The sequence below is a fragment of the Silene latifolia genome, chromosome 8 (genome assembly GCF_048544455.1).
Source record: "Silene latifolia isolate original U9 population chromosome 8, ASM4854445v1, whole genome shotgun sequence".
Lineage (NCBI taxonomy): Eukaryota > Viridiplantae > Streptophyta > Magnoliopsida > Caryophyllales > Caryophyllaceae > Silene > Silene latifolia.
Genome location: NC_133533.1, coordinates 19,231,542 through 19,303,456, shown reverse-complemented (window position 1 = coordinate 19,303,456; position 71,915 = coordinate 19,231,542). Strand labels below are relative to the sequence as shown.

Here is a 71,915-nt window from a genome sequence, read left to right as displayed (position 1 = left end):
AAGCCCCTTATATGCATCCCAAAGGATTGGGTAATTTGGAGCTTAGTGATGATGAGAAAGAGCCTGACGAAGTTGAAACACGAGCTGACGATAAAAGTAAAAAGACGAAGAAGTCAATCACGCAAGGTTACTCGATCGAGTCACAAAGGGCGACTCGATCGAGGATCCACCCGGCTCGATCGAGTCACCCCGACTCGATCGAGGATCCAAAATTGACAAATGACGGTGTTTCAAAAGTTGTTTCTAAGGATAAGCAAGCCGAGCCCATAACTATTTCACTACCTTTTCCTCATCGACAACAAAAATCCAAACTGGATAAGCAGTTCGGTAAGTTTATGGAGGTCGTGAAGAATCTACAGGTAAGTGTCCCTTTTACTGAATTAATTACTCAAGTGCCGGCTTATGCGAAATTCATGAAGGAGATTTTGACAAGGAAGAGATCCTTTGACGCGGTGGAAACTATTGCTTACACTCAGAAGTGCAGTGCCATGTTGCCAATTAACTCACCACCGAAATTATAGGATCCAGGAAGTTTTTCTATCCCTTGTCAAATTGGTCATCTTTCTATTAGTAAAGCTCTTTGTGATTTAGGAGCTAGTGTGAGCGTCATGCCGTATTCTATTTGTAAGAAATTAAATATGGGTCCGTTGACAGTTACTAATATGACACTGCAGATGGCCGATAGAACTGTTAAGCACCCATTGGGTGTGTTAGAGGACGTTCCCGTCCGAATTGGGAAGTTTTTAATCCCCGTTGATTTTGTTGTCATGGACATGGCCGAAGACAACCAAATCCCTATCATCTTGGGCAGACCGTTCTTACATACTGCGGGGGCGGTTATAGATGTTAGGCAAGGAAGATTGACCTTAGCTGTGGGGGATGATATGATTGTTTTTAACTTAGAAAAAGCATTGAAAAATCCCATGATAGAAGAGACTTGTCATAGTATAGATGTTGTTGATTTTACTATTGATGAGTGTCTTCCTATGTGTTTTGACAGGGATCCTCTGGAGATTGCCCTGGTTTCGCATCCACCGATCGACGGGTTCATGGAGTCCAGAAGTTCATCAGATTGAGAGGCTTCTAACTGGAGAGGAATGCCCCCATCAAAGGGTATACAGTTTAGGTACTACACCTAAGGTAACTGAGGTAAAGAAGCCTGAATTAAAACCTCTTCCCTCTCATCTTAAGTATGAATTTCTTGATGATTATGAAATGAACCCAGTGATCGTCAATGCTAGCCTAACTGAAGGTCAACTATCTGCTTTGTTGACTGTTTTGAGAACTCATAAAAAGGCAATTGGGTATAGCATTGATGATCTCAAAGGTATTAGTCCTGATTTTTGCATGCACCGAATTCATTTGGAAGAAGGCCACAATCCTAGTGCGCAAGGTCAGAGACGACTAAACCCTCCAATGCGGGAGGTGGTAAGAAAAGAGGTTTTGCAGCGCTGTGAGGAGAGCAACCTTGTTCTCAACTGAGAGAAGTGCCACTTCATGGTTACTGAAGGGGTGGTACTCGGTCATTTGGTGTCAGGTAAGGGTATCCAAGTGGACAAGGCTAAGGTTGAGGTAATTGAGCAACTCCCGTACCCGGTTAATGTTAAAAGTGTGCGTAGTTTTCTTGGTCATGCAGGGTTCTATCGCCGCTTTATTAAGGATTTTTCTAAAATTACTCAACCTCTAACTCAGCTTCTTCATAAAGATGCTCCTTTTGTGTTTACTGACAAGTGTATTCAAGCCTTTGACAGGATCAAACAAGCTCTTATCTCAGCTCCTATTGTCCGATCACCGGATTGGAGCCTTCCTTTTGAGATTATGTGCGATGCCAGTGACTATGCCGTTGGAGCTGTTTTAGGGCAGCGAAAGGACAAGGTGTTATATGCCATTTACTATGCAAGCAAGACTCTCGACGATGCCCAAATCAACTATGCTACTACAGAGAAGGAGCTTCTTGCAGTTGTCTATTCATTAGACCAATTTAGAGCTTATCTTGTTGGTTCTAAAGTTATTGTACACACTGACCATGCAGCTTTAAAGTATCTTTTAACCAAACAAGAGGATAAACCTAGACTTATTAGATGGATTTTATTGTTACAAGAATTTGATTTAGAAATCCGTGATAAGTCCGGTCTTTGAAAAAATGTTGTTGCGAGATCATTTGTCCAGATTGCGATTTTCAGGAAGAGAGATTTTGCCCATTGATGACTCTTTTCCGGATGACCAGTTGTTAGCTGTAGCTGCAAATACTCCGTGGTTTGCAGATTATGCCAATTATTTGGTAGGAGGTATGTTTCCTCCTGATCTTTCTTATCAGCAGAAGAAGAGGTTTTTGCATGACGTGAAGAGGTACTTCTGGGACGATCCCTATCTGTTCCGAGAGTGTGCCGATGGTATATACAGATGATGTATTCCAGAGGGTGAGGTACGTGCCATCCTTTCTCATTGTCATTCTTCTTCTTATGGAGGTCATCATGGTCCTTCTAGGACATTTGCTAAGGTAATGCAATCGGGTTTTTATTGGCCTACTATCTTGAAGGATGCTACTACTTTTGTCCGTTCTTGTGATGCATGTCAAAGGACGGGCAATATCTCGCAAAGGCATGAGATGCCTCAAACTGGAATCTCCGAAGTAGAGATTTTTGACGTTTGGGGCATTGATTACCAAGGGTCGTTCCCTACATCTTTTGGGAACCAATACATATTAGTAGCTGTAGATTATGTTTCTAAATGGGTGGAGGCAATTGCCACCCCCACTTGTGATGCTAAATCTGTTGTTAAGTCGTTTTGAAGACTATCTTTCCACGGTTTGGAGTGCCTCGCGCAAAGGATCGGTGATGGAGGCAAGCATTTCAATGAGCGTCATCTTAATTCTCTCTTGAAGAAATATGGCGTTACACACCGCAGAGGATTGGCTTATCATCCTCAAACCAGTGGACAAGTAGAGATTTCCAACAGAGAGCTGAAACAGATCTTGGAGAAGGTAGTAAGCAAGAACAGAAAGGATTGGAGTCGGAAGCTCGATGATACTTTGTGGGCTTACCGTACTGCTTTCAAAACACCGATTGGAACCTCACCTTACCGACTTGTCTATGGCAAGTCCTGTCATTTACCTGTGGAGCTTGAGTACAAGGCTATGTGGGCCATAAAGGAGCTGAATATGGATCCCTCACTGGCGGGTGAGAAACGATTGATGTAGTTGAATGAGCTTGATGAATTTCGACTGCATGCCTATGATAGTGCTCAAGTATACAAGGAGCGAACGAAGAAGTGGCATGACAAGCATATCTTGCAAAGAGAATTTCATGTTGGTGAGAAAGTTCTCTTATTTAACTCTCGTTTGCGCTTGTTTCCAGGTAAATTGAAGAGTAGATGGTCCGACCGTTCACCACATCGATGTGAACAAATTTGGGTCGATTCACCGCATTCGACACGGAAAGACCTTCAAAGTGAATGGGCAACGCTTGAAAACATACTATGAAGGTGCTTTTGTGGGGGTAATAGAGGCTCTTGACCTCTTCCCCATTGATTCTTCTTGCTGATGAAGAGTTACGGTCGTGCGGGACCGCAAAAACCAGCGCTACCGAGAGGCAGCTCGGATTTTGTAAATTAATAGTTTGTAATCAGGATTTTAAATTCAAGTTTTGTTATTGTTTTTATATTCCTTGAACTTTGAGAGATGAGGAGAGGGCACTTGATTGCTTTCAAGTGTCTTTTGCAGGAATTTTGACGGGATTTGAAGTTATGAGTAACAAAGGACGAAGAAAGGAGCCCCAGCCTACTTCCTCGATCGAGCCAGATGCGACTCGATTGAGGAACCTATCAGCTCGATCGAGTCAGTTGCGACTCGATCGAGGAACCTGTGAAGAAATTAAAAAAGTTTAAAACGAAAGTTGAGTATTCCTGAAATTAGTTCCTCGATCGAGCCAGCTGCGACTCGATCGAGGATCCAACCTGAACCGGGTTCCGCGTTTTTCTTCCGCCGGTTTTATGCTCTAATTACTTTACTTTCTTTCACTTCCTTTCTTCTATTCGTGCCCCATTACTGCATTCTTCCTCCTCTACTACTCTTTCTCTCTATATTATTCATTAATCATCATCAAAACTCACCTAAAACTTGTGCTTACTTGCTTATTACTTGTTTACATCACTTTCTTGTGCTTATTTTCTCAATTCCATTGCTTAAATTGCTCAGGTAAGTCACGATTTTGCCTTTATGTGTCTCGAAAATTCTGAAATTTCTTGCTTATTTCTTGAGTTTATTGTATTAAATCTTCCATTGCTAGTATACAATTGCTATTTCCTTGCTTTCTAGCCCCTTAATTGTTGAAATTCAAGCCTAATTTGCTAATTTGGGAATTGGGGTTCTTCAAAATCCGGGTAGAAATTATGCATTAAATTGGTTAGAATTGTGTTCTATTGCTTGGAATCTTCTATTTTTGATACATATTCATGTTCCCCTAAGTTTTTGGATGCTTTCATTGTGATTTGGAGTCTTAAAAATTGATTTTTTGGACCAATTTATGCCAAAAACGGGACTGTTTTTATGCTATGGTTGAAGTTTAATTTTCTACTTGCTTGTATGTAGATAATGTCGACTTCTAGGCAAGGAAATAAGTGGACTAGAGAAAGGAGAGCCCCGGTTCAGCAACCCGAGGTGATTCCCGAAGAAGTTGTGTCTTCGGAGGACGACTTGTCTCCTTTAGACGATTATCCATTTATCGAATTCCGTGACAAAGCTCAAAAGGACAGGTTCGAGTATCTGTTAACTAAGTCTATGAATGCCACTCGATGTGTCTATAGAAAGATTTTGCGCACTTTGAAGATAGACGCCATTATGTATGGCATGTTTAATGAGATAGGGTTACAGGGTCTATTCACGCTCCACGAATCATCTTACCCTGCTTTAACTCTTGAATTTTTGAGCTCTTTTACTTACTTTCCCATTGATCATCTAATCAAATTTCGTTTGCTTAATGTTGAACGGTCTTTAGACTTTGACCGTCTGTCACACATTCTGGGAATAGATAAGCATACTGACGGGGACTTGTATGGTGTTGGTGGGCTGTCCGTTGTTCGTTATTTTTCATTATTTACCGGTTATGCGGATGCCGACGTTAGTGCTATGGCTTTGTTGGATGTCCAACACGTTTGTCTTCGTATGTTTTTGAGGTATTTGAGCTACTTGCTGTATGGTCGGACCGACAAGAGCAAGACCTCCACTATTGAGGTCTTAATCCTTGCTAGTTACTTGAATCCTTTTAGGGAAGAGACCTTCCAGTTCTCTCCCCCTGCTCTTGTGTGTATGGCTTTTGACCGGATGATTGGGAGGTACGGGAACCTCGACTGTGGTGCTCTTGTCACCAAGATTGCTAGGGCTGTTTGTGATTTTGAGGGTGATGACCCATATGAGCCCATGGCTGACTATGAGCCACTTGTTGATGATGACCACCTTCGGTATGACATTTCCTATCTCGACATTAAGAATGGGACGGACCATTACTGGAGGGTCCGGGGTGAGTCTTACATGCTTCTACCTTGCGCCCGTTTGCCTGCTGTCGACCCCCTCGAGGAGAGTACGGCTGTAATGCGACCCCCACCCGTTACTTATCTGATTCCTGAGGACCTTCTGGTCACTTTTCCTGGGTCTAGTACTACTACAACTACCGGCGGGCGCCGGAGACGTCGTGCACCCACTACCCATTTGCCTGGCTCATTTCAGCCTACTCCTCCTCCACCTCCTTCAGCCTACTCTACTTCAGGCTATGCTTCAGGTTACCATTTTGATCCACTTATCGAGCGAGAGGTGAGGATGCATACGGGCATCAACACTGCTTTGACTGAGAGGAGGATGTGGGAATAGATGGAGGCCATGTCTCTTGCTTCAGGGAGCCAGTATGGGGGTGTGGCACCTACCTATTACACCACTCCGGGTGATGACAGCCGTGTGTTCCATCTTTACGGAGTTTGGACAGTTTAGCACCGAATACGGTGCATTAGGCCGTCCCTTCTACACTCTCGTCCACCCCCCTCAGCCTACTTCTGTTTTTTGCGGAGGACACCGGTATCCCTTGCTCCCAGAGAGGCCCGTTTGGCCAGTTTAGTGCTTCCACTTCCACTGCTGCTGCTCCTGGAGGCACTCGTGGTCGAGGCCGTGTTCGGAGACCCGCTAGTGGTAGAGGCCGTGGTGCCCCAGTTCCTGATCTTGAGTTGATGTCTCTTTATGCTGAGATCGATGATTATGATGATGGAGCCCAGTAGTGACAGCTGGTCACTACATCCCTCTCTTTCCAAATTTGGTTTGGGGAGGCTCTTTGCATTACAGCTGGTATTATCTTTCTTGTTTTGTTTTTCTTGCATTTCCTTTTTACCCTCTCCCCTTTGTTAGTTGTGTCCCATAGGTTGCTGGATTTCTGTGTGACTGCTATGCTGTAGGCGTCACAATGAGGACACTGTGACATTTAGGTTTGGGGGAGTGTGTTTATTTCTGTTGTGTGTAAAAAAAATTCAAAAAATCAAAAAAATTGAAAAAATTATAAAATACAAAAACATGTTTTTATTTATTTTTTATTTACTTTGAGTCGAGTCTTGGTGAATTGTATAGCAATGATGATAATTTGCTTTGTCTTTGCATTTGAGTCTCATTTAGTTGTCCATGTACTTTGTTTTGACCTGTTAGCTATGATGAACAAAGCTCTTTACTCAAGTCTTGACCGTCACAATATGCCTTATGCCGAGTAGACTTGACTTTATTTTGTTGGTAAACCACTTAAATTTCTGAGGTCTTTAGAGCTTCCTAGGTCGGGAACATTAATAAACCGGTCTCATTGTTATTTAGGCTGATGAGTGTGGTCTCCTTGTGGAGTATATAATATCAAACTGCATAATTGTGACATTAGTTTCTTAGCTTTTGCGCGTTCATATGATTAAGTACATGAGGATAGGCGGTTCTTTTTGTTCAAATAAGCCTTACATTACCCAGTTTTTGTTAGCCCGTTTGAACCATGTAGCCATTTTATATCCTATTTCTTAGCTACATTCCAGAATTTACCTACCTTTTTCGGGACAGTCGCAGTTGCTTGAGTCCTTATTGTTATAGCTACTTTGGTTGGGTTAGGACTTTTATTGTCATGTGGGTAGTAGCTATCTTTTTGTAGCAATTGTGTGACCTCTTATGTTGAAAAAGAAAAGTATTATGAAGCAACGGAAAAAAAAAAGAGAAAAAGAAAGTCTCGAAAAGAAAGAAAAGCAAAAAAAAAAAAAAAAAAGAGATGGAAAAAAAAAGAGTTTCAAAAAAAAAAGAATTCAGAAGAGAAAAGAAGAAAAAAAAAATGGTTGCTTCATTCAGTTTTGTTAAGAGGTCGTGTGTGGTAATTACTGGAGACTAATGCACATTTGGAGAGCCTTTACATTTCTCATATGTTGTCAAAGTTAAGATTATTTCTCCAGTTGGATGTTTGTTTAATTACTTATTAGATTTGGCTATTGGTCTAGCGCTGCGACTACCGTCTGAGCCTCACATATCCATACGTGCTTTTGCACAAGCCACTTCTATACCCAAGCCACTTTACCACCTTTCTGTCCTTGATGCATGTACTTGGTCTGTTTTGTGAATGCGTATTAGTTGGAGAATCTCTTATCACATTAGATTGCATGCATATTTCATAAGTTGAGTGAGAGTCTTATTTCTTTCTATCTTACATATATCTCACCCATTATGAGTGCATGAGTGAAACCGCGAGAATCCAACAAAATTGTCTTGCAAGGTTGAAAAGTATTTGGCTGAGTCTCGGTATCATGTCACATCTTGAGTAAGAGCTGCGTTAGTCTATTACCCGTGCTTTTGGATTTGTTTTATTAGCACAACCTTGGTCATTACTTAGTTATAGATATGGACAGCTGAGATTTGTATGTGCCTAGACATTTGCTCTGAGTTATTCATTCACCATATGTTTATTGTTCTTTGTTTGGCCTGATTGCTTTGCTTGAGGACAAGCAAAGGTTTGGTTTGGGGGAGTTTGATGTATCACTTTCATATATACTTTTAATGCCCCCTTTATACCACTTTACATACCGTTTCGTGCCTATTTTATCATTTATATGCCTTGTTTCAATGAATTGTCGATAATGCCGCTATTTTGTGTTTTGATGCAGAAATGACTCGTTATGAGTATGATCAAGATAAGATTAGCATGGCGGACACGGCATAGAAGAATACACGAAGCATGGCACGGGAAACGAGGAATCACGAAGACTAGAAGTGAAAGAAGAGAAGAAATGACCTGTGAAGCAAGTTCCTCGATCGAGTCACTGCTGACTCGATCGAGCAGCTGTCCTCGATCGAGTCACCTCTGACTCGATCGAGGATCCTCTCTGGCGGGCTTATTTCTGGAATTTCCTAAAACGTTAATCTTTTGTTATAAATTAAAGACTCGTGTTTTATTGTTAGACTACGTTATATTTTGCTTGGATACTGCTGGAAAACTCTCTAGAACCCTAATCTTTCCCTTGTATGGTACTAATCTTTCTTCATTAATTAATCTTTGATTGTTTTATGTTCATTAATTATTGTTCTATACTTTCAATCATGTCTTCCTCTTTAATCATTATTGTTATTGCTATTAAAGTTATGAGTAGCTAATCCCCTCATCTAGGATGAAGGGGATCTAGGTTAATCAAAAAGGGAAAATTAATTAGTTGCTATTGATATCGTTAAAGTTGTTGTTTGATTATTGTAATTCTTCAAGTTAATCAACTTAAGGCCTGAGTTATTAATTAGTGTAGCAAATTGATCCTATCGCCGAGCGGGTTAGAATTAATATAGGCTGCGATAATCAAATAGATTTATCTAATTATAGCGACCGCATGTTAGAATCGATCTAAAGGGCATAATTGAGTCGACCGATCTTTTGACCTTAAACAACTTGATAGATTTAGCAATTGATTGAATATCCCCGACTGATTGACCTAGTGAACCGTAAATCCTAGACTTTTAATAATATCGTTTAAACCTTCATTTAATTACTTGCAATTAGTTTAATAGAATCAAAACAAACAAACCCCCAGAAATCGGTTACTTCTAGACAGCTTAAACACTCTTAGACTTAGCTTTTACCGCCTCCCTGTGGATTCGATACCTGTCTTACTACTAGCTATTCTTGTTAGTCCTGAGATAGTTTTACTTTGATTTGGTAATACGGCTTTAGCCACATCAAGAAGCATTGCACGCCTCAGTTCTTCTTGGCGAGCTACCTCCCGACTTTCGCAAGCCATGAACTCAAAGAAATTCCAAAGCTCCGGCCCAACCATCTAGTAGACACTCCCATTACTCAAATTAAGTGTAATACTACGGTTTTATGAGTCTCTGGGTACTCTATCGAGTGGGCCTTACTCTGTCGAGTAAGGGTGTTTTGTTTTTAGAAAGAGTATTCTGTCGGTAGGGTACTCGATCGAGTAGCCTGGGTACTCGATCGAGTAAGTGGCACTCGATCGAGTACGCCAGTTACTCGATCGAGTAGCTCGGTTTTCGGGTGATGTTTTGTCGGGTTTTATTAATAACACGGATTAATATATAAATCTTTCCGTCATCTTTATAATACACTTTTACGAACCTAATCACATTGAAAAGAGAGATTCAAGTTACGTTCTTCGCATTCATCCGTGTTATTGACAAATCCTGGAGCTTGAGAGGTCGAATTTCATCGTTCTTTGCATCCTTGTGATCCTTCCGTCGAGGGTAAGATCTACGTACTAATTTTATAGTATTTAGTCAAGTTTGTTTAACCCCTAATTTGGGGGATTGGGGATTTGTGTTAGTTTTTGTGTGGTTAGTGATTATGTGATGATGTGTAAGGAAGAGGATTCGTAGAAGAGGCTTTTTGATACAGTTGTTGAGATCGTCTGCGTGTGTTGCATTTCAGGTAGGGTTTCCCTACTCAGTATTAGTCACATAATGTGTTGATTGTTGGCTGTGAATGTTGTATAGTATCACCTTCGTATTGTGACAGTTGTTGGAATTGGTTACTGTTGATATTTGTGGTTGATTGTATCTGTCTGTGGTTTCGGGGTGCGTCCCTGGCTGAGTGGGGTCACTTGCGGGAGTGTCTTCACGCCCATTATTCGCCTTCTATGGAACCCGCCACAGAAGGAATGTGCACATTAATGGATTTGGGTTTGTCGCTCTATGGTATGAGCGGGGCTTAGGTGGGAACGGCTGCGGTCCCCCACTGGCGGAGTGGAGTTACCTGTTGCGACGGGTACTCTGGCAGGACTACACAATTTAGTGTGTAGTCGGTGATGAGGAGTTGGCTATGGAGTTTGGGTTATGTGATGATTGAGATGTGTTGGTTTCTGTTTTATAGTAATTATATATGATTGTGTGATTAGTACTGATCCCGTCTTTGTTTTGAAAAACTGTGGTGATCCATTCGGGGGTGGTGAGCAGTTATTGAGCAGGTATGATATGACGCGTATGGGATAGCTGGGATGAGTCATCACGTGGCAGTTAGAAGTCTTCCGCTGTGTCAGACGATGTTTTATAGCTTTGATAGTTTTAGCAGTAAACCGTCTGAGAATCTTGTATTTTAGTTTAACAGTTTTGGTTTTGATAATGTAATCACTTTAAACTATATTGTTATTTAAATTATGTTTCTTCATTGTCATTTGATTATCATTGCCTCGGGTAACCGAGATGGTGACGTTATTATACCTCAAGTGGTCCTGGTAAGGCACTTGGAGTATGGGGGTGTCACAAAGTGGTATCAGAGCGACGATCCTGAAACCTGTAACTAATGAATCTAATGAACATAGGGAGTCAAATTAAAATGAACCCGGGGTAGAAGTTGTAGGAGCTAATGCAAAGACTTGGGAGACGTCCTAAAGTCGCGAACTCGCCCTACAATTTTGAACCGGTCACCATGGGATATGAGTCGGGATCGCTATGTGTTTATCTTGTGAATTGTGTATCTTTGTAGCAAAGTGTGGTATAAATTGGTGGATGTATGTATGTGGAGAATGGGGAACGTGTAGAGAAAGATGATAATAAGGTGATGTTATACATTATTGATTGAAAGCATGATAAGTTGTTTTACGATATGGCATTATAGAAATACGGAAAGAAAATTTGTTGGGTTTGAGTTATACATAGAGTTATGTGTGTGTGTGTGTATATATATATATATATATATATATATATATATATATATATATATATATATATATATATATATATATATATATATATATATATATATATATATATATATATATATATATATATATATATATATATATATATATAGCCAAGTTCAAATGAGTCCACCTAAATATTTGAGTCTCTAAGTCCTAATCTAAGCCATTAGATCTTTTAGATTGATGATTGAGATTTGAGACTTCTAATCAATTTTTAAAATGAAACTTTAATGTTTTAAAAGTGAAACTTTAATATGTGAGAGCAAATTTAATTCTTTATGATTGAAACTTTAATTTTTTAAAGTTATTTTGTAAATAAAAAATTAAATTTATGTATTTTTAAATATAACATGAATGTTTTACGAGTGAAATTCTAATGCTTAGAAGTGAAACTTTAATTTTTTTAGGCCATTTTTAATATAAAAATTTGAATTTATGAAATGATGTGATTGTGATTAATATTAATTTAATTTAACTGATTTTTTAATGTAATTTTAATAGTATACGAGTTCAACTTTAAAGCTTAAAAGTGAAACTTTAATTTTTTTAGGCCATTTTAATAAATAAAAATTGAATTTATGTAATGATGTAATTGTGACTAAAATTTATTTAATTTCATTGATTTATGAATGAAATTTTAATGTTCAACGAGTGGAACTTTAATAGTATACGAGTGAAACTTTATTATTTTTTAGCTCATTTTCAATACAAGAGTTTGTAATAATATAATTGTGACTATTTTTTATTTAATTTTCACTGATTTATGAATGAAACTTTAGTGTTGAAGGAGTGAAATTTTAATGATATACGAGTACAACTTTAATTTTTTTTAGCCTTTTCACTATAAGAGTTTGTAATAATGTAAAAATTTATAATTTCTTTAATTTAAGTTTACAACTTTAATGGTCCAGGAGTGAAATTTTAATGGTATACGTTTGCAACTTCAATGCTTAACGAGCCATGGTACCGATAACCACCGTCGCCGCCACTAACAACGACCACTCCTTTGTCGTCCACCTAAGCCACCACTACACTACCTTCACCAAACAACCATCACGACCCCCTGCAACCACCACCACACACCGCACTAGATCTGGAAGCAGAAAAAAAAAATGGCAGCCGCATAAAAAAAAAACACCACCACCCCTTTTCTACCACCAAGACAAACCACCAAGACAAACCACCGCGCGATTGTCGCCAACAACGACACCGCCTAATCTGGAAAAAAAAGACATAGAAGGGTTTATGCGGTAGAACCACCACCACACGACTGACCACTCCCAACCACCACAGAACCACCGCCACCAATCAAATTTGAAAAAAAATAAAAAAAAAAAGGGAAAGGAGAGGCGGCGAGAAACATCACTACCCACCGCATCTCCAACCACCACGACCAAGTATCTCGGATTGTAAAAAAAAAAAAAAAAAAACGGAGAGAGGCGGCGTGGCAGGCGGTGAGAAAGGCCAATAGCCACCGCATCTCCAACCAGCAACAACATCAAACTTTCAGATCTGAAAAAAAAAATAACAAAAAAAAAAAGAAAAAGGAGAGGGACGGCGTGGCAGTGGTGGGTGGTGCCGAGGCGTTTACGGCGTGGCAGTGTCGGGTGGTGCTCCAGCGTTGTTGTTGTCGTCGGTGGTTGTGGTGAGGCGTGATGTGGTGGACGGAAAAGTTCAACGGCGGTTGTTGTCGGGGTTGGTGAGATGGGACGAATAGAGAAAGAGAGGAAGAGAGAGAAAGGGAGGTAGAGAGATGAGTTGGAGGAAGGGAAATGATAAGAATTAGGGTTTGTTGTCTTTTATATATGTTTTTTATTTTCAGATTCAATCTTAGCCCTTGATTTTGTTATAATCTAATGGCTAAGATTAGGACTTATGGACTCATCTAAGGAAGGTGGACTCATTTGATCCTAATTCTATATATATATATATGTGTGTGTGTCGTTGGTAGTGTTGTACGAGCTTATATGGCTGAAAGTTTGAGTAAGAGCATGAATAATTGGTGGAAAAGATGATAATTGTTGCTTGATAATATGATTTTTGATAGAGCATGTTGTATGATGGAAGAGATTTTATAATGTTGTTATGCTAGTAACATGTGAATAGGAGACTTGATGTTATATATTTGTGATTTTGTTTACGTAAAGTTATAGAATAAAAACAGGTAGGTAATACATGCTTGGTAAATTGAATGATGCATGCGCATAATAGATGTTGTTGCTTGGCTTTTGAAGATAGTAACATGTGGTTAGGGATACTGGTTTTATGAGCATCGAGTTGTTTTGTTTACCTTGTTGTCGTTTAAGTTGTTTGGAAGTAAAATCAAGTAGTTGTGTTTTCGATTGTAGAGAGGTTGTCTTTAAACTATTATAACTTGATATGCATAAATGATTTTAACGTGATTCCAGTTAGAGGTGATAGCTTGTTCTTTTACGATTCTAACGATAGGTCACACGCCCAAAACTACCAAGAAACGAGTGAGTTATGACCATTTTACGAAAACTGGACAGTGCCGAGAAATGCGTAGGGTACTCGATCGAGTGGCCCTCACTCGATCGAGTGCACCTTGGTACTCGATCGAGTATCCCTTACTCGATCGAGTAGCCCTGGTAATTTGTTTTACGTGCTTCTGACCTTCACCTACTCGATCGAGTAAGTCACTTACTCAATCGAGTGACCTGTACTCGATCTAGTGACCCCTGTTTTGGGTCATATGCCTATCTTTTGATTTCGTTGCATATTATGTTTAATTCAAAGGTATTATTTTGCTTCTTTATGCATTGTTTTACATGTATGTTGATCCTGATGCGTAAGTTACCCAATCTTATGGTGTAGTGAGTGGCACCTATGGTGAGTATGAGTTCGGGGAGAGGACATGAGTTATATGTGGTTGTGATAGATAGAGGAAAAAGAAAAGGAAGATCGGTATGGCTTATTGAGGCATGAAGCATGTTTTGTGAAATGAGATGAGTGATATGATCGTGTGTTGAGTAATGTAAAAGTAAGTGAATGTGGGCAAGGGATAATGTGAGTTTATGGAACGTGAGAATGAAAAGATTGAAATGAAGGATGTGGAGGGTGGCAACTTGAGATGTGTAAGGAATTATGGAGGGAGATGGTTAGGAATCGTGTGGGTTAAGAATATATGTAGTGAAAGGTCGTTTTAGAGGAATTGAGAAGAGTGGTATATAGTGAACTTAATGGAGACATGTCGCGACGTGGATTTGCAGATAGTGAGTGAGTTTGGGAATCTGTGTTATCAAGAGGTGAAACCAATGTGTGATTTCCTTGGGCAATTAACGGTATAAAATGAATTTTGATTTCTAGAGATGTAAAAAGGGAGATGCAATTGTTTGAACAAGTAAACGTTGATTCTATGGATGGATTGGTGGCAAGGGTGAGTGATAGCATGCTAAGAGAAGATCCATGGCAAGAAAGAGTGAGATAATATCGATAAGAAATAATGGGATTTGAGTTTTGGAGCAATGAGAAAGTAACCGGAGCACTAAAGAGTTAGATAGAAGTAATAAGGAGTTGAGCTATTAATTGGTATTGTTGAGTGCAAAGAGAAAAGAAGGATAAGAGTAAGCTGAGAAAAGATGTCGACCGAAGTTATGTGATATAGAAATCAGGAATCGTCCAGATGTATGATACTATCATGAGGATTTGAGTTAACAGTTATATAGGAGTTCCAGGACAACATGATTAGTCATGAGTTTCGGGGAATTAAGGAAATTAAGAATCCGAGTAAAGAATTTGCCGATATGAGATCTTGGTGGTGAGTTGGGTGACGATACAATTAAGGATGGAATTGGAAATAGTGTTGAGGTAATTTTGTTAATGGATTTGATGTTCGTTATTTGGGATGTTAACCGAACATAGGAAAGAAACTGTGATGTTTAGAGATGAGTGTAAGAGGCTTGATGTCCGAACGACGGTAGTGTTGAGGTGTTGTCACTAGTGGTTAAGGGTGATGATAGATAAGAAAGATAGCAATTCTAATGAGGTTGATTTTGTAGAGGCCGGATTGAAATGTGTGGTTGTAAGGAAGTATAAGATGTGGTTAGATGAGGCGGGTGCTAGTAGTTGAATAGTAATGGTATGGTTATACTTGGCAGGAGGTGATGGTTATGCGAATGGGGGAATATGTTATGAGGGGCATACGAGTTAAGCTCGGGTGAGAGGTCACCTTTGTCAGGTGGTAACTTACGTGATCAGGATTGACTAGTTGGATGTGATTACGGGTCTATGATGTGTATAAATGTTTGTGTGAGGTTTTGACCTCACAAGAAGTGGTATTGTGTGATAATTATAAAGTCGTTATCTGAATTTTCTATATGTTGAATACGGTAAACTCATGGAATGGGGTTAAAAAGGTAATAATTTGATTGATCTAGCATGGTTAGTTATAATTGTATGTGTATTTATAATACATGTGTATTCCGTGCAATGGTAGGGATGATGTTCATGAGGTGCTTATCCGTTTAATCATATAATATGTTGCGTTGTGATTTAGTAAAGTGGATTTGAGTAAGTTTTCTTATCCGAAAAGTTATTTCCGAGTCAGTGTTTATGGGATTGTAAGTGGTTGTGATGTCTATCGATGTGGTTGTTGTGCCTCGGGTGGTGATCTGGGCACGATACTTGTGTTGTGATGCGGGTATTTTCGTGCTACGGTGCGGCTGTTGGTGGCGGTGTTGCGATGCCGTCACCGGTTGTGGTGGAATAGGCGAGATGATTATGATACGAGTTTCGAAAGTACATACCAGCTAAACATAGATTATTGTTTTGTTTGCTGCTGTTCCTTGTGAGTTTTGGTTGAACATGTAGACTGTTGTTTTGTTTGTTGATGTTTCTTACTAGTTTGGGAATGAGGGTAGCGTATGATATGAAAGAGAGTTGTATATGTTTTCGTTGTTGTCAGGGTATAGTGATATTCTGTTGATGGGACACGGTTGTCAGAAGTTGTTACAGTACATTTGATCTTGTTGTAGATGAGGCATAGGTGCACATAGTCATGGCAAGTGTGGTAATGATCTGAAAGCTGCAGGTGGTTCTTAATCTTTCGTTGAGACAGTGAGTGTAGGGTGTTGGGAATTAGTGTCATGTTAAGTTATGTATGAGTTTTGCGGTAATGAAAGAAAAGAACTTGAGAATCTAGTGTGAGTGTATGTAATATTTGTGAATCGTGAGTTATGAGTATGGAGATAGATGCATGTATAGAGGATTATGTCGTTTTGGCAGTAATAGGGAACAATTGAAGTTTTCGTTAAGCTAAAGATTTTGAGGTATAGGTTAGGTGGTGTGATGTAACACCCCGTATTTTAATAAGTTGGATAAAATTCTTTTAATTGCTACTTTATATTTAATTTCGTTGGTTAACAATTTATATATTTATTTTCTTAGCTAATTAGTTAATTCATCATAATTCGATACGTTAATTTTAATAATCATTAATAAGTTTATTTAAAGTTAGTTCGAGTTTATTTATTTAATAATTTCCGTTTCTTTACGAGTCCTTATGAAAGTTGTTTTAAGTAAACCCGAGATGGATTTTGGGAACAAAACCGTCCAATTAGCTATTTTGAGCTTATTTCACTAAATTAGCAATTTTTATTAATATCCGCTAATTTAGTAAAAATCGTTAATAACTCCGATTCGAATCGAATTCCTATTATTTCCGTTAGCTGGCTGAGTTTATTATATTTTCACTCATTAAATTTATTTATTATTAATTCCGTTTTATTACTGAAACTTTTACTAAAAACCGATTTTTATTAACTCGAGACGGTTTTAAAAACGAACGAAATTACTTAACGATGAAGAAACGTACGTATAATTAGAAGTTAGCAAGCTAGCTGGTGTCTCATTATTATTATTATTATTATTAAAACCCCACGTCCCCACCCCCTTCATTCTTTCTTTCTTTTTCGTTGAAGGGAATCAGCAGCAACAACAACATTCAACCGTACACTATTTTCCGATCATTCAAACCCCAGATCCCGCCTCCATTCTCAACCAAATTCCGTAATTTTTGTACCATTCTCTCCCCCTTTCCTTCCTCCTCCTTTTAAGGTAAGAAAATCTCCTTTTTGTAGTGGTTTCGTCTTTCGCCGTCTTATAAAAGGTCGTCTTAAAAGACAGCTCGGTTCTTTATACTTTTCCTCATTTTGTATGCTCTATTTTAGTTGCGATTATTAATTTTATCCGTAGTTATAATAATTGTTTTCTATACTGTCACTATATTATTGGCAAGATGGGGTTAATTGTCTGACAAAATTGTCGAAATATGGTTACTGGATTTTAGGGGGCAATTGAAATATGTTAATGGGTATTGTAACTAGTATTGGTAAATTATGAATTAGGTTGGAAATTATTGGATTAGAATCAATATTCGGATGAAGTGGGTAGGGAACTACTAAGCGTACTTAGTCTTTACGATTTGGGCTATTGTTTTGCTAGATAGATGTGTGCTGTAGACTTGTAGAAGGGTCATAATTTTGGAAAGTGTGTTTAGTGTTGTTGTACTTGGCATCATCATAAGTGTGCTGCGATTAATTTTATGCACTCATGGTATACAAGACAAACTGAATAAAGGGCTATAAGTGTTACATTTAGATTAGGATTAGTTACCTAGATTATTTAAGGATGGTAGTATTAGGCGGCTTCTTTGGGAATGGTATTTCCCTAATGATGTAAGGATGGTAGTATTAGCTGTCATCCATGGGAATTGTAGTTACCTAATAAAGTTAGGATGGTAGTGTTAGCTGGCATTTCTGAGAAATGGAGTATTATGTTATGAGACGGAGTAATGAGTAGGACGGAGTAATGAGAGAGATGGGGTAGAGAGTTGAGATTGAATTAATTTTTGGGACGAGAGTGACTTTTATAAGGTTGGCCTAGCAGCGGCCTAGCTGTGGCCTGGCCGTGGCCTGGCTGTGGCCTAGGCAGTGGCCTGGCCGTGGCCTTTAACTAAGTCGCGAGTTTGGGCCGTATCTATAAATTGTTTTGACGCTAGTTTGGTTTATTTAAAATATAATTAAATTAATTTACGTCTCATATTTTATATAAAGATAATTCGTTAATATCGTCCTTTCACATAATTATTTTAGGTGGCTCATATGGGGTTGAAGATGAAGAGTAATTTTGGGGTTTTAGAAGCTTTCTCAAGTTTTTACTTGTCTCTTTGCTAGCGTAAGGTAACTATTCCGAGTTACTCGACGAGTTAATGTCACATTAGTAGTTAATGTGTGTCTGTTGTTTGATAAGTGTTTAGGTGAATGAATAATGTTAGGATCGTTTACAAAATGAAATTGTAATTAATAGGCAAATGAATTTTATGGTGATAATTGTAATGTTTTGTTGATTGTGCCGAAAACTGAGCCTTAGTCCCTTTGACTGATGCGATGTCAGTTAATTGAGTGATTGGTCAGCCGCAATTTGACCCGTACCTGTCGCAGGGCTGGGGTTGCGGGTAAAAATTCGGTTGAATGAATTAGATAATCGGCCTTTTTCTTGTTTTAGGCCATTTATTATATCTCCGTTTCACATGTGTAGTTAATTGAATTTAAATAGCTTCTTATTTAGTTAATTGAATTTAAATAGCTTCTTATTTAGTTAGTTGAATTTAAATAGCTTCTTATTTTGTAGAAATGGCCCTAGTTTCCCCTAAAGCCTTAAATATTGTTAGAATTGCTAGGATTGGAAATTAGTATTGAGTACTTATTGAGGAACTGTTGGTTTATCTGCTGAATAGACAATATTATATAGCCTTTCACATGATAGAATGTTAGAATTCATGTTGGTAAGTGGGACTTTTTGCCCTCTTATGGTTAAGTGGATGACTTAAGTGACTTGTGTGGTGAGTCGTGTGTGGTGTGGGCTAAAGTATTCAAGCTGGGACTAGCTGTGACTAGGTCCTAGGTGAGTGTTTCGGCCTTCATCATAGATAGGTCTTTATAGTCTCTGACGAGTATATGTTCACTGCTTGATAGCCTTTGTGTTCCTGACTAGTGGATGTTTATCCAAGTTGGGGCATGACCTCAGGTACTAATTTTGATAGTATGGGGTCAGCTTAAGTACTAGCCGACCCTTCGGTGGTGTCCTTAGGGTACTCACTTCACTTTGTTTTAAAAAAAGTTGTGAGTCTTGGGTGCGGTGGTGTGTATCCGCATGTCTAGGTCTCAGCGATTTTAGGCTAGGGTTGTGTTGTCTCTTGGCCATGTTTTCTTAATAGTAACCGCTGAGCCAAGATACCGGTTCGATTACCTTCCCTACCTCGTGGTATAGACTTGAGTTACAAAGTGACTATTGACGGTGCTAAGAACTTATGCCTGTCTTTGATATATTGCCCTTTCTTGTATGGTGATTCTATGAATCATAGAAGGTGAGATGCAAGCCGGCTATGGTTGATAGAGTTTGGATTCCTGGATGTTATGTGATCCACATGATAGTGTAGTATGAGTCGGTCTAGTATTCACATGCTAGGACTAAGTGTTTTTATATTGTTGTTCACATGATAAGCACGATTGCCTTAGCATCTATATGCTAAGGAAGTGTGTGATTCGTATTCATATTCTTATGTTTACATGTTATATTAATTATGACATTTCGTGGGTCAGAGAACTCGGAGTTACTCCCCACACGATCGTGGCTTTCGTATTTGTATAAAATGCGAATGACGGGTAGTGTGATGCATATATGGGGTACATGGACGAGCTAGCGAGCAAAGTAACCTTGGGACCTAGACTGGTTTTATTTCAGTGTGACCCTTAAACCCTTTTTATGTCACATACATTTTAGGGACATATGTCTCCCTTTTCTATTTTGGGTTTGTATCTTTACTTTTTCTTATCATTAGCTATGTATGTAAAGTAGTTCATTAGCATTGCAGGTTTTGGCACCCGCTTATGGGAATGTTGGAAATGTTGTGATTGGTTTAGAAAATTTTTGAAATTACAGGTTTTTGGCTAGTTGAACCAATTACAAACATATCCTACCAGTTTTTCTGTAGAATTTACGTATTTAATTAAGGCTAGATTTAAGGGTGTCACAGTTGGTATCAGAGCATATTTGCTCCCGACGCACGTTTGTGCACCCCAATATAAATAACTTGACCTTAAAATAATAAACTTGAGAGACGGGTAAGATGGGTAGATTTAGGATCTTATGTTGTAGTCTCTTTGTGTTTGCTCTTTGTTAGGTACTAACATGTTTGTTGATTGTCATTTAATAATTGTTGCGTTCTTAGATCAATGACCGTGAACTTATTTATAGTTAATGGAGTTATTGCCCTTATTAAAAAAAAAAATTTGAACTAAAGGTTTTGAAAATATTTTAATGTTTTTCACTGGTTTTAACGTCAATTAGTGTTAAAGCTTGTTATTGGAGACGTCTGATAATTAGTTTTATCATTTGTTGGTGTAAAAATGTATTTTTATGTCTTTGAATTGGAATATTGATGTTCTTGAGTGATCGCCAAGAGTATCTCCGTTCCATTGAAAGGACACTTATATTTTAAGAAGATCAAGATTTAGTGCCTTTTGCTGAGGATTGAAGATTTGTTCAACCTTTGAAGAATGTTTTTACTTCCTTGAAGATATTTCTCGTTCTTTTTGGTATCTCGCCTTATTCTTAATCTCTTGGTGCCTATCCTTCATCTAAACTCTCTATTCTTCTTCCTAGGAAGTTACATTTGTATCCTCCCAACGTGTCCTTTCACCCTTGCTAATCCTCCCTTAACGCCTTTTAGATAGTTCTTTTTCTTTTGTGGGGTGTTAACCTTGGTTGGATAAGTTGGCTTGTGGAGTTGTTTCTGGTTGATCTATAACCCCGGTTTTGAGAAGTTATGATATTGGAAGGACTTAGGTTGAGTGTTGTTACCTTAGGAGTAAACACGGAGTAAGGTTTATGATGTGATTTTGGAAAGAGATACCTTTAGGATGTTGATAGCCATACATAAATTGATGTTACCTTATGACATTGTTGTTTGAGATTTGAGTATCTGAAATTTCCTTGTTGTCTAATTTCCCTTTCTCCTTGATCATGAGCGTTACCGTTCATACCTCCTTTCCTCGCTTCATCTTGCTCCTCCTTTAAGTTTGACACTCGTATCTTGTGAAACTCTATCTTTGACATCCTTGTAATTTTGACTTCAATTTTTACCCTATGAAAGTCATTATAGCTCTCTTGTGGCTTAAGTTTGAGCTCTCTTAACATACTTTGTTTTTATGCTATCTAAGTTACGTTCCTTTTTGTACAACTTCTAAACTTTCAAGCTACCAGTTTCGATTCATTCTTAAAAGTTTATGTCACTTCTGCAAACCTAACCTATTTTTGAAGACTTGAAAATGAAAATTTGATTTAGTTCCCTATTCCTTCCTTGAATATAAACTCATTTATCGTAATTTTAATTACTAGACCCGAAATTTCTTTAAATTTTATCCAATTTCTATTAACCTTGATCTATTTATGACTTCTTTGTCAAAGTTTAATATTATATTTCCGGAATTTAACTCCCCTTTTAGTTTAAAGGTGAAACCTTTATTTCTACTTTGGCTTTTTGCAAAAGAACATTTGAGAAGATTACCTTTCTCTTATTTTGATTTTAACGTTGATCGGATGTTAGAACTAGTTATTGGAAACGTTTGATAACTTGTTCTACGATTGTCGGCGAATAGTTTTTGTTTTAAATTTGTCTCTGACTTGGAAAGTTAACGTTCTTGTGTGCACGACAAGAGCAATTCCATTCCATGAATGAGACTTATATTTTTGAAAACTCTTCATTAATGTTTTTGAAGGTATTTTGATTTTGACTTATACAAATAATTTGCCTTTTGACCTTATCTTTGATTTGGAATGTGATGTTCTTGAATACGTAACGAGAACACTTCCGTTCCTCTGATGAGAGTCTGGTTCTGTCGGAAGATTTTATTTGAAACTTTTGAAAGAATTTTAATTCTTACAATAAGTGACCTTTTAAATGTTTTAGTTACCGATCTCAATTCCAGTTTTATTTTCATAACCTTCCATTTCTACTTTCAAGTTTCGAGGACGAAACTTTTTAAAAGATGGGGTGATTGTAACACCCCGTATTTTAATAAGTTGGATAAAATTCTTTTAATTGCTACTTTATATTTAATTTCGTTGGTTAACAATTTATATATTTATTTTCTTAGCTAATTAGTTAATTCATCATAATTCGATACGTTAATTTTAATAATCATTAATAAGTTTATTTAAAGTTAGTTCGAGTTTATTTATTTAATAATTTCCGTTTCTTTACGAGTCCTTATGAAAGTTGTTTTAAGTAAACCCGAGATGGATTTTGGGAACAAAACCGTCCAATTAGCTATTTTGAGCTTATTTCACTAAATTAGCAATTTTTATTAATATCCGCTAATTTAGTAAAAATCGTTAATAACTCCGATTCGAATCGAATTCCTATTATTTCCGTTAGCTGACTGAGTTTATTATATTTTCACTCATTAAATTTATTTATTATTAATTCCGTTTTATTACTGAAACTTTTACTAAAAACCGATTTTTATTAACTCGAGACGGTTTTAAAAACGAACGAAATTACTTAACGATGAAGAAACGTACGTATAATTAGAAGTTAGCAAGCTAGCTGGTGTCTCATTATTATTATTATTATTATTAAAACCCCACGTCCCCACCCCCTTCATTCTTTCTTTCTTTTTCGTTGAAGGGAATCAGCAGCAACAACAACATTCAACCGTACACTATTTTCCGATCATTCAAACCCCAGATCCCGCCTCCATTCTCAACCAAATTCCGTAATTTTTGTACCATTCTCTCCCCCTTTCCTTCCTCCTCCTTTTAAGGTAAGAAAATCTCCTTTTTGTAGTGGTTTCGTCTTTCGCCGTCTTATAAAAGGTCGTCTTAAAAGACAGCTCGGTTCTTTATACTTTTCCTCATTTTGTATGCTCTATTTTAGTTGCGATTATTAATTTTATCCGTAGTTATAATAATTGTTTTCTATACTGTCACTATATTATTGGCAAGATGGGGTTAATTGTCTGACAAAATTGTCGAAATATGGTTACCGATTTTAGGGGGGGCACTGAAATATGTTAATGGGTATTGTAACTAGTATTGGTAAATTATGAATTAGGTTGGAAATTATTGGATTAGAATCAATATTCTGGATGAAGTGGGTAGGGGAACTACTAAGCGTACTTCCGTCTTTACGATTTGGGCTATTGTTTTGCTAGATAGATGTGTGCTGTAGACTTGTAGAAGGGTCATAATTTTGGAAAGTGTGTTTAGTGTTGTTGTACTTGGCATCATCATAAGTGTGCTGCGATTAATTTTATGCACTCATGGTATACAAGACAAACTGAATAAAGGGCTATAAGTGTTACATTTAGATTAGGATTAGTTACCTAGATTATTTAAGGATGGTAGTATTAGCTGGCTTCTTTGGGAATGGTATTTCCCTAATGATGTAAGGATGGTAGTATTAGCTGCCATCCATGGGAATTGTAGTTACCTAATAAAGTTAGGATGGTAGTGTTAGCTGGCATTTCTGAGAAATGGAGTATTATGTTATGAGACGGAGTAATGAGTAGGACGGAGTAATGAGAGAGATGGGGTAGAGAGTTGAGATTGAATTAATTTTTGGGACGAGAGTGACTTTTATAAGGTTGGCCTAGCAGCGGCCTAGCTGTGGCCTGGCCGTGGCCTGGCTGTGGCCTAGGCAGTGGCCTGGCCGTGGCCTGGCTAAGTCGCGAGTTTGGGCCGTATCTATAAATTGTTTTGACGCTAGTTTGGTTTATTTAAAATATAATTAAATTAATTTACGTCTCATATTTTATATAAAGATAATTCGTTAATATCGTCCTTTCACATAATTATTTTAGGTGGCTCATATGGGGTTGAAGATGAAGAGTAATTTTGGGGTTTTAGAAGCTTTCTCAAGTTTTTACTTGTCTCTTTGCTAGCGTAAGGTAACTATTCCGAGTTACTCGACGAGTTAATGTCACATTAGTAGTTAATGTGTGTCTGTTGTTTGATAAGTGTTTAGGTGAATGAATAATGTTAGGATCGTTTACAAAATGAAATTGTAATTAATAGGCAAATGAATTTTATGGTGATAATTGTAATGTTTTGTTGATTGTGCCGAAAACTGAGCCTTAGTCCCTTTGACTGATGCGATGTCAGTTAATTGAGTGATTGGTCACCATAATTTGACCTGCACTGTCGCAGGTCAATTTGGGTTGCATGGTAAAAATTCGGTTGAATGAATTAGATAATCGGCCTTTTTCTTGTTTTAGGCCATTTATTATATCTCCGTTTCACATGTGTAGTTAATTGAATTTAAATAGCTTCTTATTTAGTTAATTGAATTTAAATAGCTTCTTATTTAGTTAGTTGAATTTAAATAGCTTCTTATTTTGTAGAAATGGCCCTAGTTTCCCCTAAAGCCTTAAATATTGTTAGAATTGCTAGGATTGGAAATTAGTATTGAGTACTTATTGAGGAACTGTTGGTTTATCTGGCAATTGAATAGACAATATTATATAGCCTTTCACATGATAGAATGTTAGAATTCATGTTGGTAAGTGGGACTTTTTGCCCTCTTATGGTTAAGTGGATGACTTAAGTGACTTGTGTGGTGAGTCGTGTGTGGTGTGGGCTAAAGTATTCAAGCGGGACTAGGCGTGACTAGGTCCTAGGTGAGTGTTTGCCTTCATCATAGATAGGTCTTTATAGTCTCTGACGAGTATATGTTCACCGCTTGATAGCCTTTGTGTTCCTGACTAGTGGATGTTTATCCAAGTTGGGGCATGACCTCAGGTACTAATTTTGATAGTATGGGGTCAGCTTAAGTACTAGCCGACCCTTCGGTGGTGTCCTTAGGGTACTCACTTCACTTTGTTTTAAAAAAGTTGTGAGTCTTGGGTGCGGTGGTGTGTATCCGCATGTCTAGGTCTGCGTAGATTTTAGGCTAGGGTTGTGTTGTCTCTTGGCCATGTTTTCTTAATAGTAACCGTGAGCCAAGATACCGGTTCGATTACCTTCCCTACCTCGTGGTATAGACTTGAGTTACAAAGTGACTATTGACGGTGCTAAGAACTTATGCCTGTCTTTGATATATTGCCCTTTCTTGTATGGTGATTCTATGAATCATAGAAGGTGAGATGCAAGCCGGCTATGGTTGATAGAGTTTGGATTCCTGGATGTTATGTGATCCACATGATAGTGTAGTATGAGTCGGTCTAGTATTCACATGCTAGGACTAAGTGTTTTTATATTGTTGTTCACATGATAAGCACGATTGCCTTAGCATCTATATGCTAAGGCAGTGTGTGATTCGTATTCATATTCTTATGTTTACATGTTATATTAATTATGACATTTCGTGGCTGGGAGAACTCGGAGTTACTCCCCACTGACTGTGGCTTTCGTATTTGTATAAAATGCGAATGACAGGTAGGTGATGCATATATGGGGTACATGGACGAGCTAGCGAGCAAAGTAACCTTGGGACCTAGACTGGTTTTATTTCAGTGTGACCCTTAAACCCTTTTTATGTCACATACATTTTAGGGACATATGTCTCCCTTTTCTATTTTGGGTTTGTATCTTTACTTTTTCTTATCATTAGCTATGTATGTAAAGTAGTTCATTAGCATTGCAGGTTTTGGCACCCGCTTCTGGGAATGTTGGAAATGTTGTGATTGGTTTAGAAAATTTTTGAAATTACAGGTTTTTGGCTAGTTGAACCAATTACAAACATATCCTACCAGTTTTTCTGTAGAATTTACGTATTTAATTAAGGCTAGATTTAAGGGTGTCACATGTGACGAGTGAATTGAAGTATGAGAATTGTTTAAATAAGAGAGCCTTAGATTTATGCATGGCGAGTGTTCAGATTATAGGTGGTTATCTTTGACATGCGGTGGTGATGGGGATAATGTGAAGATATAGCTAGGATTTAGTATTATTGAGTTACGAGGACGTAACATTTATCTTAAGAGGAGTAGGATGCGACAAAGAAAGTTAATGGTTGTACATGTTGTAGTAGATTTGGAAGTTTGAGTCTTGATGTAGAATAAAAGAATGATTTGTGTTGTGGTTGATTTTGTTAAAGGTCATGACCGTGCTTGTAGTAGTTCGATGTTTAGGAATGGGAGAATATTTCAATAGTGTTGACAGTTGGATGATGACGTTATGAGTGTGAGTAAACTTCGAGGACGAAGTTCCTTTTAAGGGTGGTAGAATGTAACATTTCGTTTGATGTTATGAGTATCTTGATATTGGATTTTAGCTAGCAGCGTTTGTGGACGGTAGTTGGTTATGTATGAAGTTGGTGTCGAGAGAGATATAATGTAGTTGATACGATATTGTGAGCCATGTTGTGGAGGTAGGAATAATTGGTGGAGTTTGTGTTAAGAGTTCATGTTTTATAGGGTGAGGTTTTGTTTTGAGTTCTTAGTTGCGTTGTTGTGTCTTAATCGTGTTGGTATGTTTGTTGTTATGTATGGGTTGAACTTCGGGGACGAAGTTCTTTTTAAGGAGGGAAGACTGTAATACTACGGTTTTATGATTCTCTAGGTACTCTATCGAGTGGGCCTTACTCTGTCCAGTAAGGGTGTTTTGTTTTTAGAAAGAGTATTCTGTCTGTAGGTTACTCGATTGAGTAGCCTGGGTACTCGATCGAGTAAGTGGCACTCGATCGAGTACGTCAGTTACTCGATCGAGTAGCTCAGTTTCCGGGTGATATTTTATCGGGTTTTGTTAATAACACGGATTAATATATAAATCTTTCCGTCATCTTTATAATACACTTTTACAAACCTAATCACATTGAAAAGAGAGATTCAAGTTACGTTCTTCGCATTCATCCGTGTTATTGGCAAATCCCGTAGCTTGAGAGGTCGGATTTCATCGTTCTTTGCATCCTTGTGATCCTTGCGTCGAGGGTAAGATCTACGTACCAATTTTATAGTATTTAGTCAAGTTTGTTTAAACTCTAATTTGGGGGATTGGAGATTTGTGTTAATTTTTGTGTGGTTTGTGATTATGTGATGATGTGTTAGGGGGAGGATTCGTAGAAGAGGCTTTTTGATACAGCTGTTAAGATCGTTTGCGTGTGTTGCATTCCAGGTAGGGTTTCCCTACTCAGTATTAGTCACATAATGTGTTGATTGTTGGCTGTGATTGTTGTATAGTATCATCTTCGTATTGTGACAGTTGTTGGAATTGGTTACTGTTGATAGTTGTGGTTGATTGTATCTGTCTGTGGTTTCGGGGTGCGTCCCTGGCTGAGTGGGGTCACTTGCGGGAGTGGCTTCACGCCTATTATTCGCCTTCTGTGGAACCCGCCACAAAAGAGATGTGCACATTAATGGATTTGGGTTTTATCGCTCTATGGTATGAGCGGGGCTTAGGTGGGAACGGCTGCGGTCCCCCACTGGCGGAGTGGAGTTACCTGTTGCGACGGATACTCTGGTAGGACTACACAATTTAGTGTGTAGTCGGTGATGAGGAGTTGACTATGGAGTTTGGGTTATGTGACGATTGAGATGTGTTGGTTTCTGTTTTATAGTAATTATATGATTGTGTGATTATTATTGACCCCGTCTTTGTTTTGAAAAACTGTGGTGATCCATTCGGGGGTGGTGAGCAGTTATTGAGCAGGTATGATATGATGCGTATGGGATAGCTGGGATGATTCATCACGTGGCAGTTAGAAGTCTTCCGCTGTGTCAGACGATGTTTTATAGTTTTGATAGTTTTAGCAGTAGACCGTCTGAGAATCTTGTATTTCAGTTTAACAGATTTGGTTTTGATCATGTAATCACTTTAAACTATATTGTTATTTAAATTATGTTTCTTCATTGTCATTTGATTATCATTGCCTCGGGTAACCGAGATGGTGACGTTCTTATACCTCAAGTGGTCCTGGTAAGGCACTTGGAGTATGGGGGTGTCACATTAAGAGCCTTTTCACGGGTCTCAAGATTCTTTCCATCTAGCACGAGACGACCCAATTAACCCGCATCAAGGACATACCCAAGGGAAATGAGGGGGATAAGTCTAGTGTTGCGGTAGTAGTCAAATCGGGCATAATAGTCATGGAAAGGCTCATCATTGGGTTGTGGAACGAATTCGTCATTCATTATGAAAGGCCAATAGCTTTATCACCTACAAAAATAGGCACTAAAACTACAAGAAAACGGTGAGATGAATCTCAAGGAACAAGTGTTCCTCGAGACAAAATAAAAAGATAAAATTCAACAACTAATAACAAACAAAACCGTCTCCCCGGCAACAGCGCCAAAATTTGATAGGCTATCGCACACCTATGCAAAGATAATATTTATACCCTAAACAACAAATGAATGTAGTATTTAGGGGTCGAACCCAAAGGAGACGGAAGTTATTAATTAATTGTTATGGATTGAATTTTACCTTGGTAGATTATCAATTGATTGATTGGGTTGAAGTGATGTAATGATAAAACAATAATAAAGAAAATGTCTAGGGAGGTCGTGTAACACCCCCATACTCCAAGTGCCTTACCAGGACCACTCAGGTATAAGCATGCTACCATCTCGGTTACCCGAGGCAATGATAATCATAAGACAATAAAGAAACGTACTTTAAAAGTAAATATAGTTAAGGTGATTACATGATCAAAACCAAAACTGATAAACTGAAATACAACATCCTCAAACGATCTATTGCTAAAACTATCAAAGCTATAAAACATCATCTGACACAACGGAAGACTTCTAACTGCCACGTGATGAATCATCCCAGCTATCCCATACGCGTCATATCATACCTGCTCAATAACTGCTCTCCACCCCCGAATGGATCACCACAGTTTTTAAAACATTAAACGGGGTCGGTACTAATCACACAATTTATATAAACCAAAGCACAAGAAACAAACAAATTTCAAACGGTCACACACAATCACACCCACTCCAATCAATCTCCGTCACCGACGTCCACACGGACCAGCCGCCGTGGGGGACCGCAACCGTACCCACCAAATCCCCGCTCATCATACCGAGCGATAACCCTGTCCCATTAATGTGCACATCCCCTCCCGTGGCGGGATCCACAGAGGGCGAAATTAGGGCGTGAAGCCACTCCCGCAAGTGGCTCCACTCAGCCGAGAACGCATCTCGTGAACCAGAGACAAACAATCACAACCATCAACAGCAATCAGTCAACAACCGTCATAAAACCAATACGATAATAATCAGCAATTACACAACACCAACAATGCATTATGGGACTAATACTGAGTAGGAAAACCCTACCCGGGAACAAAGAACACAATCGACGGTCTCAACAAACAGATCAAAATTCCTCTTCTACGAATCCTCCTCCTAACATATAATCACATAATCACTAACAATCACAAAACTAACACAAATCCCCAAACCCCAAAATTAGGGTTTAACAATACTTAATTAAATGTCACAAATTCGGTACGTAGATCTTACCCTCGACGCAAGGATCACAAAGATGTAAAGAATGATGCAATCCGACCTCTCGAACTCCAAGATTTGTCAATAACACGGATGAATGCGAAGAACGTAACTTAAATCTCCCTTTTAATGTTATTAGGTTTATAAAAGTGTATTATGAAAGTGACGGAAAGATTTATATAGTAATCCGTGTTATTAACAAAACCCGTCGAATTATCACCCGTTAACCAAGCTACTCGATCGAGTAGCTGAGGTACTCGATCGAGTGCCCCCTTACTCGATCGAGTATCAAGGTTACTCGATCGAGTACCCAACAGGTCAGGAACTATTTTAAGAACGCAAGACACCCTTACTCGACAGAGTAAGGCCTACTCGATAGAGTACCCAGAGACTCATAAAACCGTAGTATTACAGGTCAGGTCACGCATGCTAATTATGTAAATGCTCATGTCAAGTTAGGAAGTTGATTTTACGATAAATGTTTAGGCTTAAAAGACACCCACCTTACGATATTAGTGTCAACCATAGACCGGGTCCTAGAGAAGCTCTCGTCCATGACTAGGCCGTCCTACTACACATGCTTAGTCTAATTCAATTTCGTGCCTCTCGACTTTAGAACGAATGAACAAACTTAATCGATGAATAAGGCCTTTAAACATAGATTAAACGTGACGATGCAAACATGTGATATAAACAATTATACAATATTAACTTATCCTTATTTTGACATTTACATATTACTTAATCATGCATGACTTCCTTTATTCCTTAGACAAATGTAACTACTCAAACATGATGAAAATGTAAACTACACTAATGATAATTAAAATGATAAACATAATGGAAATGTAAATAGAAATTACCTTGCAATATGGAAATGAACTAGAAATGGAAGAACAATGCTTGTAATGAAATAACTTGAAATGAAACTTTGGAATATAACTTGAATGTAAATTGTATTGAAATGTTTATAACATAAAGTAAATCAAACTAAGCTAAGCTAATAACTAAACTAATCTAACTCTTAAACTTAGAGAGAATTATGAGAAATTGTGTTTGTGAATGGTGTGTGATTAACACCCCTTATATAGGAAATAAGAGAGTAAAATTTGTAGAGGAATCCAAAATGACATCTTAAGCACACTCTTACTTTTCCTTCAATTCTTGAGTAATTGCCAAGGAATCCTGTGGTCAAAGTGTCGTACTATTTTCTCGTTGATAATTGATGATATCCTTGTACTTTGTAATGATTTCCAGTCATTTTTGTGGTCACATACGAGTCGTGTAAACAATTGTGTCGCTCATGCGGTCATGCCTTGGCACATGCTGTACCTCGTGTTGAGAGTAGGGTGGTGTGGTCTGATGTACTCCCTCCAGCTGCGAATTCAGCTGTTCTTTCTGATTTATTTTTAATGAAGTAATGCTCTTCAGGGCTTTTTCCCTTAAAAAAAAAAAAAAGATTGTTAGAACAAATTCGCTGGAGATCTCGTTTTGTCTTCTCTCTTTTATTTGACCCGTCTTAAATTTAAAACAATATAACGGTTTTAAACGAATATATATATATTTCCGTAGCTTGGGACCTTGGGTCCTTCCACTTCCACTATACGGAGAAGTGCAGAAAAACCCCTAATCAATGGCGAGAGTGAAGGGCACAGGCACCTTCGATTTCAAGCGGCACCATGTCGCCGAGTACCCAGTACACCTCGAGAAACCACCAGCCATCTCCACCGCCGCACCTAACTCCATCACTCTCTCCGACATTCAACGGGACCGTCTTACTCAAATCGCTGCTGCTACTTGGCTCCCTTCCGCCTCCGCCTCCGCTTCCGCTACTTCTGCCGCTTTCAACCCTGACCTCGTTGACCAAATCTACCGCACCGAGCTCACCGTAAAGTCGGCTGGTAAGAAGACCGTCCCATTACAGCGTGTTATGATCTTGGAGGTTAGCCAGTATCTCGAGAATTATCTTTGGCCTCATTTCGATCCCAATACCGCCACTTTCGAGCATCTTATGAGTATGATTCTTATGATTAATGAGAAGGTAGGTTTCTCTACTAATTAATTTCTGCTGTCTTTTGTTAATTGTTGTTGAATGAATCGATTCTTGATGATTATGTTGTGCAGTTTAGAGAAAATGTGGCTGCGTGGGTCTGCTTTCATGATAACAAGGATGTCTTTAGGGCCTTCTTACACCGAGTTCTTCACCTTAAAAATCAGGTAATAATTGATTATTTGTTTTAGGTTCTAGTTACTACAGCTTACTATGGTTCGATTGGACCCCGACATGTCCGTTTTACATGATTAAGTCCCGATTTTGATGAGTTGTTGAATAACGGTTGTGAAGGAGAGGTAGAGTAGAATAGAGGTGGTGAATTTTCCCTCCAACTCTCCGCGATTTTAATTTACCATCCATCTAAATATAATAGTTGGACCTCAACCATCACCTTAAGGTTTTGGTTTAGATGGTTCATCTATCATGGTATCAGAGCCAGTGTGACCAAGAGGTCACCGGTTCAAATCCTGGCAGCCTCCAATAACTCACGAAGTGAAAATTCAGCACATGGTATGAGGGGCCTGTGCACTAACCACTCTTCGAGCCCAATGTTATGTCATTTGTGAAAGATTAAAGATGTTGACACAATCAATGTGATAGTTTCCGGAAAAATGAGAATTCTGATGAATGGTCAATTAGAACACGTGAATATAATGAATTATTTATTTATTTTTACCAAAAAAGATCTTCACCTTTGTATACAAAATGGAAATTCTGACTTGTTTTATTATCCTACTCAACTCCGTGCAACTGCTAAGAACTGTTAGTGCCACAAGGAGTGCTGACTAGAGATTGTGATCCTTTTATGTGAAGCACTAGGAGATGTAGTAGTTATTACGTGTACGTTTATTCTTAGGGCTTGCTTGGGATGGGAGTAATTATTAAGGGAGTAATGAGAGCTAAAATATGAAGAAATGGGAGGAGATTAGTGCTTTGTGGTGGTTGTGGAGGGTGGAAAGAGGAGGTGGGGGAGGAACTATTACCTCTATATGGAGGTAATAATTACTTGGAGGGGGAGGTGGGTAACAATTACTCCCCTAATGGAGGGACTATTACACTATATTTCCCCATTTCTATCCATTTCTATCTCCAATTCTCATCCCTTCCTTCCATTTTTTAGTTCATTTTAGCTCTATTACTCCCTTAATAATTACTCCCATCCCAAGCAAGCCAGGAGAAACGGTGTTGCACAGCCAGCAATCTAGGAAGCAAAACATGGGTTATTGACTTAACGTGAAGTCGTGAATTACTCTCTACCTGGTTTTTGCTTCGTACTATGCAAAATACACAGAAAGTAGTGAAAGGATAAAGGTTAAAAGTTGACACCTTAGCTTCCTACCCATGAGCACTTAGATCATTTGGTAAGGGGGTTGTCTTAGCTTAACCAAAGGTCTCGTGTTTGAGCTCTGGGAATGCTACAATGTTAAAACTTATGAGGAAGAGCTTTACCCTAATGGTCCTACCCGGCTTGAATCCGGACTATACCAGATGGTATACACCACAAAAACAACATATTATAGGCTGCCTCACATATTGAATATGCATATCTTTATTATTTCCTATTTATTGAGTTTTTCATTCATTTGGAGCTTAGTAGCTTACTCGAAATCTGTCAACATTGCCTCTGCACTTTCAACCTTTTCTACTGGTTATAGACAGTCAATTTTATTGCTATAATTTCTGAAGGGCCTGGCCAAGTGTTTGTTGATTGGGTTATCTTAAATTGGTCATTATGCTATCTTTTGGTCAGGGAGACCGTTTCAGTATTGCGGAGAAGACGAACTATTTGGTTTTCATGATCAATGCGTTTCAGGTGCATACTCCACGTCTCCACTATAATTTCTGATTAGTGAGTGTTATCTTTGCTATTTGTTTTTGTCTTTTGTCGGTTTTATCATATAATTTACACGCACCTGCAGAGCTTAGAGGACGAAGTTGTTAGTGAGACTGTTCTAAGGCTGGCTGGTCTGCAATGCTGGCATAGCTTGTCATTTGGTCGCTTCCAGGTGAAATTTGGTTACATAATAGTTTTTTTTTTTTTTTTTTCACTTTTCTTTTTTGTACGCTGAAAATAGATTTGCTGCTTGTCAGATGGAACTGTGTCTTAATCCAAATCTGATAAAGAAATGGAAAAAGATGACAAAAGCAGAAGCCAAAAAGGCTAAGAAACGAGGAGAAAGCTACGATCCCTTAAGTTCTGTGGAAGCGACATTTCTAAAAAAATTGTTTGAAGAGTTCCTAGAGGTATGAGCGTATGACATTTCTGTATACTTTCATGTTAAACTAACCTTGCCTATAGTACTTACACATTTTACTTTAGGTGCTCAATTCTAAGCTGTTCCACAACGTACAACATGATTCAGAAAATCTTGATGATGGCAACTTTGAAAAAGTTGATGATGCTTGCATCTTATACTGTGAGAGGTTTATGGAGTTTCTTATTGATCTATTGAGCCAACTGCCGACAAGGAGGTACATGGAACTGCTTTATTTTTTTCTCAAGTTTTTGTTTTCTTTTAACCTCACATATAATTACCCAAATGTATGCAATTGGATTGAATGGTGGTAGTATTGGGAAAACTCAGGGACTTTAGATTGTTGAAGGCTGGAACTTGATAGTAAATCATGACTGTGGTGGTGAAGCACAATTTATTTGTAAAGCTTATGGCGATCACCACAATGGTTACCACATTTTTAGGCGATATTGGCCGCATCTAGCGAGATTTGGCTGCTAGCATGGCGAAAACCCATTATTTAATACTATGGGCTTAACTGCAAGTTTGGAAGTTTTTGTTGCGATTCTTAGCAAAAGTCACTAATTCCTCTGGTTTTGACATAAGTGCAATAGTTGATGGGAAGAGAAATGGAGAGATGGGACTATGGGAGGCTTAGGGAAAGGAGTAAAGATGTTTGACATCCAAATCTTTCCTATGTGGGATTGTTGAAAGCATTTTAGTTTTATTTATAGTCGGGAATATTATCCTTCCATTTCCACCCATGACCCAACTGTATTTTTGAAGAAGGGAATTCATCTCCTTTCATTAACTTCCAAAATCGAGGATGACTCTTAGAATGAAAAGCAGTGGGAGAGTGTGAAAATGAACCTCTTACATATATAAAATGAAAAATACATTATGACATGGCATCACAGATAGGCTGGGGAGGGGTGTGCTGCCTGTGTCAGTTCTGGTATATGCCTTGAAATTTCTTTTCCTGTGAAAAAGATATTATTTTGCTCAACTTCAAAAACTTCATAAGATTGTTATACTCACTCACATTCCATTACATTATCTTTTGTTAGCCTCATGATATTGTGACGAGGGTTTGCTTAATATGTCAGTCACCAGCATTCTCAGATAAGATCTGTTCAATTTGAGCACTAGTAGAGTGTCACATGTTGGTTATGATTGGGAACTTGGAGGAAGATTTCTCAATACGAAGATGGTGGTAAAAAGGTTTGTAGGCCAGTATTGTTGTTAGACTTGTCACTCCAACGTCAATGTATTTATTCTTGGGGTTGTAGAGTATAGTTTCTCTTGCAATTGTTGATATATAGACAGGAAGCTGAGAGTGTAGGGTGCAGAGGTGTGTGTGTGTGTGTGTGTGTGTGTGTGTGTGTGTGTGGGGGGGGGGGGTTATGGAAGCTGAGTGTAATGTAAGATGTTCAGTCCAGCCATCTAAGTATCTAACGCGAAATTGGGTTCTTGGCTGAGCCCAGATTAGTGCTATTTCCATATCTTGAGTGACATGATCTTATAGGATTTATGATAATTTGGGTGGCTCATTCTGGCCTAACTCAAAGGAATCGTAAAGGAATGGTGGTTATATCTTTTTGGGAGGTGATCTTGGGCCAAAGAGGGAAATTGCTTGATTGGCCGCGGTTGGTGAACCTCTGGTGGTTATTAGTGCTGCTGAGTGCAGACTGATTGGGTGGAGAGTTAGGAAAGAGAAGATTTGGATTTTACTTCTGGGGAATAGTAGAAGTAGGGCTTGATGCTGTGAGGGTGGGGTAGGGGTGACCTTTGTGCTTGCTCAACGGAACATGATTTTTTTTTTTTTTGAAACGGAGGGAAGTTTGTTGATGAAGTACCTTTTCATTCTTCCCACTGAATCAAAAGTATTTGTCTTAATGTAGCCTGTGCACTGCCCCTGCATGTTCTTGGTCACAACTGACAGCTGCTCCTTATACAAACTGCATGGTGTTTAATAAACACTCCTGAAATGGAGAGTGTCTATGCACTACTGATGATTATGCTTGCCTTCGATTGTACTAGAAAGCATAATGCATAAGCTTAAGTAACAATTAAGGAGGTTTATACTTTACATTTAGCGAAATAAATGCTGCTGATTTTTTAGTAACCAAGTTTCTCGTTAATTTTTGAGAATTAGTGAACTAGCACCCACTGAATATTTTTTTCTTTGAGCACGAGAAAGGCTTATAAATATTTCTTGATAGCAATCTTCTGAAAACACGAGAATGTGGAAACTCACCTTACGAGCACTTAGTAAGCATGTCAAACTAAGGCATAATTGGTTGATATTCGCGATAATAGAACTACAGAAGGCCATGTGGTGGTTCTAATCTTTACTAACGATGAAACATGATCAATCATGGCTCAAGTTAGGCCAAAGTTCAGTGAAGAGAGTGGTTGTTTCAAGGTTGTTAGGATTAGATTCCTACTTCATATAGAAGAAATTGTGTCGGATCAGAATGCAGGATCGATAGAGGATCGTAAGATCCTACATATAGCTTGAATAAATATCCATATGAAATGAATTTGATATATGATATGTATATAACGTCGAAAGCCTATCTAATAAGTGAAATTTCTCTAGCTACAATATAGCAAATAAAATATCCAAGGTAGAGGAATAAATGAACTTTGTATGATCTTGTACGTTTCCAGCGATGATCCTCCATGATCCTACCCAATTTTTAGAAATCCCATAGCAGTCCTACCACTGGCACAATCTTACAACGATTTGGATCGTTTTTCTCATTTGGGGTCACAGGCTCATAAGATCCTATTATCAGGATTGCGATTTGAACAATTATGGCTGTTTGCTACAAAATATTGTCAATTGGATAGTTGTTCCTGGAGAAACTTATGGCGGTTGCTTCCGATAACTCATATATCTATAAGCATTTTAACTTTGTGAACAAGTTCATTATTTCGCTCACTTCTTCCTAATAAAAGATGGGGGTGTTTATTTTGTTCATGTATATTTGTTTTGTCTGTAACCGTTTACGTCTATCATGTAATTTATCAAATTCCATGTAGCTTTCATTATTTTGTTTTGAATTGTTATAAGCATCCTTGTGTTTTAAATTTGGTGCTTCACATTTTCGCTTTCATGCATTCATCTGAGATCATCTGCTGTTGGGTTGGCTGTTGCAGATACTTGAGGCCCCTTGTGGCTGATGTTGCTGTCGTTGCTAAATGTCACTTAAGTGCACTTTACACTCACCAGAGGGGAAAGTTGTTTTCACAACTTGTTGACTTGCTACAGTTTTATGAAACTTTTGAGATTAATGATCATGAAGGGACACAGTTAACTGATGACGAGGTTCTTCAAGCTCATTATGATCGCTTTCAGTCCTTTCAGTTGCTCGGATTCAAGAAAATGCCTAAGGTCTATAATCTGATATTGACAAATTACTTACTTTTAGGAAGGGACGTTTTGTCGGCTCAAATAATGTTTGTCGAATTTTGTAGTGACCTCAAGTAGACAGTTGTCCTTGAAGTGACCAAGTCCTTTTTAGCTAATCTTGTACATGTATCTTCTTTCCTTCAGTTGCGGGAGCTGGCATTAGCAAATATTGGTGCAGTAGACAAGCGTGTTGATCTCTCAAAAAAGCTGTCTGTTCTTTCACCTATAGAACTTAAAGATTTAATCTGTTCTAAGGTATGTTTTCTTTTTAAGTTAAGGACTAATGTTACGTCATTGAGTTTGTCATTTCGCTTGCTCTTCATGACCATGAGGGTCTCAATTGAAGTTTGCTAGACCTATCTTAACCTACCTTTGGCCTGAGATAGGGTTAAACCCAGTGAGAGGCTTTCAGCTAAATGAAAAAAAAAAGGAAAGAAATTGTCTTAGATGACTAATTGACTATGTCTACTGTTTGTTTGTTTGAGTTTTTTGTTTACTGACATCTTTTACGTCCTTTTCCTTTATTCAGCTCAAACTCATATCAAAGGATGATCCATGGTCTGATAGAGTTGATTTTCTCATTGAAGTCATGGTATCATTTTTTGAAAAACAAAAGTCTCAGAAGGAAGCCATAAATGCTCTTCCACTCTATCCAAATGAGCAAATAATGTGGGATGAAAGCCTTGTACCTAGCATTAACTACTCAGGAGAAGGCTGCTTAGCTCTCCCAAAACTTAACTTACAGTTTTTGACTCTTCATGATTATCTCTTGAGAAACTTCAATCTTTTTCGTCTTGAGTCAACATATGAAATTCGGGAGGATATTCAGGAAGCTGTTCCTCACCTTCTTCCCTACATCAACAGTGAGGGAGAAACAGCTTTCCGTGGATGGTCGAGAATGGCTGTGCCCATAAGAGAATTCAAAATAACTGAGGTTAAGCAGCCTAACATTGGGGAGGTAAAGCCAGCAGCAGCTACTGCAAATATTACATTCAGCATTGCCAGCTATCGATCACACATACGATCAGAATGGGATGCACTTAAAGAGCATGACGTTTTGTTTTTGCTTTCTATACGCCCTTCTTTCGAGCCATTGAGTGAAGAGGAATCTGATAAAGCAACTGTTCCACAAAGGCTTGGGCTTCTATATGTACGTGGATGTGAAGTAATAGAGGTTCGAGATGAGGAAGGAAAGCTGATGAATGATTTCACTGGGAAAATCAAACGGGACGAATGGAAGCCTCCCAAGGGTGAATTGAGAACTGTTACTGTTGCACTAGATACAGCACAATATCACATGGATGTGACTGATATTGCAGAGAAGGGGGCGGAAGATGTTTATGGGACTTTTAATTGTTTGATGCGTAGAAAACCCAAGGAAAACAACTTCAAGGCTATTTTAGAATCCATCCGAGATCTTATGAATGAAACTTGCATAGTTCCTGATTGGCTGCACAACATTTTCTTGGGTTATGGAAATCCTTCGGCAGCTCAATGGACTAACATGCCTGACCTTTTAGAGACGGTAGATTTTAAGGATACTTTCATTGATGCAGATCACTTGAAAGAAAGTTTTTCTGAGTATCAGGTTTGTGTGATGTTTCCATTGATATACTTGATCTTTCTAATTTATTTAATTTTTAAAATTTTTTGGCCAATACAACAACCTTAGCTGTTTTTTTGCTCCTCTTCAGATTTCCTTTGTTAAGCCAGATGGCTCAGAGAACAAGTGTCCTCAGCCTCCATTTCAGATCAGGCTTCCCAAGACGCTAAAAAGCAATCCTCAAGCTCTTCCTGGCAATAAATGCAATGTAATTCTGTCTGGTGATGATAATGGTTCTGCAGTTCTGGAAACGCTTGTTGTTGAGACATATGTTCCTCCAGATCCAGGCCCTTATCCCCAGGATAAACCCAAACAGAACTCTGTCAGATTTACGTCAACACAGGTACTTGCTACTGTGCTTTTGTGATGTACTCCCTCTTTCTTTTTCTTCCCACTTTTGAAGTTATGTGTGGAAATTTGAAAGTGGAAGAAAACAAAAACAGAGGGAGTATTTTGTTGCATTTTATCTAATACTACCTAATACTAACCTGCACTTCACTTTGATCTTCCCACTTTATTAAAATATACTCACATATATTAGACAAGTGGGAAAATCAAATTGGAGGGGAGGTTAGTACTATATATATAAATCGGGAACTAGGGCCTTCAATAAACGACATTTGTCACCCTATTTTTTTTGTCACGTGTCTTTCATTAATATTTTAATTGCACTAAGTATTAGTTCTTTAAATTTAGGAAAGTAAAGAACTTAAGAAAAATAATTAGATTATAATAGTCACCTTAAAATATAAAGTATGAACAATCAGGTAGCTAATCGATTTAAAGAAAGTATTTTATTTATGTAAGTTCGATTAAATTAAATAACTGATTGATTTAAGTGGAGTAGATATGTAATATATTTATTTTGCGTATAAAACCCTGATAAAGTTAAGTAGCAAAACTAATAGTGTTAGTAGTGAAAATAATTGTAGCAACATCAAGAGTAGCAAATATAAGCGCAGCGTGTGTAGTGAAAGTAACAATAATAGCAGCGAGTGTAGTGAAAGTAACAATAATAGCAGCGTGTGCAGTGAAAGTAACTATAACAACAGCGGGGTAGTGAAAGTAACTATAACAACAGCGAGAATAGTGAAGTTAATTGTAATAAAAGCGGGAGTAGTTGAAGTACTAATAGTAAGAACGAAAGTAGTGGAAGTAATACTATTAACTAGGGATGTAGTGAAGTAGTATTATTAACTGCGGGTTGTGAATGTGTCTCATAATTTGGTGGATAAATTTTATTTTATCATAATTTTAAGAAATGTCATAGAAAAATATATCATAAATGTAATGAGTTAGTCAAGCCTAACGCAATTCTATTTCATATTAGAAGATATGTTACAACTAGTTTCCAGTGAAGTAGTTCTACTTATATTAGAAGATATGTTACAACTAGTTTCCAGTGAAATAGTTGTGGAAAGCATCTTCTCGCTGCTTGATGGATAATTCCATTATCTGCACTAGATATGGATTTGCTGTGTAGGTCCCCTATATTAAAATCACTCTTGTGAGAAATGTAAATGGGAATTGTGGTTGCCTATCCTAGTTTCCATGACTGATTTTTTGTGTGTGCCAATTTTCCCTTAATTGATTTGGATTCACTGTGCTATGTAAACAAGATTACAAGAATATACGACGTGAAATGTTCAATTCAAATCAATTGTTAGGCCACAAGCTGGCAAGCCTAAAAGTTAGTTATCATTCATTCTAGATGAAGAGGGTGTTGGTTTCTTGAGTCAAACATGTTGAAGTCTGCTGCGATTGGTACAGGACGCTGATGTAGTTTTATCCTAATGGAGGAAGAATTTTATCCACTAATTGTATGTAAGATCAGGGCATTTACATAAATCTACATGAGAGCAGCGAGCTCAACAAGAGTAAGTTTAACTGAAAACTAAAAAATTTATTTTTTAACCCTAATTGAGGAAGGAGGAAGGAGTTTTATCCTAATGGAGGAAGGAGGAGGGAGTTTTAGTGTTTGCACAAACTCATAACTTTGTCTAAGAACTCAATGACTAATTTTTCCTAAAATATTAATAGCTTTTATTCTTAGTAACTCCTTATATATTAGTCAACACTTCAAGAACTTTATTCAAAAGCTCAAAATTGTTCAAGTTTTCAATAACTGTCTCAAATGAAATGTAATATGTTCAAGAAAGTCGTATAAACGTTAAAACTATGTCAGAAATTTCAAAAGATTTGTCAGAAAACTTTGTGAAAAGGCTAATTACAAGTTTTCAAATATAAAAGCTACGGTGTAAAATAATTTAAGTCAAATAATCTTTTCGAAATACTATCTACAAGTGTATATTAAAATTTATGGTACTTAAGAACTACATACTAGTTCAAATACTGTCTATAAGCTCAAAATGTCTTAAAGTTGGGTTGTTTGTAGGTAGAGTCGGTGGTATAATCTTGATACTAGACTACATGCATGTGAGTATGTGACCAGAAGTTTGGGGTTGCAATTGCCACTGAGCAATCATACTAATCCATGGAAAAGTATTGGGTACGGCCTTGCTTTTCTATTTAAGTGTTATAGGAAGAATGATGAGTTCAGTTTGACAATGGGCAAACAAGTCCTGTGGATTGTATATTTCTTCCATACCAGAGGCCTAAATTTATTTGTTTGGTTGGTCTCCAATGATCCAACATTTAAAGTATGTTCTGTCATCTATTTAGTATTTACTGTTATGAATTATGATAGTACATCTCATGCTTTTCTATCTCGATGTGTTAGAAGTCACTGCCATATTAGTCTCTTTTTCAAAAGCTCTGGCCTTGCTAATGGATCCATAAATGAGTTAAGTTTTCTGCCGATAGAACTTTGTTTAAATTGTTGGTAATGTTTTGTTCAAACTTTGGCAGATTGGAGCGATCATCTCTGGCGTTCAACCTGGGTTGACAATGGTGGTAGGTCCGCCAGGTACTGGTAAAACAGATACAGCTGTTCAGATTTTGAACGTTCTCTATCACAACTGTCCTACTCAAAGGACATTGATTATTACTCATTCAAATCAAGCTTTGAATGATCTTTTTGAAAAGATAATGGAGGTAAAGCATGATTCTTAGTTACATCTATCACATTAATTCGTAGCTTGGGCGTTCTTTGAATCCAAACCTAATAGTTTTCGCTATTTTTATCAGAGAGATGTGCCTGCTCGGTATCTTCTTCGATTAGGTCAAGGCGAGCAGGAATTAGCGACCGATTTGGACTTTAGTCGTCAGGGTCGTGTTAATGCAATGCTGGTGCGGCGATTGGAACTGCTTGGTGAGGTAGAGAGGCTAGCTAGATCTCTAAAGCTTCCTGAGGATGTAGGTTATACTTGTGAAACTTCTGGATACTTTTGGCTACTGCATGTTTACTCACGCTGGGAGCAGTTCCTTGCTGATTGTTCTGATAATAAAGATAAGTCAACGTATGTTCGAGATCGTTTCCCATTTACCGAGTTCTTTTCTAACGCACCTCAACCAATTTTTACTGGTGATTCCTTTGATAAAGACATGCGGGCTGCAAAAGGGTGCTTTCGTCATCTGAAAACTATGTTTCAGGAGCTCGAAGAATGCAGGGCATTCGAGTTGCTCAAATCAACAGTTGATAGGGCAAATTACCTTATGACTAAACAGGCGAAAATAGTTGCTATGACTTGCACACATGCAGCTCTTAAGCGGAAGGACTTCCTGCAGTTAGGGTTCAAGTATGACAATCTACTAATGGAAGAAAGTGCACAAATATTGGAAATTGAGACTTTTATCCCAATGCTTCTTCAAAGGCAAGAAGATGGATATGCGCGTCTTAAACGTTGCATATTAATTGGTGATCATCATCAGTTGCCTCCTGTTGTTAAGAACATGGCTTTCCAGAAGTATAGCCACATGGACCAGAGTCTGTTTACCAGGTTTGTTCGTCTGGGTATTCCATATATCGAGTTGAATGCCCAGGGTAGAGCACGGCCAAGTATAGCCAAACTTTATAACTGGCGATATAGAGAGTTGGGAGATCTTCTTTCTGTAAAGCAAGGCACTATCTTCCAGACGGCAAATGCTGGCTTTTCTTATGACTACCAGTTAGTGGATGTGCCGGACTATCATGGGAAAGGTGAATCGGCACCATCACCCTGGTTTTACCAAAATGAGGGAGAGGCTGAATACATCGTTAGCGTTTATATTTACATGCGTTTATTGGGCTATCCTGCTAATAAGATATCCATATTAACAACTTATAATGGTCAGAAGCTCCTCATTCGTGATGTTATCAGTAGAAGATGTGTTCCCTATGACTTTATTGGCCCCCCAAACAAGGTAAGTTGGATATCTTTCACTTATCGATTCAATTACCATGCCATTTCGTTGTGGTGGAGTTTCCAGTTTGCTTGAAAGAGATGAAAGTGGTCTTGCTAGATTATTTTCTGAGTTGTGTTTTTTTAAAACTTGATACATAGCATGATACTGTTGTTCGACTTGGAAAGTTCGTATTTCACTTCTCCTCTGCTACTAGAATCTTCATTTTACTTCTACTAGAATCTTCATTTTACTTAATTTTATTAATTCTATGCCACTGGCCATTTCAGGTTGCAACAGTGGACAAATTTCAAGGTCAGCAGAATGACTTCATTCTATTATCGCTTGTGCGAACTCGTTTTGTCGGTCATTTGCGAGATGTTAGAAGATTGGTTGTGGCAATGTCTCGTGCAAGACTCGGGCTTTATGTTTTCTGCCGTCGTTCATTATTTGAGCAGTGTTATGAACTACAGCCCACGTTTCAACGTCTTCTTCAGAGGCCAGATCGACTTGCATTGAATTTGTCTGAATATGTGACTAACACCGACCGTCATGTCGAGGAAACTGGGCCAGTTTATCTTGTCAATGGTGTAGAAGAGATGGCCAATATCGTCAACTCCAAAATGCACGGGGTCTACCAGGTATGCTCATTGGTTTTAATTTTTAACACTGTTTTAGCATGTTTGGTATCAGTTTATTACGTGTTGGAGACCTGTGAATTTTTGTATTCATTAATAGTGTACAATAGCCATTATCCTTCCCCGACCACCGTTTGAGCCCAGACCACAACTACTCTCATCAGTCATCACCTTCATCCGATCAGTTGGTCAGGGTTTGGTTGGGCTTGGTTGGTGGTCGGAGAAATTATGTAGTTTGAAGCTTATTACCTTCATCCAAAAGATCAGAATCATCACCATCAACGCTTAACCTTTTTCTTTTGATATGTCTTTGCTTAACACAGGCAAGGATGGTTAATCATCGGTATAACCCTTCCTATCTTTGGGCAAGACACGGCAGTTGATGAAGCACCCCATTTTGGTCAACAGAACTCGGTAAGCGACATGGACACTGATATATCTATAACAGGAAATGGTGACGCAAATGATGTCCGGCGCGAAAATATACCCGAGAAAGTTCAAGATGTTGGTAACGGCAATTTGCAACCAGAAAACAGTGAGAAGAAGAAATCAGATTCTGAAGTCATGGAAGATGATGTTGAGGCTGTTGCGACCAATATGGAGGAATGATCAAGTTTGAACTTTTTCAGATTAGTCTGAATATATTGCCTTTGCATCTTTCCCTCTCTCAAGTCTATCTTGGAGACCTGATCCAAAGCAATCGGATTTTTGCTTTGTTGTTGATGAATGCTATTTGTAGGTGTGGACGCATTGTTAGAATCCTTGACACAGCTTTGTATGGTGGGCAGTAGACGGAGTAGTTGTACAGTTGTAACAATAGGATGAAAACACGATTGTAGAAGTCGGATTTTACTGTTGTGCCTATTTGAAGATAACAAGATTTTTGACATGCTGAAGTTTTTGCTTCATGTACCGGAAGCAGTTCATTCCTTCAATTTAAAGAAACTGCATTCTAATTTTTTGTTCTTAAAACACACATGCCATGTGGAATTTGGGTAGCAGCTAATCCAAGTCATTTATGTCACAGAAAGAAGTGTGTGGACACGCCACGCCGGTCTTGGTTCGGGATTGACTTGAGGATTAAAATTTGCAAGTCTTGGAGCGAACATTTTGGGAGTTGGAATCTACTTCGTACTCTTTTTAATAGAAGACAAAGTAAAATTGATATAGAACACAAAGTAAATTTTGAATTGGATTAAAATCCAAATGATTTTGACTCGGGACTTAAAGACAAGAGTGATAGAGCGAGGTGAAGAAACAGGTACAAGAAGAATTTGCAGGTGTTGTAAAGTCCATGGATTTGGACTGAAGATTGTAAAGTCAAATACTCTTGTTGCCCTTAAAACTTGAAAGGCATTATTGAAGAATTGAAGATTAATTACCGATATAGTAATATTGAGGAACAAGTAACAGAATTACAGTTGGGAGGTGCATACTATAATAATTGCTTCATCCATTCATTTTAATCTCATACATTTGATTACACATATAATGATAATGAATACATGTATGGACACAACATAAACGAAGTAGGAACTTGTTGATAATAGAAATAAATATAATAGTTATACCTCAACCATCATCTTAAGATTTTGATTGAGATGGTTCATCTATCATGGTATCAGAGCCAGTGTGACCAAAGTTCAAATCCTGACAGCCTCCAATAACTCACGAAGTGGAAATTCAGCGGCCTGTGTACTAACCACTATCAGGATTTATGAAGGCACTAACTAACTATTGAATATTAGAGCTTGAGTTTGGACGTAATTTTAACTATAAAAAATTCTGGTTGATACGGTTACGAGTCTTTCAGAATATATGACTATGTTCACTCTAATTCTCCAAAGTTCAAATCAACAAGTTGCATGGCAGGGCCCAAAAATATCACCATTTTAAACATATTTGACCCGTCAATCACTCTAGACGATATATCTGTCCAGACTAATTGTAGTGATACTAGTATTTTAGAGAGACAAGAGTTGGCTCGTGCTTATTCCACCCTCTCGTCTCCTCTGTCCATCATTCATTCATCAATCATCAATCATCAAATTCATCCATCCACAAAAATCAAACACCAAAAAACAAAACAATCAGATCGGAGGAGATGAACGACAACGATGTACAGAAGCAGATTCACCAGATGGTCCAATTCATCCGTCAAGAAGCCGAAGAAAAAGCTAACGAAATCTCCGTCTCCGCTGAAGAAGTATATCTCAATTCATCTAGATTTGTTTTATTTTATTTTTTCAATTTCAATTTTAATTGCAATGATCGTAATTTAATTGAATTAATGATCGCGATTTGTTTTTCTTTTTTGAATTGTAGGAGTTCAACATTGAGAAGTTGCAGTTAGTGGAAGCGGAGAAGAAGAAGATCAGACAAGAGTATGAGCGCAAGGAGAAGCAAGTTCAAATCCGTAAGAAGATGTAATTTTTCTCGTCTTTACTCTTTTTTTAAGGTTTGATTTTGTGTTGGTATGATGTTGTTGATGTGATTTGACTTTTGTTTGCTGGCAGTAACTGTATAGTTGAGATCATCGATGATCTCGTTACGTTATACTGCCTCCGTCTCGATTATTTGTTTACCTTTGAAAATAATCAATTATGTCAAACAAATGATTGAGACGGAGGTGGAGGTAATATAATGTAACGAAATAAGACGTTGACTACAAGTCAATCTCGGAAAAAATGTAGATTGTTGTTTTGTTTTGGCTTAGAGTTGATTGAATTTTCGAATTATTGTTTGCGAACGTTTAGATGTACGAGTAATTGTTTGAATGTAGCTAAAACACACTCATCGCATAGCTTTTGCTTCAAAACATGTGATTAGTCTTGTGTAAGATCGCGGTTGTACAAGTCATTAACTCGTTTATAGAAGGAGGTACTCCCTCCTTCCTGTCAGTAGTTATCATTTGTTTGAAATTTGTGAAGGGAACTTTAACGTACCCCTTAGAAATTTCAAACAATGATCGCAATTAACCGGGATAGAGGGAATATAAGATCACGATTAACTGGGATAGAGGTAATATATATATAGCCTGACTATGGTCTGTTGTATACTTGTATGCATACAGTGGTCTTGTTTCTTTTATGATTTTTTGCCCATAACATATCAGAGGTCATAGATCGATCAAGATATTCCTGCTGAAATTTTGATTACCTTTGTGATATATCTACGATGGAGGCTTGTTGCTTATGTGTAAGCTCATGCCTCATGGTCTTCTCTGACATTGTTGTATGATGATGTGTCTATGCCTTCTGTGTGTTACTTCGTGGATTATGATTAATTAAAGGAGGCTTGGTGCTTATGGGTAAGCTCATGGTATTTTTTTTGACATTGTTGCATGATGTTGTGCCTAGCACCTTCTGTATGTATCTTCTTGTATTATGAATCATGGATTAATAAACGGATGCATGTTTACGCTAATAGTTTTTTGGGTTTTTCTACGATATACCCTCTAGTTTTCTCATTTTCTACCATATACCCCTTCAGTTCTATAAATCTCCTCTTATACCCCTAAACTTAACTACTTACTCTAAACCGTGGACAAACTACAATTTAACGTTAAATGCTCTGTTAAGTGTCTTGGTGGATTGCTGACATGGCTGTTTTGCGTCCTAAAATACATAACACTGCTTTTCCCTTCATTTTCCCAAAAGTTTCCCTCCATTTGCAGCATTAACACTCCAGCCTTTCCTCTTAACCATCTTTCCTTTCTTTTATCCTTTTTTTCTATCTTTTTTTCCCCCTCTCCATTCTCCCTTCATATTATGTCTTCATCCTCATGGTTGAGAAGCAACCCAATTGAAAAACTTAATTTTAGAAATCAACCTTGTAATAGATGTGGAAAAATGCGATCAGTAAGATATTCGGGTCGATAAACAACCCAAGGAAAGCTTACTTCAAATGTGAAGAGTGCAAACACTTTGTTATGTGGTTAACAAAATATCACATGACGATAACGAAGTCGTTAAATATGAGATATGAAAATGAAGAAGATGATGTATCAAGTGGAGAGGAAATAAAGTATCAAATGCAGATTTTGAAAGAACAATTTCTCAATATGAAAAAGCAGCAAGTAGATTGATTATTCTAATTAAGTTGTTATTAGTTGTGATTATATTTGTTGTTATTTTATTAGTTGTTATTGTGAAATTTTAGATCAAATTAATGAAGGATGTATTATGAGTGAATGTGCAGCAACTAATCAAAGTTCCAGCAAACTAGCTTTCAGTCAGAATATATTAAAGCATAAAGGTTCATCTATCCGTACATTGAGTCACAAAAGATTAAAGCATAAACCAATTTTGTTTTGATTACAAAAAGTGATACCCCATAAAACACAATTTGGTTTCATAACAAAAATTTCTCCCAATTGTTTTAATAAGAAATAGCTAATTTCAGAATGCAACAAGTACTGGATTCTTCAAGCTTGAACTTGGACATGCTTCCTCTTTCTACCTCTGCTTGAACTTGCTTGAGAGTCTTCATTTGCAATTTGCAGCTCCTGCATTTGGCTATTGGCAGTGATTTCTCTTTCAAGCTCCTCTAGTGATTTGAAGGATGTGAACTCAGATGTCAATCCCAAACCCTTTTTGCTCCTACTCTTTGTAACCTTCCCTTGTATTTCATTTCTTTCCCTAGCAGTGTAACCCCCCTTACATGTTTTGGAATTATGACCAAAACATTTACATTTCTTGCACTTAACTGTCATGGACCTCTTTCCTTTCCGCTGCTCCCCCTGCTCTCTTCTTCTATTCCTTGATGGCCTACCTATTGATCTTCGAAGGGTTGGAGGTTCCAAATATAGGACATCAAATGATGGCCATTGCTCCACATCAGGCATAGGGTTTATTGACAAACCATAAGCTGATTTGTACCTTCTAACAGAGAACCAATCACTTACATAATCAGCAGGCTCCTTCTTAGCATACAAAATAGCTCTAACGGCATGCTTACATGGTATTCCAGTAATTTCCCATTGCCCACAAGCACAAGTTCTATTGCGAAGTGAAACTGATAAACGAGACCTACCATCATGCACTTCAAATCCAATACCTTTACCAGATGGATAGGCATGACAAGTTCTTGATTCTTTTTGTAGAACTATAAGCCTCTTGTGAATGTTTGGACATATACCATCATCTAACCATGAATCGCAACTGTTTTGTCTTGTGGCGTGCCTCACCATTGCTATTCTTCGAATGCCTGTAATATACACACACATTATTATCTATATTTAAATAATGTTCATAACATATATCGATTTAACAAGTGAAAACAATATAATAAAGGGGCATACCCTCTAAAAGGCTTAAGACGGGATTACATCTGTGAACTCCTAACGTGCTATTAAAACTTTCAACAAAATTGGAAGTATTTTCATCACTGCATATATTTGGATCAAATTTATGTTTTGTCCAACACTCTTTAGGGCCTAGGTCAAGAAACCACCTAGCACACCCATTGCCTCCAGTCCTCACAACCATTTCTAATGCCTTCTTAAAGGCCCAATCTGAGTAAGAGTTAACTACTCTCCAAAAAATTGAATGCATCAATAAACCAGGATACTCAGCCTTGAAGTTTTTACAAAGATGCCTTGCACAAAATCTTCGGAAGGCTTCCGGCCAAACTACATCTAGTGCTGGTTCAATCCCCTGTCATTAAGGGCATATATTAGTGATAAATGATAGATATTGTAAACTAAAATTAGGGAATTTAAGTGTCATACCTTTTGTCTATCAGAGATGATAGTCCAGTTAGTTCTGCCACTATCCTTAAGTATTTGTTTTAGGTGCCAAAAAAAATTACTCCAACTGTCCTTGTTCTCTGCCTCAACAATAGACACAGCTACGGGAAATAGTTCATCATTACCATCTACTGCAATAGCAGAAAGAAGAACCCCCCCATGGTTGCCTTTGAGATGTGTGCCATCAACCCCGATTAAGCTCCTACAACCTGCTATTAATCCATTGAATTGGGCTGTGAAAGATATAAAGCAGCTTTTGAATTGTAAACTCCTTTCAGGTGTATTCATAACCACCCAACTACATAAAGCATAGCTACCGGAATTGGTTAATTTTATCATTTCACAATAAGATGGAAGCAACTTGTATGATTCATCATGTCCTCCGTTTATTTCCCTCATTGCAATTTCTTTCATCTTATACAAAGTAGACAGCTTCATATGCAGCCCATACCTGTCCATAAGTAGATCGTTTAAGGACTTTCCAGTTATATCATGGTTGGCTCTTATGTCATTCAATAACTTCTTTGCCACCCATTCAGAATTAGCCATGGGATTGTGTGTTTTCACTCCCCTACACCCATGATCAGCAGCCGTAATTGATTTGATGGCCCATGTTTTCTCATCAGGCAACACACTTGCATGAATTCTCCACTCACAATTTGTTGTAGCACACTCAGCGGTGTATCTCTTGCTATCAGCCTTCACCACTATGACATAAAAACCCTCTTGAATGCAATAATCTCTAAGTACATCCTTAAAGTGTTCTTTGTCCATAAAAAGCATCCAAGGCCTCAACGTAATAGCACCAAATCCTTTATCATCATACATTTCCCCATTTTCCCACAGTTCAGCATCAAAGCCTTCTTCCTCACCTGTCCATTGAGGTTGTTGGTATGGGACATAGCCATCATCAATATACTCAAGGGCGGACATGATCATATTATCCTCTGTTTCTAAATCAGTGAGGTCTTCTTCACCCTCACACAACTCATCTGGTATTGGCGTATAAGAATCATCTGAGTCAGAACCATCATGGTCATTCTCATACTGAACTCGCATCCCTCTTGTGACCATCATTGTACTTCCTTGACTCACACCCACATTACTATCTTTGTTACTCTTACGAACATATATCCCCCTCTTCATAGCAGTTGATTTTGGAAGTTTGAAATGGGTAGTTGTTTGGGTTTGACATGATTCATGTACAACTGGAGTGTCTAAGCTCAGTCGTCTAATACTCCTCCCTGGTGAAATTATAATAACTTCGTTTATGCTTGGTAAGGGTGACTCTGGTGCAGTATTAGTTGTCATGGGGGATACACTAATTGAAGACTCAGCAACCACAGTGGATGCAGAACCCCTTCTAATCACTAATTTCTGCCTCTGAGAAACACCATTTAAGGGAAACTCAGCACCCATAGTGGACAGTTCCCTTTCACTGTCAGCAACATTTGGATTGTTTGCTTTCAATCTTCTTGCCAATACTAACACATTAGAAGGATTTACATCTGAGCCTATCCAAATATCAATCACATTTTTTCCCCCACATCTACCAAACATTTCTATTAGACCCTTGTCATCTTTTAAAATAACAGACTTCATTTGGTAAGCATAACTTAACGATGGGTGCTCAGGTAGCGAAAAGCCGCGCTTCTCCGCCTCTTCATATAAATCATTAATTACATCAATCAATTGACACTTATCAGTGTCATCTACCCTGACATCCACATGACCACCTCTGTAATGCAATTTCAACATAATGTTCTCCATTCTGCATTTAAGAGTTAAGACTACCCGTGATTAAAAATATGGTCATGATTATGCAAATCATATTAAACCCATATATTGGTAAAAAAATTTAACCAAAAGTTTACAACTTTACCAAATTAAGACTACATTTCCAATTAAATTAACACAATACAATGATCTTATCCTTTAAACATTAAGAAAATGAATATTAAGTACGATAATTAACGAACTTTGCAAAATTAAACCCATATATTGGTAAAAAATCTAACCAAAACTTTACAGCTTTACAAAATTAAAGACTACATTTTCAATTAAATTAACACAATACAATGATCCTATCCTTTAAACTCTAAGAAAATGAAAATTAATTATAAGATAATTAACCAAACTTTGCAAACATACCTGGAAATTGAGAGGTAAGAACGAAGACGAGTTGTAGCCGTCGTGAGAGTTCTTACATAAATGGATGTGGGGTTTGGTTTTTAGGGTTGAAAGAGAAGGGTTTAACAGGGGGGGGGGAGTTCAGTGGTTTGTGTGTCTTGTGGAGCAAGTTCAGTAGTCATTTAGACTTTCTCAAATGATTCAGCGGTCTTATATCCTTGTCATCAACCCACAAAGACTTGTCATTACTCCAAATAGCCATGTCAGCAGTCCACCAAGGCACTTAACGGAGCATTTAACATTAAATTGTAATTAGGTCACGTTGTAGAGTAAGTAGTTAAGTTTAGGGGTATAAGAGGAGATTTACAGAAATGAAGGGGTATATGGTAGAAAATGAGAAAACTGGAGGGTATATCGTAGAAAAACCCTAGTTTTTTTGTGAACTCATACATTTGCTATCACGTGTTGTTATTCCTAGTTCAGTAACACAATATACTTGAAACTTAATTCGTTCATGTTGTCATTCTAGTCGAATTGTTATTTGTACTTTATAAAGAGATATTGGATGTGTAGTGTATGTTTCTATGTTTAAAATCATGTGGTTCTTGATGTTTTACTATATATCTCCTCACCTATAACCTCTTTCTATCAGTTTTTTGTAACTTCCCCACCGAACATTGAAAGAGAAGGTTGTGCTTCATGGCACACTATTTAATTTATGTTGCTCCTCCAAAACAGGTTTAATAGCAAATTGCTTGGAGTAGTGAGCTATTGCTTTGATTTAATGTGATTTGTTTTCCCCTATGGCAGAGAGTACTCTATGCAGCTCAACGCTTCTCGGATTAAGGTTCTTCAAGCTCAGGATGACTTAGTCAACTCCATGAAAGATGCAGCATCAAAAGAGCTGTTGCGTGTTAGTGGTCACCATCACCACTACCGCGAGCTTCTGAAACAGCTTATTGTTCAGGTTAGTTGAATACTTCCTCTCACTCACCGGAATCATACCATTCAATTAGTGGTATGATTAATGGTACGATTCCAATGAACGGGTGGGAGTAAGTTCTATTGACTTGCATTAAAAGACATCTCATGCATAGAACTTAGCTTATGCCATTTTCTCATATCTAAGTATGTGATCCTTGTTGTGCTACAGGATCAACTTTTTCAATGGATGAATGATTATTGGTTGTAACCACAAATGTTTTGTATTGACGTCTTTTGTTTGTTTATATTCCCATGATAATCTCCGCTTTATTTTCCAGAGTTTGCTGAGACTGAAAGAACCTGCTCTTTTGATGCGTTGCCGCAAAGACGATGTGCATCATGTGCATCACGTTCTTAACTCAGCCAAGGAAGAATATGCAAAAAAGGCTGAAGTTCATGAACCTGACGTCATTGTTGACGATATTCATCTTCCAGCTGCTCCTAGTCATCATGATGCCCATGGTCTTTCTTGGTAAATTCCTTTTCATGGCTAACTTTTAGGTTTATGCTTGAAGCTTTGCCCTGGAAAAACACAGTTTTTCGGTATTGTTGAATCATGAATGATTGCTTTGTTTTGTTTCCAGCTCCGGAGGTGTTGTTTTGGCTTCTCGAGATGGCAAAATTGTGTTCGAGAACAGTCTTGATGCTAGGCTAGAGGTTGCATTCAGGAAGAAACTTCCCCAGGTATTTTACTTTACTTATCGCCTCTTCAATTTGATTCTTCGCATGTTCTTTGACTTTGCATTTTATTTTACGTTTTGTTTTTATCACACCTTTAAAAGATCCTCATTGTTTTAATACACTGTTTGGCTCATTTCTGAACGGTTTTGAATGATGATTTAGGTTAGCCAACCCTAAATTATTTTGCGATGAAGGCTTAGTTGTTATAGTATTGTTTGGTATTGTGAAGTCATGTTCCTAAAATTTTGTAATCATGACATTCTGGTTTCATGAAGATGTAATTGTATGGTTTTTTTTAGTTTTAATTAGTTACGTTAGTATGGAGTCCTGTTGGTCTTTCATGGCATTGTATGGAATAAAATTATAAAACGGAGTTACAAACTTATAAAGGAGCTTGCATGCACAATGTTTTACGTGCTGTTTCGGTGATTCCTCCTCTTGTAAAACTTGTTAATGATGGAACTAGACTGTTTATTTTACCTTTTTCCAACTTTTTTAACAACAAAACCTTATACCTGAAACAATTTTTTTTAGAAGAGTATGAGGTTTTTATTATTCAAAATACGATAAATGGTCACAACTCACAAGGAGCACGTGTTTACCCCTGACTTCAGATGTAGCTAAAGTAAACTCAACTGAAGCAAAATTAAGTAGCTATTTGGATCACATTTTGAAACGATTTGGGATTGGCTAACAACATTTCATGGTGTCTTCAAGTAACAATCAATGTACTCTCCTCTTGTAGATACGCAAGCAAATTGCTTCGGATCTGTTGTTTGCTTGATGAGATGTGGAGTTGGAGAAATCGTATGCGTTTGTCCAGCACTCTGTGAGTGTAGTACACATTCTATTTATCCATTCGAGTTCCATTATGTTCATTATTAGCAAGTACTCGGTACTTCGTATGTGAAGTTTTTTTCCCCTGTATTCTCGGTTATACATTTGAAGTGAGACATGCAAGTACTTGATTTTTTTTCTCTGGTTGTGATCAAGAAATCAAATAAAGCCGACTTTAGATGAAAAGTCGCTTTAGATGTTAACTTCTTTCTGTATGTTCTTTTATGGCTCGGACAATGAATGTTCTTTTTATGTAAATTGACTTCGTATTTCTTCCTGAAACAAAATGTTGTTCCACAATATGAAATTGGAATTTGTTGCATTCCAAAATTGTGCATATGAAGTTCTGAATTTTAGTTACCACGATGGGCTCAAAATATCGACTGGAATAAAAGAATAGCTAGGAGAAGTTTTACCTTTTGGTGAAAGGTCTCATGATATTCATACTATAACACCGTCTCACATATATGAACTAGTGATTTGTAAATATACATGATACATCCAGCCATTTGGCCCAATCCTACTCCGTATGTGTTTTACCTTTTGGTTAGCCAGTTGGGCTACGGCCTACCAATTGCATCCGAACAACTACTCCGACTCCACAACGGACAATGGTGACTGTAAAATATTGTCAAGAATTGTGGGGCAATTATGTGTCCCCGACTCCTTGTTATTATAATATTTGGGTTTTGATGGTCTATAGGTAATTAGTTACGTGATTAAGTTTAATTCTAGGGGTGTCTATACCAACACTCCTAGGATCAAACTACTAATTCAACACACTACAACAAAACTAATTTTGAACTTACACACATCTTCTTAAGAAAGCTGGCATAGCGAATTAGTGATTACGAGTACTTTTTTATGGTAAGAAATGTTCGTTAAAGTTTTAAAAAATCAAATAATTATTATGAAAGCAATCCTGCTTGTTCTCAAGTTAACAATTTTTCACACACATTACATTTATCGGTGAATAAAACTCATTGTACAAGACTTAACACCTCTCTCTTAACATAAATTTCATTATGCGAATGTATCTTGTAGCCCGTTTCCTACACCTATCTTTATAAGGCCCTCATTTTCGACTTAAAGTCACTCTCTATAAGTTAAGTTCAAGAAAATTAAGTTAAGTTCGAAAAAGTTCAAAAAATTAAGTTAAGTTAAGTTCAAAGAAAATTAAGTTCGAAAAGTTCAAGAAAATTAAGTTCAACAAAATTAAGTTCAGAAAAGTTCAGCAAAATTAAGTTCAGAAAAGTTAAGCAGAATAATAAGTTTCATAATATTGACGAGTTTTAAAAAATAGATACAATTTTCGTTCAAATCGGTTGTATAAACAATCCGAGATTAATTATTATTCTATATAATTTTTTCAAAAAAAAAACATTTATTTAAAGCCGAATTCTTACCTATCCCCCGAAGGTATGTTAGAGCATTTTAATTACCGACATTCGTCATTGAGAATTGAAATGGCATTTGGTCAATTGAAAAAAAGGTGGAAAGTGTTAAAAGTAATGCCTCAAATGTCACCTAAGTATCAAATGTCCATTATTATTTCTAATTTCACACTTCATAATTTTATACGGATGCACATTCATGGGATACTTGTTATACAATATGAGAACGTTCTAGGGACAAAAGATTTAGACATGTTTGATAAGAAGCGGAAAAAAGCTATGTACAAGGTGCGAAATAACATAGTCAAGAACATTTGGCGAGGCAATGGATTTGACGGGGTGAGCTCAAATGAAGATGAAGAAAGTGACGAGGAAGATGATAATATGGAACTAGATGATTAGAAAGAAAAAAAAAAGTAATGTGATTTACTTTTTATTTTTATGTATTAGGTAATGTGTACGAAAATATTAACTTATATAAATAAAGTATTTTATAATCTTTATTTGTGTTTTTAGTTATATTTCTTTATTATTATTATTATTATTAAATATTATTATTATTATGATAGGTCCAAATTATATACATTTTTACCCCAATATTTAGCTCCATTTTATATGTATTATGCACTAACTTTAGTGTTAATGAGCTAATATTTGCTTTCTAGTTCTTTTTGTATGTTTTGTCATGTTTTGTAGGTAGATAAGCTTTTATGAGCTTAATTCTACAACATTTGCAAGTACTAGAAGCATGAACTAAGTAGCTAAGCTAAGGAAGAGAATGGACCAACATGGAAGATGTGCATGGACTAACAATGCCAAAATAATGGACCAAAATGTAGATGTGCAACAAATACAAATGCAAAATGAAGCCCACATTACAAGTCCACAAAATTCTACATAAGATGCTCAACTTGAGATGCTCTTAGGATACTCATGGGATGATAAATTGAGTGATTAACCAAAGGCTTAAAAATGGGATTAATGGTTCACATGAGATTCTCTAGGCAATTACTCAAGCAATTAAGATAAAATATTTGGGGTTGACCCCTTGTATTTGTTCTAAGTTTCACCCCTCATTACCTATATAAAGGGTGTAGACTTCAACAATTTTCACACCATTCACATACACAATTTCTCATATTTCTCTCTAAAGTTTAGTAGTTATATTAGTTTAGTTATTAGCTTAGTTTAGTTTAGATTTACTTTATGTTATAAACATTTCAATACAATTTTCATTCAAGTTATATTCCAATTTACATTTACAAGTTATTTATATTACAAGTATTGTTCTTCCATTTCCAATTGCAAGGTAATTTCTTATTCATATTTTCATTATATTGTCATTTGTCACTAGTTTAATTTACATTTCCATCATGTTAGAGTAGTTTCTTTTGTCTAGGGAATGAAGGGAACCATGCATAAAAAGTATTTGTAAAATGTTAAATTAGGTTGATATAATATTGTCCAATTGTTTCTATCACATATTTGCATCGTCACGTTTAATCTTTGTTTAAAGGCCTTATTCATTGATTAAGTTTGTTCATTCGTTCTAAAAGTCGAGAGACAAGGAATTGAATTAGACTAAGCATGTGTAGTAGGACGACCTAGTCATGGACGAGAGTTTCTCTAGGACCCGGTCTATGGTTGACACTAATATCGTAAGGTGGGTGTCTCTAAGCCTAAACAATTAACGATTTATCAACTCCTATGTTTAATTTGAGTATTTACATAATTTGCATGTGTGACCCGACCTCCCTAGACATTTTATTTATTATTGTTTTATCACTTCAACCCAACCAATCAATCGATAATCTACCAAGTTAAAATTCACTCCATATCAACTAATTAACAACTCCCGTCTCTCTGTGGTTCGACCCCTACGTACTACATTCAGCAAAATTAAGTTCAGCAAAAATAAGTTAAGTTCAGCAAAATTAAGTTAAGTTCAGAAAAATTAAGTTAAGTTCAGCAACTTTAAGTCCAAAAGAACAGGGCCTAACAAATTGAGCGGTAACCTTTCCTACTTTTGCTTTTTACAATGTTTTTTTAATACAAATTTACTAATACTGATTTTTTATCTCGTATGAGTCTTTATTGGCTTTCATATGTTCGGTTGACATCAATAATATCAACCTTATTGATATAAGGACACCACTATATTTTCTTTGTGGTTTTTGATGTTTGTCTCTCTAAGTCAACGAACCCTTTAATCATTTGAACTTAGTGAGAAATTTACGTTCATCATTTGAACTTGGTGAGAAATTTACGATTAGCAATTGAGTTATCACAAAGTAGTCATATCTTATCTTTATAAAAGCAAGAACATTTAACTCATTCTCATGAAGCCACATCATCACATACATTTTTTTAAAAATAAAATAAAAAATAAATGTGGGACCCATGATAAAGAATTTGGATTTAATTTAAAATACCTTCATGTTTATATTTTGTACGTAAATGTTTTCGTTTATGTTTTATACATACATAAATATTAATTAATAAAGAATAATGAATAACTAAATAAAAAATAACTCATTAAATTTTATATAATGCATGTAGCAACGAACAAATAAAGACATTAAAGTTCATAAAAATACATATCAAAAATAAATTGAAGTAAATTGAAATTGAAATGCAATTGAACTTATGGCCTTTAATTAATAAAATCAATATTACTAAACATACGGTCAATATTACTAAAGATATATGTGCTTTCATTACTTATTGTCATTATACATCTAATGTACATTAAACCTGATAATAAATTACCTACTAAAAATTATTATTATATTTATTAAATATTTGAATTACATTAAATCAGATACAAAGTTTTTTTCACTAATTCTTGAAGTTGTGACTTATACTATATTTTATATTAAGATAAACTTATATTTAATCCGTGAGAGATAGTCATATAGTGAATCAGATTTCGACCTAAGTTAATGAGTTACTTCGAGTTAATCGACATATCAAGCATTCAAGCTTCACGAGTCAAGAGCAAGGAAAAATAGATTCAAATTGGGTTAAATATTAACAAGTACATGCTTTGTTGTTTAACTTTGTCAATTATAAATCTTTAATAAATAAAATCACTAATTAATTTTCACGCATATTCACATAAATTCATTAAAAGATGTTAATCTTCATAAAAAAATATCGTTTCATTTTTTCTCGCTTTTACTCGCCTCTCTCAATTATTATGTTAAGTAGGTATTCATACTTTAACTATCAAGAAGACAAATCATAATTTAATCAGTACTCGGACAATAAACCTAAGATATCATGTATTTCACGTCCCGTTTGATAATTACAAATGTAATTTATAATTCAAATCTATATAGAAAATGTAATTTTTTTTTAACAATTTTGCTAATTTACAATATTGTATTACATACCCGTGCAATTTTGCACGGGTTAAAAACTAGTTGCTTATCTTTGTCAATATACTTAAAATTTGACAAAATTGAATTTTAATCATCCTACCAGTGTTGGAAATAGGGGCTTTTTATGCCATGTATATTTTTCCAATTGTCCCACATTGGTGAGGAAAAGAGTGTTTGTTGTATTTATATATGACCACACTCCTTACCATATCACTAGTGGGTCATGGGAGGCTTTTGTGGAAGCTTTGCGAGGTGCTTAATTCAGCTCGCACACGCGCGCGCGTGCTTTGCCCGGCCCGGCCCGATTCGGATTCGGGATTCGGGATTTGGCAATCGCCTGCGGCGGGCTGTGCCTATCTTTTTGGGCCACAGATGCGTGTTTTGCTTTGGAATGAAATGACCAGGTTCATTCATAGAGAAGTGTCCAGGTTCACAGTCAAATCATCCGCAATTAAGAGCTGAATCTTCTGTGTTAATGCCCTCTTAATTGCCTTTGACTGCAGTAATTGTGGAGTCGTTTTTGGCACCTCACCTGCACCATTTCTCCTATAAATAGGACTTGCATTCTCACTTCAGAAACACACATCAATTCTCTTCCTCTCTTCATTCTCTATAATTTCTGGGTAAAGCAAATTCTGTCGTTCCAATGCTCTCGCCTCGAGTGGGCGTGCACGAGTGCAGAGTGTAAATCCTTGGAGAACTACCGGTCATCTCTGATCGCCACCACGGTCGTACCGGAAATATAGTTTTTAAGGCAGTGGCTCTCTTACCACGTCACTACAAATCCGGTTCTCTCTTTTCCTTTTTTTCATTGTTACTGCAATTTTAGTCTAACAATTTGAAAACTATATTATTGTTGCTGTAACAATGTCGATCATGTCTAAGAATGCTCCTGATTTGTCAAAAGTGTGGGGAATAAGTCTGTATACTTCCCTTAAACTAGAGGGATTATAACGATTTAATGCAGATGATCAATGGTCATAAATAAAATATATAAACAAAAGTAAAGGATTTAGAAATAACCTTTGGTCCTAGCAAATATGGCCTAAGAACAATATCAAAATTGATATTCGCCTATTAGTTGCACCCAAGACGATCTGAGATATGCCCTTTGATTATGCTAGAAATCAATCTAAAATTTTCTGTAAAATTTTATTGTCTTTGTGTTCTTGTGATGAGAAAGAGGAGGCAAGGTCAAGAAAAAGCATTAGGGTAGAAATAATTTTCCCCTTTTCTCTTATATAGACCGAATTACCAATTCAATTAGGAAATATATTATTCTCCTAATTTTCGGCCAATAATGACCGAAATAATGAATAAAAATTTCCATATTTTTGGTCTTTCCAAAAATATATAAAGTGTGTTAAATTGTCATCTAGTGAGGATCGAACCCATGACCTCTTGGTATGTGTACCCTCACTATTACCACTATGACACATTCAACTTGTTGATATTAAATACAATTGATTATATTTAACTACGAATTAATGATTAATTAATCAAACTAACCTTATATATATTAAATTTAAATATAACTTATTATATTTAATTTACGAATTGACAGTTAATTCGTCTCAACTTAATATTATTTAATTTTCATTAAATAATTATCTCATCAACACATTGACTAACTTTTTAGTCATTTTGGGCATCAATGTGATTATATTTCTATGACCACATTTCTTAAACACGTCCTATAGGTGTGACCTTTAGGGACCAGTTGATCACCGCCATCTGTATGATAATAACGTCAAACTTTCTAGCAAGCCAACCGTTATTAGGTAAACGTTAATCAACTGATTAAATATACGAAGTATACCCTTGTGAACCTGTAAGAGATTTACAAATGTTATCACACTAATTTGTGGAGGACACAAGCTCCAACAAAAAGTCGAACCCTTTGATGGTCAGAACTATAAGCGTTGGTCTCAAAAATTACTGATGTTCTTAACATACCTTACTTAGGTCAGGTAACCCAAAAGGTAGTCTATGACTGGTATCCTTATTTTTTTAAGGGGTGTGGTAAGTTGGGTCATACCATTGATTCCTGTAAATGAGAGAAAGCTAAGGGGCTGCTAGTTCAGGCTAACAGGGAGAAGCTTGTTGTTTAGGATGATAGCAGTGCTCCTATTGTTTATGGTTTAGGGAAACAAAATAATTCTCTATCTCCTATCCAGGATTTAGGGTTAAATGGTAAAGAGCTAGGTGGTACCTCATAAGTTCTCTTAGTGGCTACTCTACAAAGGGTGAGGAGTGTAGACTCAGGCAAAGGGCAAGGTCAGAGACCCTCATATTTAGGTGGTGAGTCACCAAAGGGGAGTTCTGTAAAGCACCCAGGAAGCTCTAGTCCTTTTGTAAATAAGTCTAATAGGAAATCCTCCCACTCTGTAGTTGGTTTGGATCCCGTTTCCGTTCCTTCCTCTCCGAATCAGTTCTCTCTTCTTGCTGAGCAGGAATTGTTGGTGGAAGAGTAGGGTATGGAGTTCAGGAAGGTGAACTAGGTGGTACCTCATTGGTTAATCAAGTAGAAATAGGAGTTGTTCAAGAGAATGTAGGCTTAGTTGGCCAGAGATCTCTTGAGAAAATTCCCGACTCTACTGGGATTTCTGCTGTAATGCACTCAGAATGTTCAAAAGTGATTCTTGTGGATAATCAGGAAGTTGTGGTTCCTCCTGATAAAGATAAATGAAAGTTGCAGCTTGGAATGTAAGGGGATTCAATAATCCTCTTAAGCATAGTGAGCTGAGGAACTATATGTATGAGAATAGATTGGATCTGATTGCTCTTTTGGAAACAACTACAACAATTACTCCTCCCCCCCCCCCCCCACCCCAATCACCCAATTAGGGTTTAACCAACATTAACTATTTGACATAAAAACAACACAGAAATCTTACCCAAACGATGACGATCACAAAGGTATGACGATCTCAGAAATCTGACAACCCTAGCCTTGATTTGATAGCAAAGAGATGAGAGGATTGAACGTCGTTTTGTTTTCTTTTGTGAAAGGTTTAGACAAGTAAAAGTAAAAGTAAAAAACTTTAAATAGCTCTCCGCGTTTACTATCAAACCCGACCGAAAATTTTGTAAAACCCGACTTACTCGATCGAGTAACTAACGTACTCAATAGAGTACCGCCTACTCGATTGAGTTGCCCATACTCGATCGAGTACATATAAAGCAGAATGTACTCCAGAATCCGTCAATGATTTACTCGACAGAGTAAGTCCTACTCGATAGAGTACCCAACAGCTCAAATATTTGAGGTATTACAATATCAGCTCAATTTATTCCGAGTCGAGAAAGTTTCGATCCAAAAGAACAACTCGGGCTATTGCCGACTGCCGAGTTACTGATACCACAAATTCTCATTATGGACGGGAGATATCCGTCTATAGTTCTTCATCTTGGTTGCGTGCCGCACATCAAGAAGACACTCCTTCATGACATGGTGCTCAAATTTTAGGCCGAAAACATCAACTAATTTTCTTACAAAATAGTTGTCTCCACACTTTGGCACGCATCAATATGAAGACACTTTTAGCAATACCATGTAAGCATTAGTAAGAATGGAAACTCCGATACTGTGTGAGTATTTATGCACAAACCAGCTCTATTTCTCTCTTTAGGTGAACTTAACTTAATTATCTCTTCTATTTTATCTCTGGTTTGAGCATATTTTTTCATGGGGCGTACTTTAAGTCGATATAAGAGACGCTGTATAAGTGCGTATTACATATCGAATGTGGAATTGGTTTCATATTGATGATGTCTTGGCTAATTGCCTTTATGAAATTATTAGTTTGTAGTAATATCAAGTTTTTTCCAACCTGCTAAACATCGTCGACATTTTACTAATTATCGTCGACATTTTTTAATGACTTTCCTAATCTACCCTTCACTCTAAACCTTCCATATTTAACATCTTTTTTCAAATACGACATTTCCGTCACCACCGCTTCAATTCCGCCACGAAATCCAAGGAATCGACGACAAGTAATCTAAACTAGTTTAATTTTTTAAAAATTTGTAATTAGTTAGTAATTTGACGTGGTTTAGAATAGAATCGTTATTGTTAGAACGGATTAGTGATTATTATCGATTACCGCGGCAAAAATTAATCTAAGTCAGAAAATGATTTTTTTTTTGCGGACGAAAAACATTTTCGTCCAGGCGAAAATATTTTTCGTCCAGACCTAGGTCCAGATGGAAAATACTTTCGTCCAGACCTAGGTCCAGGCGAAAAATATTTTCGTCCGGAATTTTTTTTTGAAAAACATTTTCGTCCAGACGGAAAATATTTTCGTCCAGACGGAAAATATTTTCGTCCGGTAAAAAAAATATATTTTTTTGGATGAAAATATTTTTAAAACCGTTACTAACTTGATCGTTGTTACCGTATGTTTAAAACCGTTTTAATCGAAAAGTTCGTAAATTAAATTACGATTTTTTTTCCGAAAAACCGTCTTTTTTTTTTTGTTTTAGAAAGATTAGGGAGGGAGACAAGGGGATGTTAATGGGGGCAAAATTGAAAAGATGTGTTAATTGTCGACATTAATTAGTAAAAGTGTGGACGATATTTAAGACGACCGTATATTTGACACGGTTGGAGTTAGCCAAGCACTTGTGTCTGTTTTAGGACCAATATGCCCTCAATCTTACCCTAAGACCGTCTTACCCTAAAATTTTCAACTGAAACCTATCCCAAGTCGGATTAAGATTTAGTACTTGTTGGTTAAGTAATACGCTCTTTCTTATTTCAACTCCTATTCCAAGTCATATTAGAACTAATTAACATGCAAATCCCTTTCAGTATAAATAGACGTTGAAACCATTACTATTAATAATCATAATAAATCACTCTCTTCCCATCAGAAAAGCTCACTCAACTCCGCAAGAAATAACTTGCAATGATCAAGTCCGGTTTCTTGTTCCTTTCCCTTTGCCTCTTATGTCTTTCTCTACCTCATATAGCTCACTCAGCTCCCCAAGAAAATCCGCCTTTTAAGTACATGTATCAGTTTGGGGATTCCATTAGTGACACCGGCAACCTCGTGATCGAGAACCCCATTCGTGGCGGAGTCTGTGCCAGGTACCCTTACGGGGAGTCCATTCGGCGTCCTACAGGCCGCTGCTCAGATGGACTCCTCATGGTTGACGACTTTGCCCTCTCCTTTAACATGCCTCTCCTAACCCCTTACCTTGCCAAAGGCGGGAATTTCAGCCATGGCGCCAACTTTGCTGTGGCAGGGTCCACAGCTTTAGACGCTCAAACCCTTCTAACCATGGGTATTCAATCGCCCGGCACCAAAAGTTCCCTGTCTGTACAGCTGGCCTGGTTTAGGTCTCATCTTCGTGATACCTGCTTGAATTTAGCTGAATGCCGAGAAAGGATCAGTAACTCGCTTATATTAATCGAGACAGGTGGCAATGACTTCAACCATGCCTTACTCCAAAACAAACCAATGTCTGATGTCTACCCAATGGTCCCAAGGGTGGTCTCGGCCATCACAGATGCTGCTACACAACTCATCAATCTCGGTGCAAAGCGGATATTTATCCCCGGAAATTTCCCAATTGGTTGTTTACCAGTTTATTTAGCCACCTTCCAAACCGCAGATGTTACTAAATATGACAGGATGCACTGCCTCAAAGACTTGAACTCCTTTGCCAGGTTTCAAAACGATCAACTACAACATGCTATCAAGGCTCTTCGAGAACAACACCCTGATGTGCGTATCGTTTATGGTGACTATTACTCGGCATTGAGTTGGCTTCTCGAGAATGCTGGTCACTTTGGTTTTGACTTAGCCCGACGTCAAACCGCGTGTTGTGGATCTAATGTTAACGTCTATAATTTTAATCTGAGAAGTATGTGTGGAAGTGAAGGAACTCGTGTTTGCTCGGACCCTCACCGACGAGTTAGCTGGGATGGTATCCATATGACGCAACGAGCTTACCGGTATATGGCTCAGTGGCTGCTGCGCAACTCCTTCCACGGATTGCTCGAATAGTTAACTTTCTTTGCTAATAGTATCATGTTTAATTGAGATTGTTCCTTAGATTTTGGAGGATGTCTTTGTGTAACGGATTTTTTTAATATTTTTGTACATTTTTTGTATTTGCTTTATGAGTTTTTTTTTAATCTTGCATTATAATTAAATTCCACTTTTTTTTTTTTTTTTTTTTTTTTTTTTTTTTTTTTTTTATCAAGAATCGGAGCTGCTACCTTGGTTTCGTTCATAGTGTACATTTGTACTGGTATATATGATAGACTAAAAATCATATACTCCGTATATCAATTTAGTCAACTATTTACAAGGGTTACTCTGAATGACGAAAGTATTTATCTCCGACCAATTGATCCAAGATTTTAATAAGAAATCGCTTAAAGATTACTTCCTTTTTAAGACCAACGGAGCCAACCCACCCGGTCAGCATGAATAGTTTACATCCAGTAAATGTGCAAAATCAAGTTCACTATAAATTGCAACGGCCTCTTAAAGATTCAACTTTACAGTTGTCAGCTGAAACCTGGGTTCTGGGATGTTGAGTGGTCATCGGGTTGGTTACCTGCATTTCGATTTCCTGTTGAATGTGTCATAGGAATTTCAGCATGAGGAATGCTAGAAAGTGGATCGCTTATTGAGACCGACCTGGTGTGGTTTAGGTCGAGAGAGTCATGTACTGATAGATGGCAAACTGGACAGGTAGATTTCTTCATTAGCCACAGATCAATGCAGGATAGGTGAAAACTGTGACCACACCTGGTTATAACAAGAGCGATGTAATTACTACTGATTAACTTCCATAGAACAACATCATTACACTCTTAATACACACAGATTAAATTTAGAAAATGAAATTCTCTTCTTCCTTTTAAAATGCTTACTAATATGTCTGAATTTCTCATTTTGAGAGTTTCAGTTGGCTGATGCAATTTTCGCTGCTTGATCGGAGAACAGTTGGTCCATCAGAACCTCTGCCTGATATAGGCATAGCCTTTTAGATGTTGGGGTTATGTTTGTTATTTTTAAATTTTCTTAGGAATCACAACAACAGTTATGAATTATAATACGGAAGGTTTTAAACTCAGGTCATGAGTAGCACGACTGTAACTGATTTGGGTTTAAGCTCTCAACTCGAAACATTTAATATATACCCACAGGGCACAGATGATGCAAAAGGCAACATCAAAATCATATGCATTGTGATAAAGAGAGTAGAGAATAAACCTGCTCAATGTCGATTTCTTTGTTTCTACACATGACATGGTAACGTACGTAGTAGCAAGCATTAATAATTCCTTGGCTGTTTCTTTCTTCCGGACATTACCCTGCAGAGTATGAACCGGAACCTGAACCTGATATCCACACCATTCTTCAATGAGCAATTCTGCTTAACGACCTGAAGTAGTGAATTCCAGGGCAATTCTCCTTTGGCGTGACAGCAAAAATCAACGCGCATTATTCGCATGTCCTTGTATTCACCATCAATCATATGGTATGTAGCCTTTGAAGTTTCTGCTTAGCGAAAAAACAAGGTTCAAAAGTTCCTATCGACACCTCGGTATATTAGGTAAGTCTTATGTCTAAACAAACATGATTCTATTGATCAATTGGAAAGTAGTGTTGTTGCCCTGAAATCGGCCTATGGAATTGCATGTGCAGAAAAAAGGCATATGCGGGTATACACTTATATGTAGTGTCAGACAGTAGACATTGATGGTAATTTGATTAGCATCACGAAGCAAATACATCGGATCAGGTTTGTTTGCTATTCAGAACTTCGTTGTGTCTTCTGTGAAACAAGGTACCTGTTTTTCCCATGGGTTCTTGGATGGTAAAGAAAAGGGCAGTCAAACAGAAAGGCAAGTTAGAAGACCGAGTAATCGAAAAAATAATGTTTTATTGCATATAAGAATTTTACAAACACATCAACAAATTCAATTCAATTCAATGATATACTACAATCAGAAATGAACAAATGAAATCTAATCAAATCTAGAATCATTAATAATAACAACTGTCTTAACTGACAGATTCTAAATTAGGGCATACCTAATCATCAATACTAATCCTAACTAAGACCTACCTAATTAAACTTCAATTTGCATCATTGGCATTCGACGTCAATATTCTTAAGTACTTCAGTGAGATTGAAACTTTGCCTTCTTGCTTGAGAATTATGACAGAATTGAGGGGTAAGAGTTTGAGCATTGAATCCAAAATCAATACTTTCAATTTCACTTTCAATTTCAGAAAAGAAATCAAACAGTTGGGCACCATGGCTTGCATCAACCGCCTCAAAGTCGATATTTTCCAATAATTCAGGACAGTTATCAGAGAATACAGGGCTGGCAATAGCATTGTTGCATCCAAAATCAACACTCTTAATTACATCAAAGAGGCTGCCAAAATCAGCATCAATCGCCCCAACATCGGAACTTTCTGATATTTCTTGACAGTAATCAGACAACTTAGGGCTTGGACTTGCATAATTGCATTCATAATCATTGCAATTAATTACATGAGGGAAATCAAAACTTTCCTGATTGAAGATTTCAGTCGATTGTTCACCAACCCTCGAAGCCACCTGCGTCTTTAGCCCTTCAAGAGCCTCCTTAAATTTCTCCAGATCCTCCAAATTCATATAATCAATGGGGGTTTCCCACCAATTATTATTACCATCACCAACATCGTTCCGAAAGTTATCATCTTTTCGAGTATCGTCGAGGAAACGATTAACGACAGTATCAACAGAAGGGTACCCGACGGAAAAGGGTTTCCCACCGACAGAAAAAGTAATGGCGGCAAAGTGAGTGTTGGGAAACTGAGAACAGAGCTGTGAACACTTACCGAATAACCCATTTCGACGCTTAGAGAAGGTAACTTGGCGTGAATTCTTATCGACGATACGGGTTATCGGGATCTTCTGCTTTCCCTTACTGGTTCTCTTCTGTTGCAGCTGATCACAAGTTGTTGTCTTCATGTTTTAGGAAATTTTTTATGAATTCAAGTTGACGGAAGTGGTACTGTAAATTAGTTGAACTTAGTATATGAAATTGTGGTAATTATATGAAGTAGATTGATTGATGGGTAGAAATTATTTGATGAAATTAACGGATATTTGTGATTAACATACAACAATTTTGGAAACTAATTTGAATTTCAAGCGCGTTTTTTCTTAAGGTTGCCAGGTTGGAGATGACCGTTGTATATCCCGCCGGCGCCATATACATCCCCAATTTTAATAAATTGATTTAATTAGTTCACAAATTCTCCCTTATGATGGAAATACCCGTCGCAAACTTGCGACGGGTCAATTACATACCATATTTTTCGCGGGTCGGGAAACATGGTATAGACAACGCACTGTTGATCATTTATCGCATTTTGTACGTGTGTACTTTGCATGACACTTATTGTCAATTATTTGCAATAAGTCCTCATTGCCTTTAATGTCATATATCTCCATATCTCTCTCATTAATGCTACACTTTCTTCTTCACTCTCCTGCGTCTTCTTCTTCAGTTCCAAATTGTGATCCTTCTCATTCAAATGAGTCTATTGTTCAACATTTTTAAGAAACCCCAAAAAAATAAATCCCATTAAAATCTTGCTTGTGTTGAAAATTATATATGCGTCTTAAAAATCAGTTGTGAAAATTTACATTCATAACATCTCAAAAAGGACTTCTTGCAAATAATGGCTGACGAAAATGGAGCCTTAATTGACGTTACTATGATGGACGAAGATAATGATTATGTCATCATTCAAGGAGGGTTTACGGATAATAGTAAAGGTATGTATAATTAGGACACATTTTTAATGCTTACAACAGAATGTTCACATTTCTTTCACAAGGGTGTTTACTTTTGGGGCAAATGTCAACTGTCAACTAGAATAAGGCATATAATGTAAAATGCAGTTGTTGTGTTGTATTTTATTCATGTCAATACTTTTCCTTCTCATGTGATCCACTTAACTAGATTATGGCAGTTCATGTAAATGCACATGTTGGTATTCATAAAGGTCTACACTTTTAGTTCAAATGTTACCTTGTCAACTATAGAAAGACAGATAATGGAATTTGCAATTGTTGTTTAGTATTGTATTCATGTCTATATTTGTTTGGCAAATGTCACCCTGTCAACTAGACTATCTCAGTTTGCAATTGTTATTTAGTAATGTATTGATGTCCATACCTTATGGGCAAATGTCACCCTGTCAATTAGACTATCTCAGTTGGCACTTGTTCTTTAGTATTGTATTGGTGTCTATACCTTTTGGGCTAATGTCACCCTGTCAATTTGACTTTCTCAGTTTGAACTGACAAAATATAGTGTATTTCTGTCTATAGTTTTTGGGCAAATGTCACCCTTTGAACTTCACTATCTAAGTTCATTTTAATGCACTTGTTCTTTTGTATTTGATCAATGGCCATACTTTCTTATCTAATGTGACCCTGTCAACTTCATTAGGTATTGATTATTCCAAGTCACTATCGGGGAGGACAACAGATAAATGGGAAGAGATCTACGAGATGTATCTGAAACACTCACAGGCTATTGGTTTCAGCATTAGGAAAGCAACTTCTCATAGAGCAAACGGGCCTGGCACACCTGAAATCGAGAGATACTTTGTGTGCTCATGTGAATGAAAACATGGGAATGGTTTACCTCATATTGCTCTTAACCAATCTAGGAATGTCGCAATCACGCGGTGCGAATGCAGAGCTGGCCTAAGGTCGCAATTAAACGAGGATGGGCAGTGGGAAGTATTGCAACATATCACAGTTCACAACCATGCATTGACTCCGACACAGTGGCAGCAGCATCACCGATCGGAAAGGCGAATAAGCGGTGCCGAGGCAGAGACTATTAGGGCTCTGACAGAAGCGTTAGTCCGCCCATCTGTTCAATACAAGGTGGCGACTGTTGCAGCGGGAGGTGAATCATTTGTTGGACACACAAAGAGGGATCACATTAACTTTGTACATAGGCTGAAGAGTAAAGCGATTGAGGGCGATGATGCAGCGACACTTGTTAATCTTTTAACGAAAAGACAAGCGGAAGACCCTGGTTTCTTCTTCCGTGTGCAATTCAACGAAGAAGGGAGGCTATGCCACCTATTCTGGTGTGACTCAATGATGAGGGAGGATTATCGATTGTATCATGATGTACTTATCTTTGACACAACGTACCGCACCAATAGGTACAATCTTATATGCGGTGCCTTTGTCTGTATAAACAACCACTCGTCCAATGTGATGTTTGGGTGTGCTTTTCTATCGGACGAGAAAGAAGAATCATTTCAATGGTTGTTCAACGTGTTTAATGAAGCTATGGGTGATGATCTCCGTCCTGTCTCCATTTTCACCGACCAAGACAAAGCAATGAAAAACGTTCTTGAAGCGGTATTTTCTGTTTCAATTCTTAAATTTCGCACATGATCCAACAATCCTTTAATATGTGACCACTGAGGCTATGTTTTGTCAGTAATAATTGTAATGTCAACATTTAGGATAAATTTGGTCACAATTTCGTCAGTAATATATCACCATGTCAACTGAGGTTAATAGATATTTGACATGTCAACATAATTCCAATATGTGATGACATGTAATACCGTTTAATTATTGTCACAAAGTTTAGACATTTGACCATATTTAGGACTTATGTTTACACTAATATCAATTCCAGAGATATAAACATCTACCCTCGAGATGGTAACACTATTTTCTATGTTGAGCAGGTGTACCCACAAAGTAGACATAGGCTATGCCAATGGCATATCCAACAAAATGCCATCTCTCACTTTGGAACTTTGAAGCATGATAGGCCAATCCAGAATATGTTCAACCAATGCCTCAATGGTTGCTTTATTGAAACTGAATTTGAAGCGACTTGGCGAATTATGATGACAGAGTATGGCCTCGATAACCACCCATGGTTCAACTGACTTTACAACCTACGAACCAAATGGTGCACTGCGTTCAATAACATGTACTTTTCAGCGGGTATTCTATCTTCGCAAAGGAGCGAGAGCACAAACCATGCAATGGGTTTTCAAGTTTCAAAAACAACTTCAGTTACCGAATTCTTTGGTATATACGAAACAACTGTCCGGAGATGGAGAGAAGAGGAGGAGCTGAAAGAATTCAACTGTATTAGAGCGACCCCGACCTCCGTGTTCCCCCTTGTGGACCTCTTGCAACATGCCTCACAGATTTACACTCTACATCTGTTTCGTGTTTTTGAGAAAGAGTTTGGCCTTGCCATGGGTACCCGTGCATCTATTATACAATCCGAGGATTCTACCCTATTGTACAGGGTCCACACTGGCGGCAACGAGGGATCATCCCATCACGTGACCTATGATTGCGGGAACCACCTAACTGAATGCACTTGTAGGAAGTATCAAGTGATGAGTGTTTTATGCAGTCACATCATTAGGGTCCTCCACATGCACTCTGTCCAGGAAATCCCGTCTGCATATATTCGAAGACGGTGGACAAAGTTCGCAAAGACTGAGGTGTGGAATTGTTTACTCCCGGCAGACATACGCCGAAGCGCTGCAAACGAGGTTGTGAATTGGCGACGTTCAATGTTTACAAATGTCAACAATCTGATAACAAAGAGCCAGAGCGTTAAAGAGGCTAGGTCAATTGTCGAGAACTTCTATGGTACGGCCAACGCTGAAGTGACCTCTGTACTTCAAAACCTTTCTATGGACGCGGACCATAACACTCAACCATCTGAAGACCGTGCTGTTTTAGACCCCGTTCGATGTACGACGAAAGGGAGAAGGCAAAGGAAGAAAAGGGCCCTCGGTAAGAAGAAAAGAGCGAAGAAAACCA

The 71,915-nt window shown here is 37.4% G+C and overlaps 5 protein-coding genes, 1 long non-coding RNA gene and 1 pseudogene across 7 annotated transcripts; 5 read left to right on the top strand and 2 right to left on the bottom strand.

The window, feature by feature from the left end:
• Positions 1-22,865: 22,865 nt before the first annotated feature.
• On the top strand, positions 22,866-25,849 carry LOC141594190 (uncharacterized). Its single transcript, XR_012522042.1, has 3 exons — positions 22,866-23,036; positions 24,075-24,161; positions 25,648-25,849. It is a non-coding gene; the product is annotated as an uncharacterized LOC141594190 (long non-coding RNA).
• A 5,380-nt stretch (positions 25,850-31,229) lies between these two features.
• LOC141596549 (uncharacterized) lies at positions 31,230-44,851 on the top strand (annotated as a pseudogene).
• Positions 44,852-45,820: 969 nt separating this feature from the next.
• LOC141596550 (V-type proton ATPase subunit E-like) lies at positions 45,821-54,604 on the top strand. Of its 2 annotated transcripts, none has more exons than XM_074416755.1 (6): positions 45,821-46,099; positions 46,219-46,319; positions 52,583-52,739; positions 53,035-53,228; positions 53,341-53,440; positions 54,183-54,604. In XM_074416755.1, the coding sequence occupies exons 1-6, from the start codon at positions 45,998-46,000 to the stop codon at positions 54,219-54,221; spliced, it is 693 nt and encodes a 230-aa protein (XP_074272856.1). In that variant the 5' UTR covers positions 45,821-45,997; the 3' UTR covers positions 54,222-54,604. The 2 variants fall into 2 exon arrangements, with proteins under 2 accessions (XP_074272856.1, XP_074272857.1); XM_074416756.1 differs by lacking the exon at positions 54,183-54,604 and adding an exon at positions 54,052-54,072 and having other exon boundaries at positions 45,831-46,099.
• On the bottom strand, positions 48,320-51,061 carry LOC141597467 (uncharacterized). The gene is made up of 3 exons (XM_074417932.1): positions 49,625-51,061; positions 49,196-49,550; positions 48,320-49,101 (listed from the first exon to the last, which is right to left on the bottom strand). The coding sequence occupies exons 1-3, from the start codon at positions 51,059-51,061 to the stop codon at positions 48,320-48,322; spliced, it is 2,574 nt and encodes an 857-aa protein (XP_074274033.1).
• Positions 54,605-63,934: 9,330 nt separating the features above from the next.
• Positions 63,935-65,068, top strand: LOC141594814 (GDSL esterase/lipase At5g03980-like). The gene has a single exon (XM_074414804.1). The coding sequence runs from the start codon at positions 63,965-63,967 to the stop codon at positions 65,066-65,068; it is 1,104 nt and encodes a 367-aa protein (XP_074270905.1). The 5' UTR covers positions 63,935-63,964.
• Positions 65,069-67,117: 2,049 nt separating this feature from the next.
• On the bottom strand, positions 67,118-68,276 carry LOC141594189 (uncharacterized). Its single transcript, XM_074414356.1, has one exon. The coding sequence runs from the start codon at positions 68,043-68,045 to the stop codon at positions 67,170-67,172; it is 876 nt and encodes a 291-aa protein (XP_074270457.1). The 5' UTR covers positions 68,046-68,276; the 3' UTR covers positions 67,118-67,169.
• Positions 68,277-68,761: 485 nt separating this feature from the next.
• Positions 68,762-71,017, top strand: LOC141594813 (protein FAR1-RELATED SEQUENCE 5-like). Its single transcript, XM_074414802.1, has 4 exons — positions 68,762-68,858; positions 69,538-69,700; positions 69,791-70,472; positions 70,811-71,017. Exons 1-4 carry the CDS (start codon positions 68,762-68,764, stop codon positions 71,015-71,017), a joined length of 1,149 nt encoding a protein of 382 aa, XP_074270903.1.
• The last annotated feature ends 898 nt before the right edge of the window (positions 71,018-71,915 follow it).

Bases quoted from the DNA above. Each gene is read 5' to 3' on its own strand.
- LOC141596550 (XM_074416755.1), top strand. From the start codon at position 45,998: ATGAACGACAACGATGTACAGAAGCAGATTCACCAGATGGTCCAATTC. The intron at 46,320-52,582 runs GTAATTTTTCTC...CCCCTATGGCAG, and splicing joins GTTCAAATCCGTAAGAAGAT to AGAGTACTCTATGCAGCTCA. The intron at 53,441-54,182 runs GTATTTTACTTT...CTCCTCTTGTAG, and splicing joins TCAGGAAGAAACTTCCCCAG to ATACGCAAGCAAATTGCTTC.
- LOC141597467 (XM_074417932.1), bottom strand. From the start codon at position 51,061: ATGGGTGCTGAGTTTCCCTTAAATGGTGTTTCTCAGAGGCAGAAATTA. The intron at 49,551-49,624 runs GTATGACACTTA...CCTTAATGACAG, and splicing joins TCATCTCTGATAGACAAAAG to GGGATTGAACCAGCACTAGA. The intron at 49,102-49,195 runs GTATGCCCCTTT...TGTATATTACAG, and splicing joins CGTCTTAAGCCTTTTAGAGG to GCATTCGAAGAATAGCAATG.
- LOC141594814 (XM_074414804.1), top strand. From the start codon at position 63,965: ATGATCAAGTCCGGTTTCTTGTTCCTTTCCCTTTGCCTCTTATGTCTT.
- LOC141594189 (XM_074414356.1), bottom strand. From the start codon at position 68,045: ATGAAGACAACAACTTGTGATCAGCTGCAACAGAAGAGAACCAGTAAG.
- LOC141594813 (XM_074414802.1), top strand. From the start codon at position 68,762: ATGGCTGACGAAAATGGAGCCTTAATTGACGTTACTATGATGGACGAA. The intron at 68,859-69,537 runs GTATGTATAATT...CAACTTCATTAG, and splicing joins GTTTACGGATAATAGTAAAG to GTATTGATTATTCCAAGTCA. The intron at 69,701-69,790 runs GTGCTCATGTGA...GTGCGAATGCAG, and splicing joins GAAATCGAGAGATACTTTGT to AGCTGGCCTAAGGTCGCAAT.